Raw genomic sequence first — 64,101 nt, 5'->3', positions numbered from 1 at the left:
CCTCTTTGTTTGGTCCGCTTATCCTGCAGGATCCTGCATGATTTGACACCACTAAATAGATCGTGTAGTGGTCATGAGATCCTGCATGGGTCCACTATCTCCCAGTTCGGTCGAATACTGAGACCGAACTGCTGAACTATTGCCGAGCAGCTTTTGCCGATCTGAGAGTAGAGCTTGATTGGTCGGCTTTTACCGAGCTGTAGGCTGGGGCCGAACTCTTTGGTAATGCCGAACTGATTGGTCGGCTTTTACCGAGCTGTAGGCTGGGGCCGAACTCTTTGGTAATGCCGAACTGATACTCTTCCTTGGGCTTTGGGCTGATGGGCTGTCACTGCTATTGGGCTTGTTTAGTCCGTACTCCATCACTACCCCCCCGAAAAAGCGAAGTGAATCACTTCGGCGAAGCGAGTCACTTCGGCATTCTAGATAAAGGTACGGGGGAGGCTGACGTTAGAGGACGTGCCTTGCGCGTGACTGCATTAAATGCGACAGTAAAATCCGGCCGTTGAATCCTGAAAAGGTGGGATTCGAAACGGTGCGATGATTTTGAAATCTTCTCCGAATCTGATAAATACGGCTTTTCTTCATCAGTTTGAATACTTTTTGCTGTTGCTTCTTCTGCACTCTGTCTCTTTTGCGTAAAAAATTTCCTTCCGCTTTCAAGAATTTCTTCAGAATTTCTTCAGATTTTGCAAAGAGTAAGAACCATGTCTTCTTCTTCGTCTTCTGAGTTAGGTAGCGGTAGGAAAGGGGGCAAGGGGTCTTCTAGCCGGAAAGAGTCCGGGGAGAAGACTGTAGAATACTTTCACAGCGTCTTGAGTAAGGACACCGTGATATCTCTACACGAAAAATATCTTCTTCCCGGGGGGAAGGCGGTGGTTCCCGACGATGATCATAGGGCTAACGACCCGCCGGAGGGTTATGCCACCGTTTACGAAGCCTGCTTAGAATGCGGGCTTCGTTTCCCTCTTCCCCCACCTTTTGTAGAGCTTCTTGATTTTTTTCAACTCCCTTTAGGTCAGGTGACTCCGAATTCTTGGAGGCACTTGTCGGCTTTTGCTGCCGAACTCCGTAGGCTAGATAAGGATCTGTCTCTGCGGGCAATCCTTAATTTTTTCCAGTTTAAAAGGAAGGGATCTTGGTTTTACTTGATCCCCTTACAGCCTTTTAGGGCCTTCTGCAAAACCAAGTGGCCGAAATGGCAAAACCGTTTCTTTTTTTATAATAGGACTTCAGCTCCGGGCTTTCCTTGGAGAGGGCCGAAGTCCGTGATTCCTCATCCTCGGTTAGAACCGTTGGCCGAGCTCGAGGGCGAGCTCAATAAGATTCCTATGATTAGGAAACAGTACTCGGAAACTGAGCTCGTCAAGGGCGACCTCGTGTTCAATATCTCGTCTTCGGACGAAGAAACTGAGGGTGAGGATTTCTTTTTTATGCTTTACTGCTTTAGCGGCGAAAACTAACCTTGCTTTCTTGCTTTTTGGCAGTGTACATGCTGAATAAGATGAGCCGCAAATCCTCCGAGCTTAAGGAGCCGGAGAAAGAGAAGGCTACCAGCTCGGCGCCTGATGCCGAGAAGAATCCGAAGAGGCAAAAGACCTCTTCGGATCCAAAGAAGCCGGAGTCGACTTCGGCAAGTAGGAAGGGGAAGGCCCAGAAACCCCCAAGAGCGTCGGAGAGAGACATCGCCATGGGGCCCCCTTCGGAAAATGTCTGTGAGCCTTTTGCATGGCCCACGGACTTCGCCGAGGTGAATTGTCTTCTTGATTCTTTGGCTTTGCTTCTTTCCTGTATTTTTGGTGCCCTCTGTTGACTTTTTTCTTTATCCATTTTCAGAGGAACGATATGCTCTCCAAGCTCGTCGCCGTCGAACTCTCCAAAGCGTCCAATGACTATGCTGAGATGCAGAGGAAGTTGGCGGCTGCTTGTCATCGGGCCGAACAGGCTGAGGCCAACTTTGAGAAGGCCAGAGCTGCTAGGATTTCGGCCCAGGATGAAGCTCAGTTTGCCAAAAACCAGCTCGTCATCCAGCGAGAGCAGACGAAACGGAGGGATGCTGCCGCCGTGGTTGCCCAAGGAGAGGTTCTCCGTGCTTTCGCGGAGAAACTCTTTCTGAGCAACCAATTTTCGGCCTTTGTCGGTGATCTGCTGAAACTGATGACCGATAAAGCCGAGCAGGGTCCTGAAGTCATCCTGCCGCTGTACGGCCGAGAGATAGCAGCTCGGCTTCAGAGTCTGCCGGTGCTTGAGGAGCTTGCTTCGTCCTCGGTCCTGCTTTCTGCAGACCAAGTTCGTAATTGCCGAGCTGACCGCGATGAGAACATGGAGGCTATCTTTGCCTCCATAGGGTCAGTTTCACCCGCTCCAATTTTCCATGGAGAGGGTGATACCGAGCAGCATGAGCGGCAGACCGGCGATGAGCAGGCCGAGCAGGAGGCGCAGCAGATCGGCTACGGTGGCGCCGAGCAGGCTGGGGAGAGCAGGGAGGCCGAGGCCGAAGCTGAAGCAGACAAGGAGAAGGAAGCTGAACCTCACCGAGAAGGCGGAGACGAAGCTAGCGGAGTATGATTTCGTCTTCCTTCTCTTAGTTTAGTTTCTTCCTTCTTGTAAAACGGCCTTGAAGCCCTTGTGTAGAAAAAAAAAATTTTCTTATGAATGAAAAAATTCTTCTTTCTGCTCTTGTGTCTTCGTATAGCCTTTCGTACTCTCTTACTCCTGTTGTGGTTTACTACCTGCTCGGTAAGCTGAAATGCCGAACTGACGTAGCTGCTTTGTATTCTTAACTCTCAAGGAGCTGGAGGTACTTCACTGGAAGCGGCTGTACTCTTCGGCTTTAGACGAAGCTGAGAAAAGAGCTATAGCTGACCAGATGAAGAATGACGAACTCTTGGCTCGTTCAATGAAGCTGGAGGCCGATAATAAGGACTTAGAGTCCGAAAAGAAGGATCTGGAGGCCGAGCTGAACACTGCCGTCGCTGAGAGGACTGCGTATGAGGATTTCATCTGCAGGCGTGGGGGAATGACCATCTCTGAAGTTCAAGAACGAGTTGACGAACTGTGGGAGGAATATCATGTACTCCGGAGGAACAATGCGCTGGAGAGCTCGGCTTGCCAACAAGTCGTGAAATCATTGCGGCGCTGGGCTTCTCGGTACGACATAGTTCTTTCCCGGCGTCCCTCAATTGAGAGATTCCTCAGGCATTTCCTGCCAACAGATGCTAGTACTCCAGCTCAAACCTCTGATTCACTTGCTCAAAACCGTACTCCAAGTCAGCAACGAACTCAGGGACAACCAGAGACGTCAAGTCGAGGACGGACTGAAGTTCGCAGAGGAGCTGTGGTTATGAGTGAGCAAGATCGGCAAATGCTTCGTGAAGAGACTCTTCGCCGCCGAGGTGCTAGGGCTTCTCGGGCTCAGGGAAGAGGCGGTAGGTCGATTAGAGCATCTCGTCGACCTGCTTATTCTTAGCTGCCGAGAACGCCCGAACTCGGCTTCACGAGGATTTTGTGAATAGATGGCTCAACTTTAGCAACCCTGGACAGTAGGATAGTCCTTTGTAATAGCGTAACGCCATCTCGTAGGGTAGCGGAGTTGTGTGCCGAACAAGATTTGAAAAATGAAATTTTTGTTTTCGCTTCTAACACTGTGTATTTACAGCTTAGCGAAAAAATTTCATCGTACTTGTCCTCGGTCTTATGAAGTAAACTTCTTTGACCGGACTCGTCTTTGGTCTGATGAAATAAACATCTTTGACCGGACTCGTCTTTGGTCTGATGAAATAAACATCTTTGACCGGACTCGTCTTTGGTCTGATGAAATAAACATCTTTGACCGGACTCGTCTTTGGTCTGATGAAATAAACATCTTTGACCGGACTCGTCTTTGGTCTGATGAAATAAACATCTTTGACCGGACTCGTCTTTGGTCTGATGAAATAAACATCTTTGACCGGACTCGTCTTTGGTCTGATGAAATAAACATCTTTGACCGGACTCGTCTTTGGTCTGATGAAATAAACATCTTTGACCGGACTCGTCTTTGGTTTGTGTTCTAATTTGGCGATTTTTGTTGCCGGGATCGAACTTTCCCTTGTCCTAATTCGGCGAGTTTTATCGCGTGGATCGGACTTTCCCAGTTAACCGAAGTGGTCTTATGCAGTAAACCTCTTTGACTAGACATGGTCGTCCTCGGTCTTATGAGGTAAACTTCTTTGACCGAACTTGGTCGTCCTAATTCGGCGAGGTTTATCGCGTGGATCGGACTTTCCCTTATTGCAGTTCGTTTCAGACGAAGTGCTTATTTCTTAAGCCGAATTGTGGTCTTGTATCTTCCTGAGAAGCTTGGACTCACAATCGTTGGCTTATTGCAGTTCGTTTCAGACGAAGTGCTTGTTAAGCTGAATTGTGGTCTTGTATCCTCCTTGGAAGCTTGGACTCACAGTCGTTGGCTTGTTGCAGTTCGTTTCAGACGGACTGCTTGTTAAGCTGAATTGTGGTCTTGTATCCTCCTTGGAAGCTTGGACTCACAGTCGTTAGCTTATATATGTTCTAAAAAGGGGATCAGCCTTCGAAGAACAAGATACCTCAGTAACATTTGTAAGAGACGACACGCACATAGACAGACAAAACGCATATAGACAAACAAAAACGCAAGTAAAAAACAAAGAAAGCACATACCCCTAGGACCGAACTAGACACAAGACTGACCGGACTGTCTCTTACAAATGGAACTTTTTGAGGTTTGAAACGTACCATGTTCGGGGTGCTTGTTCTCCTGACATGTGAGTCAATTTGTAAGACCCTTTGCCGAGGACTTCTGACACCCGATATGGACCTTCCCATGTGGGTTCGAGTTTGCCCAGCTTTTCTGCTCGGCTTACTTCGTTGTTTCTCAAGCCGAGATCTCCCACTTGAAATTGCAGCTTTTTCACCCTTTGGTTATAATACCGGGCTACTTGCTCCTTGTACTTGGCTGCTTTTATGCAGGCCAATTCTCTTCTTTCTTCGGCCAGATCTAGTTCGGCTCTCAGTCCGTCCTCATTCAGTTCTGTTGAGAAATTAAGAGTTCGGGGACTGGGTATGCCGATCTCAACTGTAATCACGGCTTCAGTGCCGTACACCATCGAGTTCGGCTCCGGTGTGACTTCGGTCATTTCGCCTGCCTCTGACTCCGGCTGCTGTGATTGCTATGCTTAATGGTGCCGAACTGATTGCTCGGCACTTTTAAGCGCAATCTGCGAACACACTTGCTCTTTTTCGATCACCTCGGATGACCGCTATCCCTCCTTTGGTGGGGAAGGTGTTCGGCGAGGAAGTCTCTGATCGCTATGATCGGGCTTCTTTTTGTCTTCTCTAGATGAGCTGTCTAAAGACCGTTTTCGACGGTCTGCCTCATCGGCACGAGAAAACTTGTCCGCAATGTCCCACATCTCTTGAGCTGTTTGCGGACTGCATTCCACGAGCTTTCTGTAGAGAGCTCCGGGCAGGATTCCATTTTGGAATGCCGAAACGACAAGTAGATCGTTGAGATCATCTACTTGTAGGCATTCCTTGTGGAATCTCGTCATGAAGTCGTTGATCTTTTCGTCGCGACCTTGACGTATAGAAAGCAGCTGAGCCGAAGTGATCCGGGCTTCCGCTTTCTGAAAGAACCTCCTGTGGAAAGCCTCCATTAGATCTCGGTAAGATCTAATGCTGCCTTGGGGGAGGCTATCGAACCACCTTCTTGCGTTCCCGATAAGCAGCTCGGGGAACAGCTTGCACATATGGACCTCATTGAGACCTTGGTTCGCCATATTATACTGATAGCGTCCCAGGAAGTCATGAGGATCCGCCAACCCGTCATAAGTCATCGACGGAGTTCGGTAGTTCTGTGGAAGGGGAGTTCGGGTGATATCGTCCGAGAACGGAGTCTTCAATGCTCCGTACATGGCGAACCCGGCATCTCTTCGGTGTGGAGGAGATGGAGATCTCCTGTGATTCCGGTACCGAGGAGGAATAGGAACATGTCGGGGTTGAGGATTCTTCTTCCTGGAAGACACGGCACTACTGCGGTAGTGACTTTCATGTCTGGATGAGGAAGGAGAATCCACCGTTTTCGTCTTCGGCTGTTGGCTCTTTTGCAGGAAGGCTAAGAACTCATCCTGCTTCTCAGCCAAGAACAGCTTGACAGCCTCATTCAAATCAGGCTGCTGGGAAGACTCGGTGTGTGGACCTTTTGAGCTGCTTGTTCCTTCATCGTGAAAACTGGAAGTAGATGTCTCCCGAGGCTGTTTTCCGGACCTGCGGGCTGGACTAGCTTCCTCATGGTTTTCACGAACGGTATTACGGGTAGTGTGTGATCTGGTATGCATTTTTTTTTTTTTTGGGGTGGAAAAAGGGGTCAAAAATTCGCTTTATCACAAATTTGGTTCTCTGTTTCCCACAGACGGCGCCAGTGATGGTTGAGCGAATTTTTGATGTTAGTAAATGCAGGAAAATGCAGATCACGACACAGAGATTTACGTGGTTCGATTTACTGAGGTAAATCTACGTCCACGGGAAGAAAAGAGGGCAGAGTTGTATTGCTTGATCTGTTTTCTACAGCTTACAATACAGACTTGCTATTTGACCTTTGATCTCTAGAGAACTTAACCCTTTTCTATCTGTTCTAAGTTCTATTTATACATTGAACTAAGATCGTGGCTTGCATCACCACTAATGATGGTTGTGGATGTCGTGGAGGTCATGGAGATCCTGCATGGGTCCACTACCTCTTTGTTTGGTCCGCTTATCCTGCAGGATCCTGCATGATTTGACACCACTAAATAGATCGTGTAGTGGTCATGAGATCCTGCATGGGTCCACTATCTCCCAGTTCGGTCGAATACTGAGACCGAACTGCTGAACTATTGCCGAGCAGCTTTTGCCGATCTGAGAGTAGAGCTTGATTGGTCGGCTTTTACCGAGCTGTAGGCTGGGGCCGAACTCTTTGGTAATGCCGAACTGATTGGTCGGCTTTTACCGAGCTGTAGGCTGGGGCCGAACTCTTTGGTAATGCCGAACTGATACTCTTCCTTGGGCTTTGGGCTGATGGGCTGTCACTGCTATTGGGCTTGTTTAGTCCGTACTCCATCAGCATCCATGTTTCAAACTTTTCTAGAATAAAATGTTTTTCCAAATTTCGGGTATTGAAATATTGACGTTGCAAACTAAGAGCCTCAAGAGCAGTGTGGACATCCTAATTTCCAATGGACTAGCACTGAGACATCCAACAACATCTCCCACCAAGTCATTAGGACATCTCAGTGCACTGTCACATCACTAGGACATCACACTGCATAATAGTGGACAAGCACTAGGATTAGTCGAAGCCCTAGCCAATAAAATAAATAGAAAAATATAATTAATTCATTATAATTGTTGGTGTTTATCACATATACAAAAAATGAAGTGCAATGAGTTGTAAATATTAAGTATAAATAAAAAAGTAAAAAAATTAAAAATAAAAATGAGACATCCTACCTCTTGCCCGTTGCCTGCCCACAATAGCGGACGAGCACACGAACAAGGAGACGGACGTCCGCCTTTTACGACGGACGACCTCTTGTCCGTGTGGGACGTCCGTCACCCACTTGCCGCATGCAATAGTGGACGTCCGCGACGGACGAGCCACTAGGCAGTGGGACGTCCACCGGGACGTCCGCTATTATGGATGCTCTAAACTTAAATATTGATTATTAATACGACGATGATGTATCAGGTTGAATTTGTAATTTGCTTGATATTGTTTCATTGTTTTGATTATTCTGATCAATTTTTACTATGTACATTTATACTACTTTCGTCCATTGTTAAAGTGAGACGGTTTTTTGTGAGACGGACTTAAGAAACACCATAAAAAACTGTTAATTTACCAGCGAAAATTAGTAGCAGATATAGTATGTTTCTATTAGTAGCAAATTGGGGGTGGAATATCCGCTAGTAATTGTACTAGCGAAATTAGTAGCAAATTTATGTTGGATTTTGATTCCTCAATCACGGGTCATAATTAGTAGCAAATTTATGTTGGATTTTGATTCCTCAATCACGGGTCATAATTAGTAGCGTACATAGCAACAGATTGATAGTCACTAGTAAGTAGCAATGAACAAATGTTGCTAGTAATAAATTAGCAACAATATTGCAGCGGATTGATATTCACTAGTAAGTAGCAACATACAAATGTTGTTGGTAAACAATTACCAACAGAATTACAACGGACTCATTTGCACTGCTAAGTAGCAACAAATAAATTCCGTTGGCAATAAATTACCAACAATATTGCAGCAAAATTGTTACTACATCCGTCCCTGAAAGTTTGTCCCATTTTTCCATTTCCGTCCGTCCCCCAAAGTTTGTCTCATTTCACTTTTTACTATTTTTTGTAGTGGATCTCATATTCTACTAACTCATTCCTATTTACATTTTATTATAAAACTAATATATAAAAGTAGGACTCACAATCCACTAACTTTTTCAACTCACTTACCATTACATTTCTTAAAATCCGTGTCGGGTCAAAGTGTGACAATATTTGGGGGACGGAGGTAGTATTCACTAGTAAGTAGCAACATACAAATGTTGTTGGTAATAAATTACCAACGGAATTACAACGGACTAATTTGCACTGCTAAGTAGCAACAAACAAATGTCGTTGGCAATAATTTACCAACAATATTGCAACGGATTAATATTTACTAGTAAGTAGCAACAGACAAATGTCGTTGGTAATATATTACCAACGGAATTACAGAGGTCTAATTTTCACTAGTAAGTAACAACAAACAAACGTCATTGGTAATAATATTTGCAGCGGATTGATATTCACTAGGAAGTAGCAACAGACAAATGTCGTTGGTAATAAATTACCAACAAAACTACAACGGACTCATTTGCACTAGTAAGTAACAACGAACAAATTTCGTTGGCAATAAATTACCAACAATATTGCAACGGATTGATATTCACTAGCAAGTAGCAACAGGCAACTTACCAACGGAATTACAGCAGAACAATTTTCACTAGTAAGTAGCAACAGCCAAATGTCAATGCAATTAAATTACCAACAAATTAGTAACGGTAGATGGTCTACGACTAGTTAACAACAAAATATTGCACTGGTAATAAATATTTAACAAAAAGTTGCAAAATATTACTACCTTCGTATTTTAAAATAACAACCTTTTCCGTTTTAGTCCTGTCTCTTAAAAATGTAAACTTTCAACCTTTCTATTTTAGGAAATCTTTAAGCTCATATACATAAATTTATTTACCACTTATACCACTACAATAAAGTGGACCCCACAATCCACTAACATTAGTTATTTTACTTTTTTTCTTCCTCTCTCTTACTTTATCAAATTTTCTTTCTTCTCTCTTACTTTACCAATTGTGCATTAAAATCCGTATTGTTTCAAAAGTTTCTATTTTTTCAATTGTGCATTAATTGTTGCCGTTTCAAAGGTTTCTATTTTTAAAATACGGAGGTAGTACTTAATAATAACTCCGACTTATATTATTATAATTATTATGTGCCTTAGTTTAGTACTACAAATTACTAAATATTAATAATAAGAAGAAATTTTCAATCATTCTCCCTCATTGGTATACAAGTGATTGATTTTCCCTTTTATGTTTGTCTCAATAATGATTGATTTTCCTATTTCACAATAAAACAATATTATTGTTTCGTAATTATTTTATTCTCTCTCATTTAATTCAATAGTATGATTTTCAAAAATCTAGTCTCCAAGAAAAACCAATCATTTATAATAGTCACAGAACATGTCGATAATGAAATTTATATTATGAAATCTGTTACTATTAGTTAATTATGACTTATGTATTCTCATTCTTTTTAATTATTGAGCTTTTTGAATAAAACTAGTAAGTTAATTATGTACATGTATATATTATCTTAATTCATAGTGACCAATATTTAATTTACTAATATTTGTGTAAACTGTAATTAAATTTCAAAAATTTTTATTTATACTATAATTTTTTTCTCTAATTGTAAAAATTATGATCTAGATTAATGATTTGCATTAATGTAAATTAAAATTGATAAATTAGGGTTATTCGGTTGACAACTTAATCCTAGATGGATTATCATGGCAACAAAACAACACCATTATTGTATAGTATAGCATATTCCGCAATATTTAAATCGTTGAATAAATAACAATCCTTCCAACTATATCCTTAAAGTCATTGAATTACTAAAAATTAAATATAACAAATTAATGACAAAATAAACTATAATATTTAATTAATAAATCATTGTTAAGAGGAGAAGTGATTAGTGTAATCTACTTAGGTGGTGTTCGGTTTGCAAGATAAAATAATACCAAGATATAATCTAGGATTGAGTTGTGAGATTATTTTAGTCATAGGGGGTTAGCTATGACTAATTGTCCCATAATTTGAATTGTGGGGTTGAATCTCATGAACCAAACACACAACAAATTTTAATCCCTGATACAATCTTGCAAACCGAACACCCCTTTATAATATTAATTTAGTAATACTCCTTATTTAGTAGGTTTATTTCCTTTTATTTATTTTGTAGGTTTATTCCAAGTTCTTTTTTTTAAGATCCAGCGGCTGCCCTCTCCTTCATAGTGCGAAGAAGAAGCCTTCCCCTATAGTGTGAAGAAGCTTTCCACCCGGCTCTATTCGCAAGGCAGAGGTCGACTCCTTCGCTGGTGGAACAGCAGGTTCGCACCGAGCGATTCTATGTTCCAACAGGTCCGAGTAGTAAACCAACATATATGGACAGACAGAATTAAGTGTCCGTGTAGGAAGTGTGATAATAAGTTGTATAAACCAACAAACGAAGTTCGACTTCACGTTTATAAGTCTGGTTTGATAACATAGAAGAGCCACCTAATCCTGATGCACAACAACTTTATGATATGTTGACTACTGCCGATAACGAGTTGTGGCCCGGTTGTAAGAAGCATTCACATTTGTCATACGTGGTTCGACTAATAAGTTTGAAAGCAGAGTATCATTGGCCAGAGAGGTGTTATGATCGGGTAACAGAACTCATCAAAGAGGGGTTTCCAAGCGATGATGATTTATTGCCAAATAGCTTTTATAGCACGAAAAGATTGTTGCGTGGCATAGGATTACCTGTAGAAAAGATTGACTGCTGCCCAAATAATTGTATGATTTTTTGGCATCACAATAGTGAGTTACAACTATGTGATATTGTGGGGAATCACGCTATAAAGAGCAGAATATCGATTCTACAACGGGGAAAAAGAAGCGGGTGGCAATGTCAAAGATGTATTATTTTCCTCTAATTCCTCGATTACAGAGACTGTATGCATCAAAAGCTACAGCAGAAGAAATGCGTTGGCATGCTTCATCAACTGATAATGGAGTTATGAGACATCCCGCAGACTCTCCAGCATGGAAACACATCAACAGTATTTTTCCTGAATTCGCGTTAGATTGTCGTAATGTGAGACTAGGTCTTTCAACGGATGGTTTTCGACCGTTTGGCCAATCAAGGAAGCAATACTCTTCCTGGCCAATTATTTTAACGCCTTACAATCTTCCTCCTTGGCTATGTATGAAGGGACATTTCATGTTCCTCACAGTGTTAGTTCCTGGGCCACGTAATCCTAAAGATAAGTTGGATGCTTTTCTGCAGCCATTAATAGATGAACTGAAACAACTATGGGAAGTGGGTGTGTCTACCTATGATATTTCCTTGAAGCAAAATTTTCAAATGAGAGCGATGTTGATGTGGACCATAAGCGATTTTCCAGCATATGCTATGTTGTCTGGATGGAGTACCGCTGGAAGATTAGCTTGTCCTTATTGCATGGAAAATAGTGATGCGTTTACGTTAGAGAAAAGCGGCAAACAATCATGGTTTGACAATCATCGAAAATTCTTACCTATGAATCATCCATTTTGAAAGAATAAAAAAGCTTTTCGTAAGAACATGATGATCTTAGTTGGACCACCAGAACCAAAGTTTGGAGTAGAAATCTTGAATGAGATAGATACATTGGGTCTAGTAAGAGTGATGGATGACTACAATGACAAGAACAAGATTGTATCAAATCGTGCTAGATCCGGATGGAAGAAAAGAAGCATCTTCTGGGATCTCCTTTATTGGAAGGAGTTGTTGATTCGACATAATTTGGATGTAATGCATGTTGAAAAAAATGTGTTTGATAATGTATTTAATACCGTGCTTAATGTCCAAGGGAAGACTAAGGATACATCAAAGTCGAGAGAAGAACTGGATCAATATTGTGCAAGACCTGGATTAAAGCGTAATGGGGCAACTGGAAAGTTTCCAAAAGCTTCATACACCCTTGACAATCGTGAAAAGAAAGTCTTATGTGAATGGGTCAAGGCCTCAAGGGTCTTAGGTTTCCAGACGGGTATGTGTCTAACATGGGTAGATGTGTTGATTTGAGGAAGCTAAAGATGTTTGGAATGAAGAGTCATGATTGTCATTTTTTCATGCAACGCATACTACCTGTTGCATTTCGTGAACTTCTTCCTCAAAATGTTTGGAAGGCTATCATGGAGTTAAGTCTATTTTTTAAGGGCTTAACCTCTTGAAGAAAATGAATGACAAGAAACGAGGAAGGCCAACTTATGTGCTCGAGAAGATGTGGAGTGGATTGGTCAACTACTGGAAGAAACCGGAGGTCATAGTGAAGTCAAATCTAGCGAGGAAGGCTAGATATACCGAGCCTGATGGACCCGGCACTGGATACATCCGAAATAATGGAGGCTCATCATTTGTCGCAGCGAAGGCTCAGAAGTTGGTAAGTTCTATTTACATACATGTATAAATTCCTTTAGTACATTTATTATTGGTACTAATGTTAGTATTATTTTATTTTGATAAATAGGCGGCAAAAAAAGGTGTTCCTATCAGTGACTGTGCATATGAAACGTTCATGGTACACCACAACAAAAATGGAGAATTCACCTATAAGAAGACTGCAGATATAGATGTAAGTTATATTATAGTTATGTACGTATATTATATATTTCACTTATTATGCGTATAACATTTATTGTCATTCACATTAACTAGGCGAGAGTGAAAGAAATTGCTGCAACCCAAGGTGAAGATGCCAGTATGAATGAAATATTTACCAATGAGGTTATGCGAGGTCGTCTTGAAAAGAAGAGAAGGATAATTGGAACAGGAGACCTTGGACCAAACCTCGTGGATAGTTTATCTGCACACACTGCAGCAGGGACGAGCCAACAAGTAGACCGTCAGTGGCAGTTTGAGATGGAACAGAAATTCAATGCAGAGCATGAGATGCGAATGAAACTAGAAGAAGAAGTGAAGTTGGTCAAAGAAAGGATGGATCAGTACATGCACCATCAGTCCCAGCACTCGAGTCACTCTACTGCTCAGTCTGGTCGTGACGATTCTACAGAATTAGGAGATTGATATCTGCTTTTTACTCCATTATAATTTAAACTCATAACGGTATCAGACTTCATATTTTTTTTGGAAAAATGCATTATTAGTTTATCAATAATTATTGTTGTCTACAAATTAATGTTCTTTATTTGATAATTGTTGGTTTGTTGTAAGTTGTTTGTTTTAATTGGATAAGCAAACAAATAATTGAAACAATAATTTGTAACTTAAACTTAATTGCGGAATACAAATTGGTGATTTTTTATAAAAAAATGTCACATTAGAGGCTAATTGAGCTTGTTGCTAATTCATTGCTAATAAATAGTAGCGACCGGAGTATGTTACTAAAGTTTTCGATTCGTATTCATTACTGAAAATTTTAGAGTGGAATAAATGTGTCGCTAATCCGTTGCAAACAATTTGTAACGGACTAAATTTGTTGCTAATTTTTTCGATCCCTTTTTTATGCCAACAATTTAGGAGCAGATTTGGTGCATTGCTAATTCGTTGCTAACAATTCGTAACAGACTAAGTTTGTTGCTATTTTTTTGATCCATTTTTATGCCAGCAATTTAGGAGCGGATTTGGTGCATTGCTAATTCGTTGCTAACAATTTGTAACAAACTAAGTTTATTGCTAAATTTATCAATCTCTTTTTTATGCCAACAATTTAGGAGCGGATTTGGTGCATTGCTAATCTGTTGCTAACAATTTGCAACATACTAAGTTTGTTGCTAAAATTTTCGATACCTTTTTTATGCCAACAAGTTAGGAGCGGATTTGGTGCATTGCTAATTCATTGCTAACAATTTGCGACACACTAAGTTTGTTGCTAAAACTTTCGATCCCCTTTTGATGCCAACAATTATCAACAAACTCATTCTGCTACTAATTCGTTACTAAAACATTAGTAGCACAATTTATGTAGTTGCTAAATTTTAGCAGCGAGGAATTTAGAAGAAGTGTAGATCTGTTGCTAATCCGCTGCAAACCCCATTTTACCAGCGGAATTATGAGAATTAGCAACAAAATTTTCCGCTAGTGAACCGACATTTTTTTGTAGTGAAAGTGGTGTTTAGCTATTTAAATGGAGAAAGACTAAAATAGTAGAGAAATTAAAAGTATTACTCCCATCGTCCTACTTTAAGAGTCTCATTTGAGTTCGGCACGAGTTTTAAGAAATGTAAAGAAAAGTTGAAAAAAATAGTGGAATGTGTGTCCTACTTTTAAATAGTTTTATAATAAAATGTTAGTGGAAAAAAGTTAGTGAAATGTGAGACCTATTATCATTTATGAAATATTCTAACCGAGATTCTTAAAGTGAGACACCGAAAAATGGTAAACCAGGATTCCTAAAATGGGATGGAGAGAGTGATTTTTATTAAAAAAAATAAAATGACTCACTTATATTGGATCGTTCTAAAAAAATTTATAAATCAACAAAATTATAAATGTAAACTGGATTTATCTTGTATTAGAAAGGTATAGAGTAATCGATGATGCTCATTCATCAAGATTGATTTGGTTTTAAATTACAAATTTTATATTTTGTCAGCTGAATTTGCAGAGCCCATGTATGCCTTGCAAGAAGCCAAGCCCTTAAAGTTTGTGCATGTGATTTAGAATAAAGGTTCAGAATAGGAAATTCTTTTGTATTCTGTGAAAGGGAAACACGAAGAGAAATAGGCTTACAAAAAAATTCTCATTCATGTAACTTATTGCTCTAAATTCACTCCAAAATCAGATTTTGTCGTCTAAATATATGTTAAGGAAGAAGTTCCTTAACTCGTAGATTTTGCGTCGAACGTTGCGGGAGCTTTTGCCCGTCGATCAATCCGGCGTCAAAATTAGGGTATTGTGCATTTTGCACGTTTGAAATGAAAGAGAGTAAGAGAAAATAAAATAGAAGGATAATTGATATTTCTTGAATGATCAAAATGACTAACAATGTCCACTATTTATAATACGTGGATACTAACTTAATGAGCAAGACAAAATATATGAAAAAGATATGCAAATCTATAATTAACTAACTAAATAATAATAATAATAATAATAATAATAATAATCGTATCAACTCCCCCACGGTTGAAATCCACCTTGTCCTCAAGGTGGGCACCATGAAGCAACGATGAGTGTCGAGGAATCCTCCTGGGTCAAACATACACCGAATAGTTGAGCGTCTCCCTGCATCAATGCGTCCATGAATGCTCAAGCATAGAGTGTCATTTTGCGGAGGAATCAACCGGGCATCGACGTCGAACGATGTTGATCGATGATTCATACTTGCGACAACCCTGACATGAGATGAATCACTCAATAATTTCAGCGATGCGTTGTCCACAATGGAACTACCCAAACCAATCTGGACTTGGGGAATCTTGAATCGAGAAGCATTCAATTGTCGCGCGCACTGAATCTCGATGCAACTGTGAACCGGTTTCTCTTTACGTGCGGAATCCGGACTGGACTTCTCTATCTTCTCAACATTTTCGACTCCACCAAAAACAACAGAAGAAACAGGAATCTTCTTGGCAGAATCAGCAAAGCCTTCCTCAACTCGATCACAATCAGGAATCAAAGCCGAAGCTGGGGGCGGCTGATAGGTTTTTGGAGGAGGAAGCTGCTGGTGGTAGTCTTTTGACGGCGTCGACAAATTGTGGAAGTAGTGATCAAAGGGTGGTGGTGTTTTACTCGACTGCTGCGGCGGAGCCAATGAGTCGTAGGGGACTAAACCCGAAGGCCCCGGCGAAGCCTTGCTATTTCCTGATGGAGGAAGGTGCTGAACGAGGTCCCCAAACCCAAAAATTTGGGAGCCGTAGGGCTGCGCAGGTTCAGGCAGCTAGGGAGGAAGCATGTTGTCGATGCGTCGGTCTGCAACAAGGCGAGACTCCATCCTGTAGCACGCTTCCAACAATTGTTGAAGTTGTGCGAGAGTCGGATGTGCCGTGGTGGTGGCTGGACAAGGTGGCTGCGGCGCGGGCTGATTATGGTTGGGGGCAGCGGATGATCGTATGCCGAGACCTCGTGGAAAGGGCGTTGTCCTGTTGTCTCCCAGTAGACAGGTGGATCCCAGCTAGTGGGTTGTCTGAGCGCGGTGTGGTGTGGCTGCTGAGGTGGTTGATAAGGCTGACAGTATCCCTGCTGCGTGCACAACCTTGGCGGGTCCCAACAAGAGGGCGGTGGTGGAGAGTACAAATCTGTCTCGTAGGACGATGGTTGCTGACACGTAGTTTCCTGGCGCAGCCATGGCGGGTCCCAGGAAGTGGGTTGACGGGCTTGGTAGGGATGGTGTTGTGGGTGGAGTCTCTCATCCTGTGGATATGGATATGATGGTTGTTGATCTAACGCTCTGATTGGATTGAGCATGGGTTGAGGTACGGGCTGCCATGGGTGGTAATCCGCCTGCCGGAGTTGATATCCGGTGTAGCCGTACGACATGTAGACAGCGATTCGGAGGAAGAACTCTCAATGAAAGCACCAATTGTTAAGGAAGAAGTTCCTTAACTCGTAGATTTTGCGTCGAACGTCGCAGGAGCTTTTGCCCGTCGATCAATCCGGTGTCAAAATTAGGGTTTTGTGCGTTTTGCACGTTTGAAAGGAAAGAGAGTAAGAGAAAATAAAATATAAGGATAATTGATATTTCTTGAATGATCAAAATGACTAACAATATCCATTATTTATAATAGTGGATACTAACTTAATGAGCAAGACAAAATATATGAAAAAGATATGCAAATCCATAATTAACTAACTAAATAATAATAATAATAATAATAATAATAATAATAATAATAATAATAATAATAATAATAATAATAATAATAATAATAATAATAATAATAATAATAATAATAATAATAATAATAATAATAATAATAATAATAATAATAATAATAATAATAATAATAATAATAATAATAATAATAATAATAATAATAATAATAATAATAATAATAATAATCGTATCAATATAGCTCATAGTGTAAAACAGAAATTGTCTATCCTCTGCTGGGCTGGTTACTGTATTTGGAAATGGTAAAATAAAAATGATTTTTGTAACATGCATCAATTAAAGAATTGTAAATAGCCCGCATTTTCACATAAGCAATTGGTTATATGTAGGGATGTCAATCGGGCCGGCTCACTGGGTTTCGGGCCAACCCTATTCGGGTTGCGGGTCAAGTGGGTGCTGGCTAATCGGGTTGAGATTTTTTCGGGTTATGAAAGTTCAACCCTAACCCTCAACGCTTGGGTTTCGGGCTGGCCCAGCGAGTTAATCGGGTTGCTACCGATAAAATTAACATGCGATCAATCCAATAAATAATGACAAAAATTAGTTATATTTATAAAATATAAATATTTAATTATGATAAATTTGAGATATATACTTAAACTCAAACACAAACATGATCTAATACTAATATTTGAGATTTGTGTAAAATAAAACATAAATTTAAATATTTTAAAGCAGGTTTTAAAACATGTTTTACAAATTTAAATATTTATTAATGAATTAGAAGTTTCTAATTTATTTATTTATTATTATATTAATAAAAATTTCATATATAATTTATATATTTAATATAAAATTGAATGTTATTTTTTTAGTTATCTATATTATAAAAATAATCAATGAAATTGTCCAATTAGGAGTCAAACAAATAGAACAATAGAAATTTTATCGGGTTTTCGTGCCAGCCCATCGGGTTTTCGGGTCTGACCCTAACGGGTTGTGGGTTAATCTAGTGCGGGCTAATCGGGTTATAATTTTATCGGGTTAGAAATTTTCAACCCTAACCCTATAAATTTGACGGGTTATTCGGGCCAGCCCACGGGTTGCGGGCTACATTGAGTTACATCCCTAGTTACATCTTATATCCAAAGAAAGAAATTGAAAATGTGTGATATCAAACTAGTTAATTGTAGTAATGTAATGCTACGACACTATATTGATTATAAAATGTTGTTTTTTATATGATTATATTATATTATAAATATAAGCACTTGTTTTTTATATCTTAAAAGAAGAAATGGGAAATGTATGGTATTAAATTACCTAAATAATACTACTATACAGCACTATATTGATTATAAAATGTTGTTTTTTATCAAAGTCAATTGTGTTGTTTGAAAACGTTGTTTGATCAAAATCAAATGTCTTGTCTTATTTCTCGACAATATTATCTCATAAGTGTATAGGTTTAATGAAACAATAATAACTAAGAGTATCGTATCCCATAGTGATTAATGTATTAATAAAATTATCACGAACTAAACTCAATTACTATCTACATGATCAAATGTATTTTTGTTTTTAACCAACACTTTATGAAACTAGTATCACCACTTGTGCAGCACGGGTCATATATTTTTCACGTACTAATTAAACATTTGTAATAAAACTAATGGAAATAAGAACCAATATCATTACGTTAACTTAAAAAAATCTATAATGACATTTTATTAGATAAAATAAAAACATATTTCTATTACTTTAACATAAATTTAAAATAACAATAAAAAAAATAAATGCTGATTTGAACACCTTAAAATATACTCCTAGTCCTATGCAATAACACTTCAACAACTAAATCAACTAAATAATTTAATACTAAATCACCACCAACTTAATTGTTATAAAGATTAGTATAATTTGATTGTACAAATGAAAATAGATAGACGTGAAAAATGTTAAATGTATATAAAAATAAATTAAAATTACAAATACCAACAAAATAATAAATATATCCTAATGTATAAAATATAAGCATCTCTAATTATTTTGATTGTTATACAATGGTGGGGCCCTTGTGCTCGTCCTTGCGAAAGAGCACGGATGTGGTTGTTGTGCTCTTGCCTAAGAGCAGGGAATAAAAGTGGGGCCGGGCCCACATCCGTGCTTGTTGGCAAGAGCACGGATGTGGATGCTCTTATTTATTGAATATTGCAGTCTCACCACAACAATATTGCAGTTTACCACGACAACAATATCTAATACATTGGACTGCAATATCAAATACGCTAGACTGCAATATATAAATTGCAGTGTAGCATTTATACTATTGCAGTGTAGCGTTTATAATATTGCAGGATACGTGATATCACAGTGTCACTTTAAAAGGTGTTATCATTTTAACGCATCCTCTATGTCTATATATTTATTTGCATGATAAGAATTTTATATAAAATGTACTCGGTAGTATGTTGAGATGGTTTAGTTTAAATTGATTATAATGTTTCTTTAATTATCCTGAATTAAATTAATGTTGTAATAGTTAATTGGATTCGTATTTTATAGAAGACATGATTGTATCTATTTTGTCAAGATAACTTTAATGATGTTCTATAATTCTACAGGTAACGTTTATAAAAAAGTTTTCAAATTCTATGAGTGATACCTCTTTTGTTCAATTCTTCAGTATGATAGATTTTTATCTCCTGTGAATAAATATTGGAACAGTATAATATTTTTTTTTATAATTTTCATATAATGATAATTTTTCTAATTTTATTTAATTAATTTACAATAAAAACTACTAATATTTTAAAAATATCTTAGTATGGTATAATAGTTTAAGTTACTTTGTTCAATATTATACAGGCCCAATGAGATGGATACTTGTGAATTTAGCCCGAATAGAAGAAATCTTGGTAAAATTGTGGCCCAAAAGTTATAGTCTTTGTCTACAAGTCAACTCAAAGTCAATGTTAACTATTCCCGCAATTGCTTTTTACGTGTTTTTGAATAAAAATTTAATCAACTAAAATTAAAATGGAACCCCAAGATGCCGGCGCCGGCGCTACCAAGACGGCGGCCGTGGCCGCGTGCATCGGCATGGCTGTGTTCTACGTTGCAATTCTCTATTCCCCAACTCTGATTCTTCGATTTCCCCCGCCTGATTCCTCTAATTCCTTCCTCAAACGACGTTTCATATGCGCTGCCGTGTCTTCAATCGTCTCAATGATCGTTTCCATCCTCATGCTCCCCGTAAGACTTCTTTCTCTACTCCACATTTTGTATCTGATCCCATTTTCTGTGTAATTTTTGCTTGGATCGACTAGTTTTCAATCTCCCCAATTTTCTATTTGGAGTGGTAAGTTTGCTTTGCATCATGGGAACTGAATAAAATACTGGCAGTAGCAACTAATTTGCTGAAAAATTGAATATAAGGAGTTTTTTTTCCTGGATGTTTTTCGTTTTAAATGTTGCGCTTTTATATCAATTTTGACTTCGAATTTGCAGTAGTGGATTTTCTATTCTTAATTGAGGCTTCAATCAGTTTTTGACATTTAAAAGGAAGGAAATGTGTAGAAATGTAAATAAGTATGGCGCTCTTGTCTTTTAGAACAGGAAGCTAATTAGTTATGAGCCAATGGTATCGCCTTTATTTCTTCCAAGCCGTGTTTTGCCTACTATATGAATTCATCTCTCAATGTCAGCTCTCTTTTGAATGTTGTATTTTAGGTGGATCCACATTGTGATCAGAAATGACTTTCAATTCAGCAGGTTTTCATGTTGATTAGTGATGTTATTTGATTTATACATGGTACGGATTACTCATACATGTGTTTCATGTTCTTTTCTTGGTTTGAGATTTTAAAACTTCTATAGATAGTTAGCATGTTCATCACTTTTGCTCTACTAATTCTCAGTAATATAATAACTTTTGCGTATGCTATAATTTGTTTGGAAAGATTGATATGGAATAGCACAACTGAAAGTCACTATAATGCCTTTTAATTAGTTGATCATAGATTCATGATGTAGTTTATGAACCATCAACTTCTTAGGCCGTTCTTGGTACGATGGAATGGAACGTGATTTCGACTTCCATTCTATTCATTTGCTTGGTACGATGGATTGAATGTAATGAAAATGCAAAGGAAATGTCATTCATTCCTATCTTCGTTCCATTCTTACCTTCATTCCTTTCCACCCTCATTTCATTCCACCATACCAAGAAGGGCTTTAGCTATTCATGGATCATCCATTCCTAACCATTCGAGAATTTTCTCAAACTATCTGTGTTAGATCAGCACACAAGGCTCACACACTCTTTGAATATTCACACACACTCGGTTATGAACTCACACACAGAGCACACACTAATCTTGATGAAGAGAGGAGAGATTTCTTGGAGAAAAGGAATTCTCTTTATTGATTGATTTCTAACTACAAGAATACAAGTAAACCGAGCTACTTAAAGCTCATACAATTGTGGTAACTGCCACTAACAGAAAAGAATCAAGAAACAAGAAACAAGAGCTTCCAACGGCTCTTTGCTAACAAACTAACTAACTCCAACGGCTAGTTCCTACTTGCTTCTTCCTTTCCTCTTTAGCTTTTAATTCTTCATACTTAGAAGCTGAATGTGAACTCATTTCTTACAATTCTCCACCTGAGTACACACATCAGTTCTTGCAACAAACCTTGATCAATTCTTTGCAATGATCAAACTTGTCTCTTCCCAGAGACTTAGTGAGTAAGCATATCAGCTGGATTGTGCAAAGTATCAATCTTGACCACCTTTACTCTTCCCCTTTCAATCTCATCTCTAATGAAATGTAGCCTAACATCTATATGCTTGCATCTTTCATGAAAATACTGATGCTTAGCCAAGCACATAGCTGAACTGCAATCACAATGCACCACCATGGTTTTCTGATCAAAACCAAAATCTGATATCACACCCTGAATCCACTCTAAATCTAGAAGCTTTCTTGCACAGTTGCTGTGAGAGCCATGTATTCAGCTTCTGTGGTTGATAGAGCAACAACACTCTATAACCCAGACTTCCAACTGACCACAGTTCCAAACATGGTGAAGAAATAACCAGTTTGGGACTTCCTATTATCCAAATTTGTAGCATAATCTGCATCACAGTAGCCCACCACTACCTCCTCGCTCACCTTATCACAGCCATTGAACACAATTCCCCAGCTACTAGTGCACTTCATGTACCTCAGAATCCACTTAAGAGCATTCCAATGCTCTTTCTCAGGATCAGCCATGTATCTGCTAGTAATTGAAATAGCATGGGCCAAGTCTGGCCTTGTACAGATCATAGTGTACATAATGCTCCCAACCACACTAGCATAAGGGATAGACTCCATCTCATGTGCTTCTTGCTTAGACTTAGGAGCCTGCTCGTTAGATAGCTTAAAACTCTGTGACAAAGGTGTTGAAGCAGCTTTAGTGTTGTCCATATTGAACCTTTTTAGAACTTTCTCAATGTAGTCAGTTTGTAGCAGCCACAGCCTTTTACAGCTTCTGTCTAGCTGAATATTAATTCCCATGATCTTCCTTGCTTCACCCAGATCCTTCATTTCAAAGCTAGACTTCAAATCTTCCTTGACTTTCAGTATCTCAGCCATAGATGGTCCAGCAAGGAGCATATCATCTACATAAAGCAATAGATAAGCAACTGGTGTACTGCCTTTCTTCTTTATGTAAATGCAGTCATCAAATTTTGACCTTATAAAGCCAATTTTCCTCATCTGCTCATCAAACTTTCTATTCCACTGCCTGGACTTTGCTTGAGCCCATAAAGGCTCTTCTTCAACAATCTTCACATAACCCTCAGGCTGGTCCATGAAGATTGTTTCCTCAAGATCACCATTGAGGAAAGTTGTCTTTACATCAAGCTACTGTAATTCCCAATCAGACTGATTCACCATAGCAAGCAAAATCCTAATAGAAGTGTGCTTCACAACAGGAGCAAACACCTCATTAAAATCCACACCTTTACTGTGTGAAGCCTCTAGCCACCAAACGAGCTTTGAACTTGATTCTATCTTTATCAGTTGTTTCAACCTTCTTTTTAAACACCCATTTGCAGCTTACTAATCTCCTTTCCTTCCCGTCAGATTTTAGCTGAGATTTATCCACCAAAATCGAAGTTTTATTCTTGAGTAAAAAGACTCAATCTCTTCACTCGTAGCTTCTATCCACTTGTCTCGGTCTTTACTTCTCATTGCTTCCTTATAAGTTAGAGGATCAGCAAGCTCTATGTTCTTAGCAGCACACAGAGCATAATAGACCACATCAGTGAATTTTTTAGGAGGCTTTGCATTTCTTCTTCCTCTATCTCTAGCAATTTGATATTCTCTGACTGTAGTTTCTGTACTGCCTCCACCTTGATTGGAAGCATCATCAATTTCTGGCTCAGATTCACTCTCTGAGTCACCAACTCTACCTGCACACCTTGGCTCAATCCTACCGACTCCACCTTGAAGAAGTCACTGTCAGCTTCATCAGAGTTCTTACTTTCTCTTAAGTAAGGCATTTGATTTTCAACAAACACCGCATCCCTACTGATGATTACTGATGATTATCTTCTGCTTTCTAGGTTCAATACACCAGAGCCTATACCCCTTAACACCTTTTTGATAGCCCAGCATGATACACTTTAGAGCTCTAGCTTCAAGCTTGCTTTGCCTACCATGGGCATAGGCTGCACACCCAAACACCTTGTACTTTGAGTAGTCACTATGAGCTCCATACCACATATAATCTGGAGTCTCATATTTTAAGGATGTAGCAGGGCACTTATTGATCAAATAGGCAGTTGTATACACTGCCTCACCCCAGACCAGAACTTGCTGCTCAATCCAGAACCAAGAAGCAGGTATCTTACTCTCTCAAGTATTGTTCTATTCATCCTCTCTGCAACCCCATTTTGTTGGGGGTTGCAAGGGACTGTCCTATGCCTCTTCATATCCTTCTCTTTGCAAAAATAGATCAAACTCAGTAGAAAGGTACTCTAGCCCATTATCAGTTCTAAGGCATTTCACACTCCTGCCTTTCTCTAACTCCACTTCCTTGCACCACACCTTGAACTTAGAAAATGTTTCTGACTTGTCTCTTAAGATACAAACCCAAAGCTTTCTAGTATAATCATCAATAATAGACAAGTAGTATCTCCCTCCACCAACAGAATTGATAGGTGAGGGACCCCATAGATCACTGTGTATGTAGTCAAGAGGTGCTGAAGAAGAATGAATACCTGTAGGATAGGGAGCCTTCTTTGCCTTTCCAAGAATGCATTGCTCACACGGATCCAATCTGCTGCTGCTGACATCTCCAGGGATCAAACCTTTTTTTACTAGCTCTTTCATGCTGCCTTGGATGGCCCAATCTTATGTGCCATAGCTTCATGTTCTCAGTAGATATGGAATAGCTTTCTCCATCAACAGCTTCAGCATTTAGGTAGTAGAGTGTATGATCTCTTTCAGCCACCATCACTACTTGATTCCCTAACTGCACTAGAATCTTTCCCTGACTCATCAAGATATTGAATTCCTTATACTCCAGCATCCCCAAAGAGATCAGATTCCTCTTAACTTCAGGAATAAATCTCACTTCTGTCAAAATCTTTATGGAACCATCTTGAAGCCTCAGCTTAACCTTTTCAACTCCTCTGATTTTGCTGATGTGATTGTTGCCTAGGAGGACTGTTCCATCTATCTCCTTGAAATCATGGAACCAGCTCCTATTGGGGCACATGTGAAAAGTGCACCCCTGAGTCCATGATCCATCTCTGACTAACTCCACTTTCTAACACATTCAGAAGTTGGGCTGGTGGATCAACACCCTCTACACAATCAGAGGTGTTCTGCCCTTTGCCCCCTCAGAGGCTTGCTTCCTCTTCCATGCAAAGCAATCTTTCTTTAGATGCTCAAGTTTCTTGCACCAGTGGCATGAACTGGTTTCTTTTGGATTATCAGAGGTGGACCCCTTAGAATTTTCTTCATACTTCTTTTGAACTTAGGCTTCTTGAACTTCTTCACATTTAGAGCCTCTGGAGCTGCTTGTAGATCAGCTCCTTTGCTGGTGTTTCTCTGAAGCTCTTTAGCCATCAGAGCTGAATAAACCTCTGTATAAGTGATAGGCTTGTCTCTGCCATAGATGATGGAATCACTCAATTGATCATAAGAACTAGGCAAGGCATTGAGTGTCAAGATAGCCTTATCTTCATAAAAAATCTTGACATCCACTTAGCCAAGATCATCAATAATCTTGTTGAACTCCTCCAGTTGCTCTATAATGGATCTGTCAGAAGCAAAGCTGTAGGAGTAGAGCCTCTTCTTCATATAAAGTCTATTTGCCAGAGACTTAGCCAAATAGACTTCATCTAATTTCTCCAGAATCTCCATTGCTGCTTTGGCTTCTTGCACATCTCTCAGAACCTTGTCTCCCAAGCACAAGATGACTGCACTATGGGCCTTGAGCTGCATCTCATGAAACTTGGCTTGAGTTTTTTCATCAAAAACTGGAGCTTTCCCTTTCTCACTCGGAGGAGCAAGAACTGTTGCCATCTCTGAACTTCTGCAAATCAGCCTCAAATTCCCACCAGAACGGCGCCACTTGTTAGATCAGCACACAAAGCTCACACACTCTTTGAATATTCACACACACTCGGTTATGAACTCACACACAGAGCACACACTAATCTTGATGAAGAGAGGAGAGATTTTTTGGAGAAAATGAATTCTCTTTATTGATTGATTTCTAGCTACAAGAATACAAGTAAACCGAGCTACTTAAAGCTCATACAATTGTGGTAACTGCCACTAACAGAAAAGAATCAAGAAACAAGAAACAAGAGCTTCCAACGGCTCTTTGCTAACAAACTAACTAACTCCAACGGCTAGTTCCTACTTGCTTCTTCCTTTCCTCTCTTTAGCTTTTAATTCTTCATGCTTAGAAGCTGAATGTGAACTCATTTCTTACAATCTGTTTCTTATTTATGTATCTTATACCTATTATTTTCTGCTACTAGATAACAAGATGGGATGCATCAAGTCTGCTTGGTGTTTATGGCATCAGAACGGATCACATTGTGAGTATGAGAAAGTGTTATTCTGAAATTGCACAGGCCATTAAATTTGAATATAGCATTATTGTCTTGTTACATTTGATTTTGCAGATTGAAAAGGGTGACTGATTGCTCAATGCAATTTTCTGTATTAACAGTGGCAAGCTCTGGCCTACCCGCTTTTGCTGACTGCCTTCATGTACTCTGGTTCCTTTGCCTTGAAGTTTTTATCTATGCTTCAAACTAGCAGAGAATATTTTGAGAGTGGTGGAGATCTTTCAGTTGCATGTATTAAGAGCATTTTCTTGAGGATAATTGATTGGGCAGTTTCAACAGCTTCCTGCATGTCATCATGGCGTAACTATTTTGTGGTTAGTTCTTGGTTACCTTATTTCTATGTCCTAACTGCATTCAATGCAACCCTTTTTATTTTGTTATGGCAGATTATATGATTGATTTCTCCTGACTCTTGAGATATTCTATACTAGTCCTGGGAGGCAATCAGTGCATGTTACATCTTAACTTTTGATCCTTAAATGAGGTTTTAGGGGAGATATGACATTACAAAAACTAAGGGATTCTACGCCAACTCGAGTTTGGAAGTTTTCATACTTTTAGGATTGGTAATTATTAGGTAGGCAGAAATGTGTTCGATACTCTGCACTCATTTGATATTGTCAATTTTCATCAGCATTATACTGCCCTGTTTAGTGGTGGGTGGTTTAGCAAACATACAAGATTGAACCAAAGTCTCTTGCCCATACATCTGGACTCCCAGGTTTTAGTTGTCACATATTACGGATAATTACAGCCTGTCTTTTATGATTCTTGTTTGTAAAGATTTTACTTTCAAATTTTCTTTGATCAGTCTCTCATTTTTTTGAACAGGCTCCACTTACAGAAGAGTTGGTATTCAGAGCTTGTATGATCCCTTTGCTTCTGTGTGGAGGATTCAGTACTTACACTGTTATATTTATATGTCCAGTATTTTTCAGTTTAGGTAAGTAGGATATAAAATACCACATATTTTTTCATTTGTAGCAACTCTAAAGCCTAATACCATATGTGTCATCGTTATAAACAAATAAATGACTTCACTGTGAGTGTGCATGCAGTTTATTTTAGCTTAAATTTGTGTTATTTTTTGCATCTTTCCCTTTCTTAGTTTCAGGCCCCTCCACTAAAAACATTTGCTATAGACATGGCTAGATTTAAATATTGCTATCTATAGCTGAAGATTAATCAGATAGATTGTATTATTTGTTTTATTGCAGCTCATCTGAACCACTTATTGGAGTTTTATTTCCAAAGGAACTACAGCTTTCTCAAAGCCTGTCAAGTTGTAGGTATTGTTTGCTTCCTCTTTCAGCTGATCCCTGATGGTATAGTGCTTGATCATGTGGAATTTATCATCATGTTCTAATTCGTTTATGTACTCCTAGTTAGCTAGATGCTACATCAGCTTCTTTAAATTTGTTTATCTTATCATTAAGTAAATTTTCAGTGCTGAGGGTGAGTCATTCTTCAAGTTGAACTAAGATGGCTCTTAGTGATGTAATAAGTATAGTACTCCCTCCGTCCCATTAAATATGAAACAGTTGGGAATCGGCACGGGATTTTATGCAGTGTTGTTTTGTGAGTTAATGAAGAGGGAATTAAGTAAGAGAGATGAAAAAGTAGAGAAAGAGATAGAGTTGTTTCCATTTTAGGAAACGTTTCATTTTTAATAGGACAACCCAAAAAGGAAAACGTTTCATTTTTAATGGGACTAAGGGAGTACATTTTAACCTATAGTGTATATGACTTGTTTTCAGGTTTCCAGTTGGTATACACTGTCATTTTCGGGGCATATGCGTCATTTCTTCTCATTCGTACCGGTGGGTGAATTCTTCATATCCATGCTTCACTAGATTTTTATTTCATTTTTTTATTTAGTACATATGTTGATGCTTTTGAACACTGTTAATTGCAGGGCATTTAACTGCTCCATTAGTTGCTCATATGTTTTGCAACTTCATGGGCTTACCTGTGATACTCTCTGGGAGATCTGGTAACTAATCTCTCCTCCATTTTTGATTAATCAAACATTGAATCTCCCCCTCTCAATCAGGAAAAGGGAACACTAAATTTCATACTAGTATTTATTATGAAAAAGGATTTTTTGTTGGGGGTGGGGGGATCTGATGACTCAGATTTTTGCTTCTTGAACTTGTGTGCTTTAAACTTCAAATTGTTACCTTACACGGTTACACCTACGTGTATGATTCTCGAGACTTTTACCCCTCGTTGAACTGCTGGTGCTATAAGTAGAAAGATTCTGACTAGTTGGGCAAACATTACATGTGGATATACGGAGTTGTAGGTGGAATGGACCGCTATTCGTTGCTGTTATTGGAGTCATGTTTCTTTAACAGATTAAAACAAGAATTAAGGTGTGTAATGATGTAGAGTAATTGTGTGAAATATTCATGGAAGACATTTTTAAGAGAGGTTTAAGGGGGTGTCACAGTTTCTGCTACTCGGGCAAGTTTATTCTTTCCCGTATATTTTGTCCTACTTATTTTTCATGGCGAGTTTCCTTTTATTGATGGTTTTCAGGAATGGTGAGTCTGGTATTTCTACTCGGGATGGTGAGTTTCAGCAAGATGCTTTTCCCTTTGACGAACCCGCATTTGTACAACAGCGAAACACACAGTTGCAGCTGTTGGCATAGATACTGCAGTTGGAGCTAACCCAGTTTTGCAACAAGCTGCAGTTTGTGTTGTGCCAAAGATTATCCAAGTTTGGTTGTAATTTACTCATTTACTAACATACTCCATATGAATGGTGTATTTATATTTCTGAATGTAATAGGAGTATTAAATTGATACATTGAGTGAGGATATTTTGAGTAAATTAATGAGAAATTTAGTCAAGAAGAAATGACGGCTGTACCATCCTTGCAGGGGTCGAATGATCAAAAACACATGATGACTTGTGCAAAAATTTACTCCCTCCGTCCCACATTTAGAGTAACAATTAGTTATGGCACGGGTTTTAAGAAATTGGTGGAGTGTGTATTTAATGAAGTGAGAAGGTAGAGTATGTAATAAATGAAGTGAGTAGGTGGAAAGTGAGATAGGTTGACTTTTTTTAGTTTAAAATTGTTTCTTCTTTCACTTTATTTAATTTTGGTTGTTTAAATAAGTTAGACTTATTATTTTTAATTTTACCCCTTGGTTACTCTATTTCCTTTACATAAAATTAAGATATGACAAAATTAAATTTTAAACTAAAATTTGAACAAGGAGCAATCCCCTAATTATCAGCCATCACATCAACACAAATTTGAAGAGGGAATTCATTCCATTTTCATTTACTCAAACCTCCAAATTAAGGAGGGAAAAATAATTTACAATCCCATGGAGGGAAAAATCCAAAATCAAAATAAAGGTAATCTACCTTTATAAATACATTCACTCCACATTTACACCAACAATTGCCAATTCCACCTACCTACACACCAACCAAGAGGTATTTATATGTAAATTCCCCTCAGAGCAATTTCATCATAGGGGAATGGAAATGGATCAAGATATGGAGCAACAGATGGAGCAGGAGAATATTCAGGATGCAGAACTGGAGCCAGGGCCGAGACAAGGCCTGAAGCTGAGCAGCCAAATGAAGAACCATATTGTACAGTTCCTACAACAGCAATGCCAAGCTGGAGCACTGCCACATGGTTCATTTCAAGAGGCAGCCAATAGATTCAAAGTGCACAGAATTACAGTGAGCCGATTATGGGGGATAGCCAAGCAGCAAATGTCAGATGGGCAGCCTGTTATCATGAGGGGCAGAACATCAGGATATAAAAAGAAAACAGGTAAAGTACATTTTGATGATGAAAAGTTCAAACAATTGTCTTTTCTTGAGAGATCTTGCTATAGAAAGCTTGCATGTAAAATGGGTGTTAGCAAGACAACAGTTGGTAGATGGGCAAAGAGTCACCTGATAAGGCCACATACAAATGCCATAAAACCAGCACTCACTGAAGCAAACAAAATCAGTAGAATGAGATGGTGTCTTACTCATATTCAGCCAGCTTTGGATGAAGGAAAGCTTCTTTATCATGCTATGCACAATACAGTTCATATTGATGAGAAATGGTTTTACATGACAAAAGCTGACAGATACTACCTGTTGCCGGATGAGGATGAGCCTTACAGGTCTTGCAACTCAAAAAGATTTATCACAAAGGTGATGTTCATGTGTGCTGTAAGTAGACCACAGTTTTGCACAGATGGTCAGACCATCTTTGATGGTAAAATAGGCATATTCCCATTCACAAAACAAGTTCCAGCCAAAAGGAAGTCCAAGAATAGGCCAAGAGGGACATTAGAGACTAAATCTATACCATCAGTTAACAAGGAAGCAATGAGAGAATGTCTCTTGAATCAGGTATGGATATTTTTATCCCCTCACCTGCCTATCAGACATTGATAATGTCATCATTTAGCATTTTTTACATTGATTCATTCATCAAAGGCTGCAATTTTGCAAATCAGATCCAACAAACCAATAAAAGGCTGCATTTTTGCAAATCAGAGCCTCCAAACCTTCAAAGGGGTGGCTAGGTTCACAAAAACACAACCTATAAGACATTGATACTGTCATCATTTTTACATTGATTCATTCATAATGCACAGATTATTCCAGCAATCAAGGCAAAGTGGCCAGCCAATGCAAGCAAGTATATCTATATCCAACAAGATAATGCCAAACCTCACCTAAGATCTTTTGACTCACAATTTGATGAGCTTGCAAGTTCAGATGGATTTAAGTTCCATCTAATCAGCCAACCAGCCAACTCCCCAGACACCAATGTATTGGACCTAGGCTTTTTTAGGGCCATTCAATCACTACAAGATGATAAAGTAGCAACCAACATAGATGAATTACTGGGTAATGTCTGGAGTTCTTTTGAGGAACTCACACCACAAACTCTGAACAATGTTTTTTTAACATTGCAAAGCTGCCTCAGTAAGATCCTTGAAGTGCATGGAGGCAACAACTACAAAATACCCCACTTGAACAAGGAAAGGCTGAGAAGAACAGTGGGGCTTCCTACATCCCTAGAAGTTGGGGAGAATTTGGTCAAAGAGAGCTTGGAGTATCTGCTACTACCTCAGAATGATGTGGGTGCCTCATATGACATAGGGCATCTAATGAATGTTTTCCAGCTCTATATAATCCACTTGGATCTTAGGGTTTACAGTATAAGCATCAAAGTAGTTTGGTGTTTAGGATGTAAACTTGTTTTTTTGGTTATAGCCTACATTTTGGGTTAGGTTTAATAGGCTGATTTCTGTGGAATGGTAACTAAGCCTGCTTGTAAATCTATAGACTACATTTTGTATGTATTCAAAGGCTATAATTTTGCAAATCAGAGCCTCCAAACCATCAAAGGGGTGGCTAGGTTCACAAAAAAACAACAAATACAGAGACATCATAGCTGAGCATGCATAACTCTCAGAAAAATATCATCACAGAGGAGCAACATTGCAAATCAGACCCAACAAACCAAACAAAGGCTGCAATTTTGCAAATCAGAGCCTCCAAACCATCAAAGGGGTGGCTAGGTTCACAAAAACACAACCAATACAGAGACATCATAGCTGAGCATGCATAACTCTCAGAAAAATATCATCACAGAGGAGCAACATTGCAAATCAGACCCAACAAACCAAACAAAGGCTGCAATTTTGCAAATCAGAGCCTCCAAACCATCAAAGGGGTGGTTAGGTTCACAAAAACACAACCAATACAGAGACATCATAGCTGAGCATGCATAACTCTCAGAACAACATCATCACAGAGGTACAAATTTGCAAATCAAAGCCTCCAAACCATCAAAGGAGTGGCTAAGTTCACAAAAACCAACCAATCCAGTCAATAAACAGATAATCAGATGTTATTCATCACAAAAACTTCATCATATGAAATCAAACAAGATCAATTCATGCCAAAACAGCCTCCAAACCAAGCAAAGGGGTGGCTCAGAATTGAGAAAATACCCACAGTTTAGATGAGATCTTTCATGCCAGGCAACAAAATAAGCAGCATAGCTTTCTCATTCTCGGTGTACTCCACCTTTGATGAAGAAGCTGGTTGAGGTCCAGATTCGTCACAGGGGAGGGACGGTTCAGACCCGTCAAAGCCCCCAGCCGGCGGTTGGCGTTCAGACCCGTCAAAGCCCTTAGACGGTGGCTGGATTTCAGATCCGTCGAAGAAACAAGCCGGTGGGGGAAGCTCAGATTCATGGACGACCTCAGACCCATCAACGCCCGCAAACCATCTCCGATGTCCAGATCGGAGGTAACAATCGACCACACGGTCGATTTCCCACCGTTCAATCACTTCCGGTGGTGTATCAGGGACTATTAGGGTTTCGGGAGGTGCATCGAAAGATAGTACGGATTCACACTCCGACAATGGATCCCAACCTTCCGCCATGAGAAGCGAATAGAGAGAGACGGGAATGGTGGAGTGATAATAGTACGAGCCGATTAGGGGTCCAACAATTTAGATCGGCGATTGGAGTAGGAGGCGATTAGGGTTCGGGAATGGGGGAGACGGGAAATGGTGGAGAGCGAGAGATAGATGAAAGTCAAATGAGGGGGGTTGGGGGTGGGGTGGGGGGGTTATGTTTTTTGTTTTTTATTTTGGGTTTATTTTTGTGTTTATAATGGCATTTGAGTGTAATTTTGTTGAATAATAGGGTAAATTTCTATGTCCAAAAATGGAAAATTGTAAATGTAACTCTAAAACTGGTACGAACTTTTTTGGCAAAATGTCACTCTAAAACTGGGACAGAAGGAGTAAATGCCAATGATTCACTTTCTGATCATATTTCAAATTTCCAATTAGTAGGTAGGCAGCCATCATATTACTAATCTTCCAGAAAAATGCATCAAGTAGAAATCATTGTACTTGAAATAAGATAACATTATGGAGGGAGGGTGAGGAACCTACATTATTAATAATTAATGCTTTTAAATGTGAAATGTTACTAGATCAAATTGCCAAAATTTGTTTTCTTTGTAATTCCTAGGAAATCCATAATTAGATTTAGATAGACCGAATTCCAATTCATTGTAGTCTTGTAGGATTTTCTTAGATAGAAATGATGTCTCAAGATACGAATTCATGACCAAAGATTTCTGAGGATGCACAATCAAATACTTCTCAAAAAAATGGGGATAAAAAAGAGCCGATGGTCAGCGACGGCTTCGAGGATCATCGTCGGGTGGCTGCCCTTGTATCCACTGGTAAATTGGCCTCTCCACGTCGTCGTGCAATTCTTCCACTCCCAGTGCATACAATCGATGCTCCCTAGCATTCAAGGAAAGCCGTGCGCCGTCTCGTGCATCTTCATCACGGTCTAGCCTCAGAAGTCGGCTTTCTCAAATAGGTGTTGCTATAAGCCTCGACAGCTCCCCTACAAAAAATTTTCAGGCACTCGCGGCTAGTTGTCTCCCCGACGTGAAGGTACTCGTCGAACATGTCTGTCGTGGTGCCGTAGTCCAACTATCGGAGCGCAACCGTGCACTTCTGCAATGGCGTAAGTTCGGGTCTGCAGATGCCATCTTCCCGATACTGGAAGTATTCATCACGTGCCTCCAACGTTTGGACAATGCTGAGAAAAATATCTCGCCTCATTCTAAAACGGCGGTGAAAAACCGTCTGGCCCCACCGTGATTGCTAGTCAAAATAGTCACCGAACAGACGTTGGTGAACTACGTCGTACTCGCGACGGACAAACGTCCGACGTCGAATCGGACGTGGGATCTGCACCGCGTGGGCCTGCTCCTCCTCTTCGCGGTCCATTTCGGCCAAGCATTCCGCCGCAGCCTCATGAACGCAATCGAATAAGGCCCGAGTCAAAGCCCGAGTAATGCCCTCCGAGGTACTCCAGTCGTCGCCGGGTCTCATTTTTTTTAGTGAGAAAGATTGGGAGTGATATATTGGTGTGTGGGTAAAGTGAGAGATGAGAGAGAATTATTGGTGTGGGAAATGGAAAAGAAATGGGTGGTTTAAATAGATAAAAACTTCGGGAAAAAAGGAAAACGAGTTGCATCATCCGCGGTATCATCCGCGTGACCCGCAGTGGGGCGGACGATACCGCGGATGATGCGTGTTCCGACGCCATCGTCCGCATGGTTACAGTGGCGGACGATAGCCCGCCGCGGACTATCGTCCGCCCCAATGTCGATGCTGTAAATATATGATGTCTGAATCTTGAAATGTGGTCTTGCATGTAGTACTAGAGGTGTCATTATAACTTTAAGGCCCTAAAATTACTAGATTAAACAATAAAAAACTATTGCAGTTCCTAAATTTAGAGGATAGGAAGAAGCATTTGTAATATGTTAAACAAATTACCTCTTTTGCAGAGTTCAAGAAATATTTTTTATTTCCTCCATTCTAATTAAGATAATCACATTTTCTATTTAATTTATCTCAATTAGATGTTCTCTGTTTTTTTAAGAATAAAATTTGTTTCTTTGCACTCCATATTGAAGCACTTAGCTATCTTTATCTTCATGTTTCAATACACTTAACAATTATATCTAAAATATACCACTTCTCTCTATAGTATTTAATAATTACTCCGTATCTTATTATTTATCCACAGAGAGTGTACAATTTTGTTTTCAAAATAACATTCTTTATAATTTATCCCTTAAAAAATTCTTTATTGCCAAAAGAACTACTCATAATCCATCATCTTAGCCCATTGTAAGCTTTTAATGTAACATAAGTTACTTCTTTAACCATATATTCACCTAGCAATATAATCAGATAAGTTCTATTCACAATGTTAAGACTTTTTAATGAAGTGTGTAAGAAAAATGGTTGATTATAATTAGATCTGATATGTTGTGTGCGTGATGGTCAACCTGTAGGCAAGGCAAAAATAGCAATGACGTGATTGGTGACAACCAGCCATCCACGTACAATCTCTTATCCGTCTTTTAATCATCTCATCTCTTCACTATTTATGGGTCTCACTATACTTTTCACCACATCTTTTAACTAAGTTACCACACATACATCCATACATCTCTTAACCGTCTCTTAACCATCTCATCCCTTAACTATTCATTCAATTTCATTTTTTTTAATTCAAACAAATTCAATTAATAAAAACACACTTCATTAAATTAAATAAAATTACAACTTAAAATTCTAAAAAAATAAAAAATCACATTAATAAAACACATTTTATTTGTGGGAATGATTTGATATTTATATAAGTGATTGGGAGCTTAAAAAAAATAAAAAATTAAAAATTGCAAAAAACGACTATAAATGGATAGTATATTTTTTGGGTTTTTTTTTATAATTTTCAAAATTTTCCTGAATTTTAAAAAAAACAAAAAAAATATTTTTCGACCCACTCGCGGGCTGCGAGTGGGAGTCACGGACAAACCGGAGCTCGCCACGTCGCCAACGCGCGTGGCGAGCTGTCTCGCGAGACTTCCCTCCGCGGCGACGTGGGGAGTTGTCTCGCGAGACTTCCCTCCGCAGTGAGACAAAGGACGGGATGGGGATGAGACGGAGCCCGCAACGCGGTCTTGTCTGCGGTCTCGTCTCTCTTAGATGAGATAGAGCCTGCGACAAGATGCGTTGCGGGTGCCCATTAACTTTGTTTGTACAATCAGATTTGATGACGTTTTAACTTATTACTTAGATCCTCCCCATCACAGAATCTTAATGACAAACCCCCTCCTTTTTTTTACTCTCAAAGCAAATTGTCCCCTATTTTAAATTTATTTTTAGGTTTAGTGGGTGGGTGTCTCGGGGAAGTGGGGGGTCTTTTATTACCGTATTTAATTAATTTAATTGCCTGAAAGCATATCCAATGAGAGAGGTAAAGGTAGAGATAAACTGATATAACTATCATATTTATTTTTTTTTTATAAAAATTCATTCTCTAAAGACAGAGGTATTTGATAAGGTATTATTTTTTTTCTCATTTTAAAGATGTATCTTTACCTTCTCATCAATAGAGAGGTAAAATCCCCTTGTATTTAAAAAGATATTACACTTTATGTTTTTTTAATGCATTTTGTACTATTATTTTTTTAAAAAATAATTTACCTTTCTACGTATCTTTTTTCTTTGGAATACGTTACTTTTTAAATTGCATAAATATTATGTTAAATAGGAAACGTTCCACTTAAAATGGTATGTTTCACTTTTAAGAAATTAAATACATGATATACCTTTTCTATATACATTTCCTCCTTCTAGATGTTCTAAGTTTTACTCTCTCCTTCCTCTTTTAAGTGGGACGTTTCCTATTTAACATAATATTTTATGCAATTTTACTTTGTGAGTTACACTACAAAAAATTCACGAATAAGTGAGATTTCTTCACTGAACAGATTAGTGACAGATCAAGTTTTGATAGATCCGTCAATAATAAACTTGTCAGTAAAAAGTTTTAGTGACAGATTTTTCGTCACTAAAGTTACTGTGACGGAAACCATAGGCGAATGCTTCGCATTAGTGACTGACACGTTTCAGTCACTAATTTTGTCACTAGTTGTTGAGCTATTGGATGTTGTCACTAATTCTGTCACTATTTTGCATTGTGTTAAGAGGAGAGAATATAAGTTATAGATAATGACATTTTTCCTTCTTATTACTATCAAATTGAAATTCATTTAAAAAAAGTGAACTAAGATTAAAAATTCGTTGATATCTACGTAAAAATTCAATAGTTCACATGAAATTCATTACATAAGTAAAGCATCTTGATAATCAGATGCAAGGTCAAATTTCATAGGCAAAGAGGATGATATAGGTCATTCAAATACTAAATTTTTTGATATTACGTAAGTTTGATGATATCATGCTAAATAGTACTCTCTCCGTCCCCAAAGAATATGTACTTTGGGATTGACACGAGTTTTAATGTAAAATTGGTAAAGTAAGAGAGATGTAGAAAGAAAAAAATAAAATATTGTTAGTAGAGAATAAGTCTCACATCATTAGAGAAAAGACTTTAAAAAATTAAAAAGTGCATATTCTTGTGAGACAAACAAAAAAAGGAAATAGTGCATATTTTTTAGGGATGGGGAAGAGTGCTGAATTATATTTATCACTATCCACACAAAATTCCCAAAAAAAACACAAAGTCAAATTTAATGACCGAGTAGTGGAATATAGGAGATTTGAGCTCTAAATTTTGTTTTGCATTTGTGTTATGACAACGTGTTAAATGTTCAAAAAGGGTACTATTACCGTTCAAGTGAAATTCATTATTGAAGTAAAGCACGAGATCAAATTGTGGTTATCGTCTACGTAAATTTCATTTATTAAAAATAAAATACGAGATTAAATTGGCGCATTTGATTTGAAAAATTGTAGAGTCAAGGACACTTAGATTTTCCAGAATTTTTTTATGTTTAAAACTCGAGTGGGGTGGATGATGTGATTTAAATCTTGAAAAACATTGATGCTAATTACCCAATTTAGATGAGTGCTATGTAGGAGATGCGTTGGACTATCGTGATTCCAACAAAAAGCTTTTTTATATAATTGCTCATAACAACATTCCAAAAATTAAGCTTTATTCGCGATTGGGTTATAAATGGTGTGAAATTAATTTGCATTGCCAAACACAAACAGCTTGACTGCAACATTCAAAATAGTTGTAATCGATAGTCCTACACTCCTACTCATGGGGCATTTAATACTATTAACAATTCATAATAGATACTCCACTATAATTGAGTTTTTTTTTATCTAAATTTCTAATTAAGTTATTTTTATCTATTCTTCATGAAATTTCAGCTTTATAAATGAAAACAAAAGGGAAACAGTGTTACTAATAATTATTGGTTTACAGAAACTATATTAAATGTTTGCAACCTATAATTTTAACTTTGAATCAAATGGAGAAAATAACAAGTAATAATTGTAATCAAAACAATTTCGAATTAGTTTTACGAAATTGACCTAATTCAAACTAAATGCGACTAGCTCGACCTAAAATATTCGTAATATTTCAAATTATTGACATGAAAGCAGTGCGACAAAATATACTCCTATTAGGTAAAATATGCATCAAATTCAAATTAATGACGTCAATTGCAAACTGCCATCAAACAAATACGATAGACAATATATTAATGCTGTTAATTAATCAACTTAACTAATAACCTATTTATACAGCTAGACCATTTTATTACTCCTACTATCTTATTATAAACTTACTATTATCACGATAAATAATTGGTAGCAAGCATTGTCACAAAATAAGATATAAAGTGAATTTAATTTGTGGATGCAATAATATGAAACAACCATAATAGTAACAAAACAAAATATTCATTTCTAGAATAATATAACTGGAGTGACAAACAAGAAGAAAATAAAAAGACTTTAACTGATACTACTACAAAAGGTGATTATATTTCTAGTGTCATTTCTCCTTAATACTCCTATAATATATCTTGATGATTATTGGCCTCACTTGTTGGCCTTAGCGGCGGAAGAGGAGGCGGCGGCGAGGCGGTGCTTGAGCTCATTGAGAAGCGCCTGATTCTCCTGGTTGAGAAGCTCCACCTTCTTCCTCAGCCTCTCATTCTCCTGCATTATGTAGTAATTCTCAAGTGCAATTTCGAGTTTAGCTTTTCCATTTTTTCCTGTCTACAGTTAAGAATAAACTTGTCATTAATTAATTAAACAAACATGGAAGTAATTAATTAAATAACATGAGCATCAGAGCATGCATAGTAGTTGAGATTTTGGTTTGTTGGTGGGAAACAAATCAAGGGTTACTAGAAATATTGCCTAACTTCGTTGGTGAAATAATAATAATAATAATAATAATAATAATAATAATAATAATAATAATAATAATAATAATAATAATAATAATAATAATAATAATAATAATAATAATAATAATAATCTCTATCTTACCCTTGTCGTAGGTTTTCAAAAAAGATCACCTTTTGGAAGGGGAGGAGGAAGAATTGTTGAAGGCTCTAAAGAGAATGTGTGTGACAAAAAATTGAAAATAAGGGAACACAAAAATACAGAGAGTATAAGGCCATCCACAACGCTGTCTCTATACCGTCTCTTAAACCGTCTCTTAACTACTATTTGAGCACTATTTGAGGGCCCCACTGTCCTTTTTGCCTCCATCTCTTAACTAAGAGACGGAACCTGCAACGCTCCGTCTCTTAACCGTCTCTATACCGTCTCTTAATTACTATTCATTCAATTTAATTTATAATTTTTTTTTAAAACCCAATTCAATTTAAACAAACACACTTTATTAAAATTAAAACAAAATAAAAAAACACACAAAATAAAAAAACACACAAAATAAAAAAAACACACAAAATAAAAAAACACACAAAATAAAAAAAAATTAATCGGAAGGGCTAATCATCCTCCGGAGGCGGTCGAGGTTGAGGGGGAGTCGGAAGGCCAAGTTGTGCTGCCATATGCACAATTCCGTTCCACCAGGCCGCGTATTGGGAGTGCGAGAAGCGGGAAGTGTCCGCCATTGTGGCGGTCATGTACGCCACCATAAGTGTGTCCGAGCCTCCTCGCGAGCCCGATCCTGAGGCCGGCTGGCTTGATTCGCCTCGGCCCTTCCTTGCTCTAGCCGCTTTCGCCGCCTTCGTCCCTTGCGGCCGACGGCGCCTACTCGCGGATCCTCCTGCATCGCCGACCGTACCCGCAAACTCCTGGGATTCAGCATCATGTTGGCTGATGCCTTCAGCAGTGTCACCACCAGACGCACCAGCACTAGACGAGTATTGGCCACTCGCCGTATGCTTCGTGCGCTTCGAGTTTGAGCCCGAGCTGGAGCGGAAACCGCTGGCCCATCGTTCCTCGTCCTTGACGGCGCGCCAAACATCAACAAATCTGAATTGATGTCCCTCGTCCTGGTAGTAGGCGCGCAAAGCGGACGTCAAAATGTCGGTGGCCGTGGCGCCGCTTTGGTAGCGCGCCTCTTCCGCCGAGTAGATGCCGCAGAATTTTTTGACCTGTCGGTCGACTCGGTCAAAGTGACAGCGGATCATTTTAACTGTGCGCTTGCGGGAGCGGTTCGGCTTTATTTGGTGGTAGACCTCGACAACCTTTTCCCAGAAACACTTCCGGGTTTGTTGATTCCCGACGATGGGATCGTACGAGACCGTGATCCAGGCGTTGTACACCGCCATCGTTTCGAGGTTGTTGTACGGATGTCGGCCAAGATCCTCTTCCTCTTCCTCTTCTTCCTCCTCGTCCTCGCCCGTCTGGGGTTGTACACTGCCTCGGCCACCTCCACCGCCTCGCCCACCTCCACCGCCTCGGCCTACTCCCGGCGTGGGATCAACTGGAAAATCCTCCCGGATCTGGGATAATCCCTGCGAAAACCGCGGGACGTTGGGACGAACATATGCATCAAGGTCAAAATTGGGTGGTTGGTACCCCCCCGGCGTCGCCGAACCCTGGGTCCCCGGCGTTGACGAACCTCCACCGCCCAATGTGTTGATCATGTTCTCCCAATCGCCGAATGAGTTGAGATCCCACCCGCCGGAGCCGGAGCCGCCATAGTTGCCCTCGCCGTCGCCGGACATCTTGAGTTGGGTTATGAAAATTTCAGCGAAAATTTGAGAGAAAATTTAGATGATAGGAAGAATAGATGTGTAGTTGTGTGTAAATGAGGATGGGTTTAGGAGTATTTATAGAGTAAAAAATTTAATAAAAAACAAAAAAAATATAAAAAAAAAACAAAAAAACGGTAATAATACCGTTACAAATTTTTTTTTTTATTTAAATTCGAATTTTTTTTAAAAAAAAATATTTATTGCATCAGCACGTGACGACGCCCACTCGCGGGCCGGCGAGTGGGCGTCACGCACGACGCCGGGCTGCGCCACGTCGCCTAGGCGCGTGGCGAGACAGCTCGTCTCGTGGCTCGCCGAGTCGAGACGCGCGACGAGACGCGGGACGAGATGGAGGCTGCAACGCGTCTCGCCGGGGTCTCGTCTCGCTGAGACGAGACGCGAGACGCCGGCGAGACCCGTTGAGCGAGACGAGACGCGAGACGCCGGCGAGACCCGTTGTGGATGGTCTAATCATACAAGGATTTTAAGTTGTTGATACAATGATTAGGTCTATTTTGGGGGGTCCTCATGGCCTACCTGGCACCACAGGGGCATTCTCGGTATTTTACGATTTGTTTTCATCACACCAACCCTTCCTATTTCTATTTTGTTTTCTTACCCTAATTTTGCCTCCATTAATTTTATGCTATCATTATCTGCTTCACTCAATTTCTATCACTTAATGCTACTTCTATAATTTATAGTATAAAAATTTATCATTTAAAATTTTGATTTTTGTATTCCCTCTATGTGAAAAATATTAAATGTTAAAAATATATGATTAAATGTATAATAAATTTTCACAAATTACAAATTACCCTCATAAGTCTAAAGTGGAGAAAATGACAATAAATTATATGAGTGGGTATCCGATTATATTATTGTGTACTGCTCAGCGTTATCCGTCAAAAGACGGATTCGGTGCACATGTGGTTAAACAAAAAAAAATTTGATACTACTCCATAATGATTTAGGCTTAATCAGACCTTTAATATTCAGTTAAAAAGAACCAGACATACTTTTAAATCAACAAATTTGGGTGAAACAGAGGAAACGAGATTTATGTATTTAGGGTCTGTTCAGTGTTGTAGAGGTTGGTTTGTCCTCATTACTGACCAACACATTGATATGCGTCCTGTCCAATGCACCAAGGCAACCCTGAGAAACAAGTATTTGATTAAAATAGAGGCTTAGATTTCACATTAGAGAAGATTAATAGACTAAAAATTTCCATTACCTCGAACCACCTCCATCTATTATCTGTGCAGTCGGCTGTTACTGGTGTGGGTTTCTTTAGCAGCACATCATGTAAGCTCAAAACGGCATAAAGTACCTTTTGCATGTAATATGACACTGTTGCACCTGATCGCCTAAACCTGAATTTGACTACGCGATTTTTATTGTGGTGTGCCAGAACCCCAACGAATATTGCTACTTGTTCCTCAACGGGTAGGGACTTCCCAGTTATCAGCCCACCCCTTTGTGATAGAATTTGACAAAGTCTACCGAAGGTATTCACGTCCATACAAAGATTAGCTATAGAATCTACATTTGAAAGTTTAACTAGACGATCTAGGTGTTTCATCTGATCTGGAATTTTTTTTAGCAAACTGAAATGTCTGGCGTGGTCTAAAATCTCCTTTTGGCCGATCTACTGCGCGCGGTCATGTACCTATGTACAAGTAGAGTGGTCTCTGCTCAGTAAACGAGCATAATGTCTTCCATCATCATCATCATCATCATCAAGAATGCATACTTAGCAGCATTGGACGTTGTCATTGTTTGTAATTATATCTATATACAGCTGATTAAATTACCACCCTGTATAGGAAAACAAATCCCAAGTCTGCAGTTGTGCTAAATTATACCCAACAAATACTATGAATTCATATGGTACAGAGAAGCCAGTGAGGCACAATAGTACATTGCTCTATCCGGATCGTGGTGGGTAAAATAAACAAATTAAATACAGGAAAACTTCATAACACATAGTAGCCATGTATATTCATACAACTCAGATTTGCAGATTTGACCAAGCGGTCGTCAATATAAAGTACCTGGTTAATTTCAACCTTCTCAGCCGCCCCTTTGCACCAAACCCTGTAGACGTGAAGAATTGCACACGGTTCAACGTTTCTGCAACTGGATCTTCCCTGCAAAAACGAACCGAGATCGTCAATCTCAAAACCCATTTTTTACCCACCACCGCACGACTACTTGGCATATATATATGTACACCATTACCTTGGAGGCGGCAAATTTTTGTCGTTTATTAAACGCTGACGGAGGTGGTGAGGCAGTTCTCTGCAGAAAATTGTGTTGAAGTTGATGGCCTAGGGTTTCCGATGCAAGAGGGGGAAACGAAAAATTGAGAACACAAGAGAGAGACAAGGGGGGGGGGGGAAATGAAAATGTGAGGGGCAACTCCGGAAAAGTGCATTCATTTCTGGGTGGGGTTCGCAATGCTGTATCATTTCTTGTCTCACTCGGAAGAATTGATTTCTCTAAAAAACTGAAATGAACAGTGCGGGCCTTCCATTTCGGATCGGGCTGTCCAGAAATAATACTTAAACATTGAACGGCCATATTTGTATGGAAAAGAGCCCATTTCTCGCTATATCTGAAACACTGAACATGCCCTTAAAGTATTCTAATGTATATACATCACATAACTAGAGTACTAGTGTACTAGTACTAGTCTACTAGATACATCTAAGATCTTTTTGATTTTTTCGTATCCTTTTGGGTTAGCTTTCTGCTTATAATACAAATAAATATTTACTCTCTTCAATTGCTATGGCCCATAATGTATAACCAATTTTCACGTGTATTTGTTACTCCTATAACTTAATCTGTAATATTGACAACTTAATTATCCTTTGACACAAGTACTGAACTCCAACAGCAGGGATCTCATTCCTTTAATATGGGAAGGGATCCCATGTTGTGGTGGGGAGCACAGCAAAGGCTGCTGCCCCTCACAAAAAAATATTTTATATTAAATTTTGTTTTTAATAATTCAAATTTATTATTAAAATATTTGTATGTGTGAGGGCAGCAGCTCTGCTATGCTCCCCACCACAGCAGAGGATCTCATTCCATTTAATATACCGTATATATGAAAAAGAAATGGTGTAATCCTCTTGAAGTGTTGGACAAAAGATAAGGAAAAAGTTTAGTAATTCCTCCGTCCCACTCGAGAAGTCTATATTTTTTAGTGGCACGAGATTTTAGAATAAATTATTATATGGAATAAATAGAAAGAAAAAATGTAATTGAATATTTTAGTGAAAAGAGATGAGAGGAGGATTTCTTTCTAAATATAAAAATTGGATATCTCGAATAAAATAAATTAGAAAAGAAAGTTCAACATTCTGAATAGAACGACAAAGTAATTGATGAGATTTTCCTATTTTTTATAAATTATGTCGAAAAGGAAAAAAGCTTTCTAAACATGATTTCTCCTTGTCTCAACATAAACCAATTTTTTTTTCTCGGACACAGTAGCCAATGTATCATCCCCTGATTTATTAAACCTATATATTAGTTTCAAGATAGACCTGCATAAATAGAGAAATTTACCATTATTAGTGAAATCATCTAATAATATTTTTAAAAAAACTAATTAATAACACACTCTATGCGTGTATCACCCCACATTTATTAGGCTTGTCCTTGTACTCATAACACACGTACCTAAATTAGCACACCGTAATTAATAAAAAGATCTGACTTTAAGTATGAATCATTAGTACTCATTTCGTCTCACCTAAGATGACACATTTCTTAATTAATTGGTACAATATTTTTAGAGTTATTGGTAATATATTTTTAATTGGAGAGACAAAATATAGGTATAAATATAAAACAAGAGAGAATAAGAGTTGAATAATTTATTGGAGGAAGAAAAAGTGGTTGAGTGTATCAATTAGAGAAAAAATTACTTTATTGTTTCCAAAAATATAAATGTAGTATAATCTTATTTTAAACAAAATAAAAGGAAAGTGTGTCATTTTAATTGGGACGGATAGACTATAAATTTATTTTAAAAAATAAATTTTAATACTAACTACTCCTTCCGTCCCGCTTAAGATGACACGTTTTCATTTTTAGTTTGTCCCAACTTAGATGACACATTTCCTTTTTTGGAAACTTTCTCTCTCCAATTAATACACCCAACAACTTTTTTCACTCCTATTAAAATATTCATCTTTCTTTCTCTCTCTATTTTAATACTTTCATCCACTTTTCCTCTCTCCAATTAAACACTTTAACCAACAACTCATAAAATCCCATGTCGGTTAATGAATGTGTCATCTTAGCCTGGGCGGAAGGAGTAATATTCAATTGTTTATAGTAACAGAATATATTTATGTATGTATACAAATCGAAATTTAGAGCATCCGCAATAGCGGACTTCCTCGCGGATGTCAGACCGTCGTGCGCGACGTCCGCCATTGAGCAACTGTTCAGCGGATACGGACGTCCGATACGGACACCGCATGTCTGCGCCTTTCCGCTGACGTCCGTCGGGACGTCCGCCATTGTGTTGACTCCCACGGACGTAGGCGCGGAATTCCCGATTTTAGCATTTTTTTTTTTTTGAAAAATTCTATAAATACGTCTCGTTGCATTTCATTTCATTCGCACCACTTGTTTTAACAAGTTTCTCTCTCTCTAAATTTCTTTTATATTTCCGTAATGTCTGGTAGTGGTAGTGGTAGTGGTAGTGGTAGTGGTAGTGGTAGTGGTAGTGGTGGTGGTGGGCATTATGAACAATGAACATATGATGCGGATGATACACGCACGGTGCCTCGACCCATACATCATCGCACTATAGTGCCCCGGGATCACCTCGCTGCCCACGGTCGGTTGTACAATGATTACTTTGCGCCGGAGCCACGGTTTGGGTAGAACGTATTCCGGCGACGCTTTAGGATGCTTCGTCCGCTCTTTCTGCGTATCGTGGGCGCTTTGAAGCGTCGATACGGGTATTTTAGGGTGCGGGAGGATGCGGCTGGTAAACCCGGCCACATGCCGATTCAGAAGTGCACTGCCGCAATTAGGTAGTTGGCATATGGAGGTGCGGCCGACATGTTCGACGAGTACCTCCACATCGGCGAGACGACTGCCCGCGACTGCCTGAAGTATTTTTATCAGGGCGTTAGGGAGATATTCGGGGATAGGTATCTTCGGAAGCCTACCCCCGAAGATTGTCAGGCTCTGCTGGATATGCACGGGAATCAGCACGGGTTTCCGGGGATGTTAGGCAGCATAGATTGTATGCACTGGGAATGGAAGAACTGCCCCGCTGTCTGGAAAGGGATGTACTCTACTGGTTTCAAGGCCAAGAATATCACGATGATCCTTGAAGCAGTAGCTGACTACCGATTGTGGATTTGGCATGCCTATTTTGGAGTAGCCGGGTCTAAAAACGACATCAACGTCCTCCAGTCGTCGCCCCTCTTCAACGACCAGTGCATGGCCGTCGGTCCGGCCGTCAGTTTCGTCGCCAACGGAAACCAGCACAGTATGGGTATGGGCTATTATTTAGCGGATGGGATATACCCGATATGGCCCGTCTTTGTGAAGACGATCAGATGCCCAACGGATGAAAAGAAGATATACTTTGCGCAACGTCAGGAGGCAGCGCTCAAGGATGTGGAGCGGGCATTTGGTGTGCTCCAGTCTCGATGGGCGGTAGTAAAGGGTCCGTCACGGCTTTGGTATGTTGACAGCATCGCCGACATCCTGTACGCATGTATTATCATGCACAACATGATTGTCGAAGATGAAGGCTCAGCGCTGACCGATTGGGCCAACGATGATGCTACGGCTGCGGGTCCAAGCCACGGCGTGGCCACTGGCAATGTACGCATGGGGATACCCCATGACGATGTCGAGCGAGTCCGTGCATTCGCCAACATGCGCCAAAAACAAGCCCATGTTCGACTCCAGAACGATATAATTGAATAAGTATGGTAGCGGAGGGGTCGTCGTTGATGGAGTTTTTAATTGTTGAAATGTATTTTTTTATTTTGGTGAAATGTACTTTTCGTTTTTTTAATTGATGAAATTTTTATTCCGTATTCGTTTCGAATTTTTCTTCCGTAAATTACTTAATTCCGTAAATTGTTAAATTGGTGAATTAGTGATTTTTTTAATGTGGGAAGTCCGTCGGGATGTCCTTGGGGATGTCCGCCACTGTGCAGTGGGATGTCCGTATGACGTGGCATCCACAGTGGGAAGTCCGTATGACGTGGCAGGAGGTGTTTTTGGGATGTCCGTCGGGACATCCGCACCACTGCGGATGCCCTTAGGCAAAGCGTCAGCAACATCATGGCAACCAAATGGGCCGAGAGTGGGGCGTGGCGTGACAGGCTGACCCCTTTCCCACCCCGTGTGACTTGCGTCACCCTGCAATGCATCCCCCAAACCCCAGGTATCACTTTTATTATAAATAATATAATTTCTTAGACCCTTTTTGGTAAAATGGAATGGAACGAACATGAAAAAATGAAACTAAAATTTAATGGAATGAAGATAGAATTAAAATGACAATTTCTTTACATTTTCTTTGCATTTTCATTCTATACCCTGATTCATTCCATCGTACCAAACAAAAAAAAACAAAAAAAATAGAATCGAAGTAGGAATCATATTTCATTCCATCATTTTATTTCATCATATCAAGAAGGGATCATAATAAATCAAGTAAATATATTCTGTTTGTAGGAATAAGTCCAAATCTACAACTATATATAACCTTTTATGTTCTTAGTAACGTTAATAATGATTGAATAACTGATAAAAACATCTTATAGAAAAACAAAGTAAATTAAATAGAGAAACTTTGAAGCAAGGCATAGGACTAGGAAAAAATGAATAACATACTATTTTGGCGTAATCAATACTAATCTTTGTTAATTTGCCTAATTTATTAAATTCTGTACAAGGAATGATCTCATGCATATTCCATTTCACATAATTTTAAAGTTGAGAAAGTCGTTGATTAAAGTATATAAGAGTTTGATGAGAAGTCCATCTACAGCTATCATATGGTACGAAATTAATTAATTATACAAAGAATATGCCTTAGTACTCCATAAAATTGGAGATGATTAAAATTATGGTTCAACAAATGAAACATGGATCATGGACCACGTTCACCACTACGTGAAGCTTCTTTCTGGCCACCTAAAGTCAGTCTGAAAGAATTGGATGAAGTCACGAAATGTGCGACTTGGCATGAAATATGATTAGACTTTTGAGGGTTGATTGAGTGTGATACTTAGGATAGCTACAACGTTGTCAATCTCAGTTGTACATGTGTCATGTGGTCCGATTTATGAATATGGTACATTCCTAAAATATACGTTCTTGATTCCTCTTCTGAAACTGTCGGTAGTTCAGTTGGTAGCGTGGAGTTGTGGTAACCTTAAAGTCATGAGTTCAAATCCCACCACCCGTTGGGAGATTTTCAAATTCCATCGAACAAGATTAGTCAGATTCCGCCAAAAACAAATTCAGTACACCTGTGGTAAAAAAAAATGTACTCCTTCCTATAAAAATGGAAGAACGCCATTTAAATCTATATCTACATCATCTCATTACTATTATTATTAGTATTAGTATTATTATTATGCAGGATCTAAATCCAACTTATAAGTTACTTCCTCCGTTCCATAGTAGTGGAGTTATTTTGTCATTTTAGTACGTTCCATAGTAGTAGAGTCATTTCCCCTTTCAGTTAAAGTCAACACATTTCTTCTCACATACTTTACTCTCTCTACTTATTCTATCTTCATCTCTCTACTTGTATCATTTCCTACTTTATTCTTCTTTTACTTAATTTACTTAACACGATATTTCTTAAGCTCTCTGCCGAAAAGAAATGTCTATACTACTATGGAAGTAGATTCGAAAACGTGGTATACTTGCAAAACATTGTCACTTAATCAGATTAGCACGGCCAAAGGCCAATGTATTAGCGAGGCCATCTATTTGAGGATATTGTATAATTTGAGAAAGAAGTTGGGAACATCAGTACATTGACTTTGTTAATTTGTATTATAATCGATCAGCCTGTTTTGGTCAATTTAAGAAATAGTATTTTTTTGTGTTTTTAATGTATTCATTATATTATTTATGAAAAATAATAAAAGTTTATTTATTTGCATTTATTGCTTCCACGTTGCCATGTTAATTGGTATGCAACTAGCCCTAACTCGGCGTGTTACATGTTATTTAGCAATAAATAAATACATAGCAAACTCGATTATCTATTATATTTTTTGATGGATGCTCGATGCATATTGTTTTGCAATATAGATGTAGAGTCCAGTGAAAAGTTTATCCATATAGGTAGATCGTGGCTGATCATGTGCTCTCTCCAAAACAAATAATCTAATTCATATAATTGTTATTTAAAACACATTTTTTTTGTTAATTTCTTGATCAATCTTATAGTAACTTTTTAATTAAAAAATAATTTTTTAATTGTTCCACAATGGCCAAAATTAAAATTAGCGGGAATACATTAGAACCACATTGTTTAACTAACACTCAAAACATACGTTGTTATGATAAAAAAAAAATAATGTCATTTTGTTATCATATTTGATTTCTCCATATTAATTTCGATTTTGATCATTATGAGATTGCTTAGAAAAATATTAAAGTTATAAATTTAAATTTCATTTTCAAATATGGTAAGATTGACAAGAAGTCAATGAGAAGTTTGACAATTATTCCCACACTCATCAATATGTAAACTATATACACTAATGATTATGTAAAGAAGTTAGTGGAGCTGGTTAATAATCCTAAAACAGTAAAACCTAATACTCAATACTCTCTTATCACATTGCAAAGTGGTTAATTTTTTATTTTAGATTTTTCTATTATAAGTGATTAGTTTTACATTTTGAAATTGGAGTATTTCTTTTCATAATTTTAGGTGATATTAAATTTTACCATCAAAATCTAGATATTTCATACCCCCTCTGTCCCATTAGAAGTGAAACGTTTTCCTTTTTGGTCTGTCCCATTAAAAATGAAACGTTTATAAAAATGGAAACAATACTCTCTCTTACTTTACTCTCTCTTCGGAACCAATTGTGCTACCCCCGCGGACCAAAACCTATATATTTATTACATTAGATTCCAAGTTCACGGCAGATTTGGAAAAAACTTACTATACGTTACTTTCGAATGGTTTGTTCCCTTTCAGGAGTGTGAACACTTATTTGTGCGTCAGTATTCCACGAAGTCCTTGAATGTCTTTTAATGTAATAAAAATAATTTTTGAATAATCTTTGAAAAATTAGTTTTTAAAATTACAAACTTTGACCAAAATTTCATATTTTCCCATAAGAGAAATGATTTTGAGACATAATGTCTATCCCATAATGGGGATTTTATAGTAATTGCATACCATATTTTATTTTTAGTTAAATTAATATTTTGTATATTTACTTTACTATCCTTTACATTAAATTGTACTACCATTTTAATTAGGTCTAATTAAGGAGTATTTGTTAACATGGGTCCATATATTAATGATGGACAATCTTCATTTTGTGTCTCTACTCTTATTGCATTTATTTATCGGCATATATTTAAATTTAAAATATTATAACTTTTGTTGTCTTTATATATTAAGATGCATGAGTTTCTAATCAAATTAGTTTTTATAAATTTTAGTGCAAATAATTTAATAAAAAATAGTTCTTAGTTTGCTCTAATTTTTTACTTCCGACTTGATTTTATTAATACGTTATTATTTACAAAAAAAATATTGATTTTTCTCTCCAGTTTCATATACTATAAAAACTGTTACTTTATAGTAACTAGTTTTAACCCACGTGCGATGCACGGCGAAATATTTTTTATCATACGATTTTAAATTGTTAATTGATTAACACAAGATTAAGTTTTGATTCCGAAAACAAATTGGTAGTATTGCAAGTTTTAAAATTGGACGATAGCTTTTCAAACCTCAAAACGGTTTTAAAATTATATTTTGAAGATAAAAGCGCCGACGCAGAATAATATTGTCACAAAATTGTGTGTAATCTTTTTTGTATTCTGTATCCATTTAAATTAGTACTATATTTTATCATAGTCGAGCTTCATTACATTGCAATATAGTGACCCTAATACGCTAAAAACCCAAACCTTGAAACCTAAATCATAAACCCTTAATGTTAAAATATAATCATCATGACCAATAATTGAGCCAAATATAAATAAAATCCTCCCACCGTCCCAGTTCAAATTTACTTTGTTAATCACTTTAAAACAAACTTTAATAATAGAAAAAAATAAAAAGAATATCATAACTTCATGTTAAACAATATGAAGAGTATTGGAAAATATGGAGGGAGTGAAAAACGTGATGAAAAAAAATATGTGAGTGGATAAATTACCTAATGTCATATATTTATAGTCCAAAAAATAGAAGATAACTCCTCAAAATTTTCACTTTCTTCACCTATTATTAAAAATTTTTAAACCTTTTAATTTTCCAAAAATTAAAAACTAAGCGTTACGTAAATGTTATCAAATTTTGAAAAATGAATGCACAGATTAGGATAATTTAAAAAATTAATTTTAAATTATAAATTAACTTGAATGGAATCAGAAATAATACCATTATATAAAAATTGTAAAAAAATGTAATGTTAATTATGAATTATACAACTAAAACATACTTATTAAACTCGAAATAATTAATAACAAATTATAAAGATTTGGAGCTATCTGATTCACAATATATGAGTGAGAATCATATGAAACAACATGATTTGATTAATTTCTGAGAAATAGAAAATGAATCCACTCACATCACCTGTGAAATAAGATTCCAATTATAATAACTACAACATTATTTAATGCTAAAATAAAGATATCTTAATAATTTAAAATATTATATAAGATTAAGGATTATAACATCTTACGAATTACTGGATATGTAAACTTTCTATAATGTAAGATATTTCAAAATATTAATTTAAATTAGAAATTAATTAAATGTAATTGGAAATAATATAATTATATAAAATTGTAAATAAAAAATGTATTTACTAACCATGAATCATTGACCAAAATATATTAAACTCAAAATAAATTAATAACAAAATATAAAAATTTATCACACTCTAATTCAAATACATGAATGAGGATCATCTGAAACAACATCAATTGGTTAAGTTATGAAAAGAAATATGAATGAATTTACAATTAATCAAACTAATAATAATTACATGAAAAGACTAAATCCAAACTTGCAAACCGGACTGGAGTATGCTAGCGATGATGCTACACATAAATACTACCACATCATTGGCCTTCATCCATGGCCAGTCCATCTACCCTCATCTCTGACACAGTTTGTTGTCGAGAAACGCATATTTACAAAACAAAACACATATAATTTGCATACAAATTTTAAACGATGCACAAAACAATACCGCCTAACAACATATCGCATGATCATGAAAACCACACTCTAAACGATGATATTGATTTTGGCTCCATGAGTGTTAGCCTTATAAATATGAATGCGACTATTTTTGATAACCGAATAAACTGAGGAAACTCCAGACCATTCAGCAAGATATGGAATGGTTCCATGGTGTCAACCTTTCTTCCTAGTAAGAACAAAAATATCAAGCTTGAGTTTTAGGAGTACTGTATAAGATAAGTAGGTATGTGTGGATAGTAGGCCTCCAAATGACATATTTATAGGCTAAAAAAATAACCATAAGGCTCTGTAAAAACTTTTCAAGTTCACTATTTATGATAAAATTATGATAATCAATTGCATATTAATTTAACCATTTTGAAATTAATTTGACCACATTAAGAAATCATTAATCACGTGAATTCATTTACAATAATATGAAACGTAGGAGGTAGGAGTATATAATTATTGACATATCATGGCCTCAACAATGAAACAGTCGGTTATACACAACTATTAGTATATAATTAGTACTCTTATTTTTCACAATTAATTCATAATTAATTAGCAATGGTGCAGGAGTATTCATTCTCATAATTAATTAGTATTAATTAATTAACATGACCTCAATATCTTAGCCAACCGTTTTATGAAAAACGCTTAGAATATTTAGATGGTCATATGATTACACTTATTATATAATTATAGATTCTAGGTAATTGCAATAGTATCCAAAACTTATAACGTTTAGAGAAATTAATGGTATAATTATATTAATTACATTCTCTTAATTGATTATTAATTATTATTATATAATTAATTTTGTAAAACGTAGAGACGGACTATAGTATAGACCTATTCACTAACTAAAATTGTTTTAATCCCAAACCAAAATTTTAAATTCCCAAAATGCCCCCAAAACTCAACTTTTATATATGTATAGATAGATTGATTAATTAGGGTAATTTAAATTTATATTTAGCTATTTAATCAATATTAGTTATCACATTTTATTTCTTTATAAGAACAATAACTTTTATGTACTTCACTATGATCAACCTTTTTATCTATAAGAAAGTAAACGTTGTTTACAAAAATCGCAAAATTATTTTTTTTAGCAAATATTTTTATTTGCAAAAGCAATGGCTTTTAATTATTACAACTTTTATGCATAAAAACAAAATTTTCAATTCACAAAAATAGTATAATTTTTATTCACACAAACTTGTATTCACTAGAATTTTGGAATAACTTTTATTCATTCCCAAAAAAGTTAACTTTCATTCACAACTTTTATTCAAAAAAATAATACTATCTTTTCATTCAATAGAACAAAATTATTTATTAATTAAAACAATGTTAATTTTTATCTATTAAACTAATAGTAACTTTTATTCACAAAATAATATTGCTAAGTTTTATTTACAATAACAGTCTTTTACTCGCAAAAGGTATAGTAATATTTATTTACAAGAATAGTACAGTTTCTTCATAAGCATAAAAACTTTTATTTATTGGAGTAATAATTTTTATTTCTTAGAACTATTTTTAAAGAAAAATAATTTTTTATTACAATAATTCTTTTATTAACAACTATAGTAAAATACATTTTATTCATCAAATGATTACTTTTTTTCACAATCATAATAACTCTTGTACATAGAAAAATTAAAATAAATTTTGTCCACAATAAACAATAACTTTTGTTCGCAATAAATAATAGTAGTAACTTTTATTCGTTGAAACAAATAATTTATATTATTAATCAAAACAACAATAACTTTTGTGTTTTACAATGTACTTTAATTTTGCATAAACAATAATTTAGTAACTTTTATTCTCATGAATGATTACTTATGTTTAAAAAATTAAAGTAATAAATTTTATTCAAAAGAATAATAATTCTATATAATAGATTAATAAAGTTAATATATTTAAAAAATATGATTTTCATAATAAATATAACTTTTATTTCTAAAAATAAAATTTTTTATTCGATTATAAAGTTTAGTTCAATTGGTAATAAGCTCCCATCTATCCAATAAATCAAAAGGTTTAAGTAATCACATATGATGAAAAAGACGATTGATGCTTTAAAACTAATTAAATTCATTGTTTACAATAATAATTTTTATTCATAAAATAATTTTTTTTCTTGAAAATAAAAATATACTTTATTTATTACAACAATAAAAATATACTTTATTATTTATTACTTTATTCATAAAATAAAAATATACTTTATTTATTACGACAATGAATAGAATAAATTTTATTTAATAAAATAATATTAATAACTTTTACTCACAAGAATTATATTATTTATAAAATTAATAATTTTTATTTATAAAAACAATTATTTTTATTTATAAGAACAATCATTTTTAATTTTATATTTTAAACTTTTTATGAGCATTTCTCATAAAATTATCAAACGTGCATTTAATAATACTCTAATTAAGATTTTAAATAGTCTAATTAAAATTATGATTACATTGAATGTAAGCATGTGTTAATTAAACTTCATAATTTAAGATTTGTCTTTCTAAAATAACAATAGGGTAAATTAGTCACAATATAAAATATAATTATGGCAAAGTGACATAGGGGCTGTGAATAATGATTATTAGTTGCTGAGTGTGAGGAAAATAGTAAAGTCCCGAGCTGCCGAGAAGAGTCCCGAGCTCGTAACTGCCGAGAAGAGTCCCGAGCTCGTAACTGACGAGAAGAGTCCCGAGCTCGTAACTGCCGAGAAGAGTCCCGAGCTGCCGAGAAGAAGGTCACAGCTCCCGAGCTTCAGGAGCCGTCCGATCAAGCGCGCCATCTGCAAGATTGAATGTCAACCGTAGATTCAACTAGCCGTTGGATTTGTAACAGTTTTTTGTGTTTGTTTCAGCTTTCTAGTTTGTTAGTTGTTAAGCTCTCTTATTCGGTTCTCATACATAAGAACGAGAGAGAGATGTTTTCAGTTTGTAACAGATAACATCCATTTTAGATTTTTCTCAAGAAAGCTTTCCAAATTTTTCCCAAAGTGTGTTCATCATTCTTGTTCATTGATTCTTGATTGTGTTTCTCGATACTATTCTAACAAGTGGCGCCGTCTGTGGGAACTATCCGGCAAGAGTATCGATCAAAATCAGATTGAATCGGTGTCGATGATGGCTTCAAGATTCGAAGCAGAAAGATTTACCGGGAAAAACGACTTCAGCCTTTGGAGAATGAAGATGAAGGCGATGTTGATCCAGCAGGGTTTGTCTGAGGCTCTGGCGCCGGCGAGCAAGGAAGGTGAAGGCCAAGTGCTCGATGAAAAGGCCAAGGCCAAGCGCGCAGAGGTTTTTGCAAAGGCACACAGCACGGTGGTGCTGTGCTTGGGCGACAAGGTGTTGCGGGAAGTTGCAAAAGAGACAACCGCCGCTGGGGTTCTTGAGAAACTTGAGGATCTATACATGACAAAGTCCCTCGCAAATCGCCTCTTCATGAAGCAGAGGCTATATTCATACCGGTTTTCGCAGGAAAAGGGAATACTAGAGCAGCTGGAAGACTTTGATAAGGCAGTGGATGATTTGGAAAACATTGATGTTTCCATTGGTGATGAAGACAAGGCCATACTATTATTAAATGCCTTGCCAAAGTCCTATGATCAATTGAGAGATGCCATACTCTTTGGAAGGGAAGGCACGGTTACTTTCCAAGAAGTTCAAAATGCTCTGAGGGCCAAAGAACTGCACAAGAAGGGATGCAAGGAGGCTGAAGTTGTTCCAGAGAGCCTCAATGTCAGAAAGTTCAAAGCCAAGAAGATGTTCAAGAAAATTGGTGAGAATAGCAAGGCACCCTCAATTGATCAAAAGGAGACTCGAGCTTGTTTTTGGTGCAAGAAGCCGGGTCACCTAAAGAAGGATTGCTTCGCTTGGAAAAAGAAACAAGCTGCTGAATCTGGAAAGGGGAAGAACACCACTGATTTTGTGGAAGAAGCTGAGGAGTCCCCTGAGGTATTGAATATTATGGCATATGAGGATGGGAGTTCATGGATTCTTGACTCCGGGTGCAGCTTCCACATATGTCCATGTGTGGAATTTTTCTCTGATTTGAGAGAGTCAACTGGGACAGTTATACTTGGGAACAATCAAGTATGTCATGTTGAAGCTATAGGGAATGTAAAACTCAGGCTGGATAATGGCTCTGAGAAAATCTTGAGCGATGTTAGGCTGATCCCCACAGTGAAGAGAAACCTTATATCACTAGGGATGCTTGAGAAGAAGGGGTGCACTTTTGAGTCCTCGGATGGAGTGATGAAAATCAAGAAGGGGGCCACTGTGATTATGCATGGAGAGAGGAAGGGAAGCCTCTATTACTTGTGTGGAGCTGCAGTCAGGATCAGGGGCAGTCAACTGAACAACATTGTGCCAGAATCTGTGAAAACTTGGCACATGAGACTCGGGCATCCAGCAGCTGGGAGCATTAAGGAGTTGATTAAAAAGGGAGTTATTCATGGGCTGGAAAGCAAGAATGGTGAGCCATGTGAAGAGTGTATTCTTGGCAAGTCAAAGAAGCTCCCTTATCCAAAAGGTAAACATCTATCACAAGCACCTCTTGATTATGCACATAGTGATTTGTGGGGACCCTCCCCTGTGAATTCAGTTGGAGGAGGGAGGTATTATATGACCATAATAGATGATTATTCCAGAAAAATATGGCTATATATCTTGAAGGAAAAATCTGAGGCCTTTACTAAGTTTAGAGATTGGTGCATTATGGTTGAAAGAGAGAAAGGCAGATCTCTGGGCTGTCTGAGGACAGACAATGGACTCGAATTTTTGTCAAAAGAATTTGATAGATTCTGCCAGGATAGAGGGATCAGACGCCACAAAACCGTTCCACTAAACCCCCAACAAAATGGGGTGGCAGAAAGGGCAAACCGCACCATATTAGAGAGAGTAAGGTGTATGTTGCTCAGTTCAGGAATGGAGAAGAAATTTTGGGCTGAAGCTGCTGCAACTGCTGTGAAATTATTGAATAAATGTCCCTCTTCAGCCATTGAGAGTGACACTCCAGACTTTAAATGGTATGGGACATATGGAAACTACTCAGATCTCAAGATATTTGGCTGCCAAGCCTATGCACACCTCAAGCAAAGTAAGCTGGATGCAAGGGCAGTGAAATGTGTGCTTCTGGGATACCAACCTGGTGTAAAGGGATACAGGCTTTGGAGCATTGAACCTGGAAATCACAAGATCATTGTGAGCCGAGATGTAGTCTTCAATGAGTTTGTGATGCCCTTCAATAAGTCACAAGGTTCTGCAAAGGCTGCTGCAGTATCTGATGAAGCTATGAGATCTGGAATACAGCCTGAGGTGGAGCCTGAAGTGGAGTCTGAAGAGGTGGTTCCAGGTGGAGCAAATGATGGAAATATTGATCAGCCACAAGAAGGGTCAGATGCAGAGACTGAGGATCTCAGTCAATATCAGTTAGCTCGAGATAGAGTCAGGAGAAAGAATGTCAAAATGCCAGCCAGATATGCTGACTCAGAGATGCTTTACTTTGCATTATGTGTAGCTGAGGAGGTGGAGTTTGGGGAACCAGCCACATATAAAGCTGCCATGGAATGCAAAGAAAGAAGTGAGTGGATGAAAGCCATGGTTGAGGAGATAGACTCCTTGCTGAAAAATGGGACATGGATATTGGTAGACAAAGTTGAAGGAAGAAGGATTGTGAGCTGCAAGTGGATATTCAAAAAGAAATTGGAGTCGGCTGATAATGTGAAAATCAGATACAAGGCTAGACTTGTAGCAAGGGGCTTCACACAAGAGTATGGAGTTGATTATAGTGAGGTCTTCTCTCCTGTGGTGAAGCACACATCCATAAGAACTCTCTTGGCAGTGGTTGCAAGGCTGGACTGGGAGCTGGAGCAGCTCGATGTGAAAACGGCTTTTTTGCATGGAGATTTGGTGGAAACAATCTTTATGCAACAGCCAGAGGGCTTTGCCAAAGCTGGGGAGGAAAACAAAGTTTGTCTATTGAAAAAGAGTATATATGGCCTCAAGCAAGCTAGTAGGCAATGGCATATCAAGTTTGATAATCATATCTTGGCAAATGGCTTCACTAGATCGAAATATGATGAATGCGTTTATATCAAGAAGAAAGGGGGTCTGGTGGTGGCTTATTTGCTCTTGTACGTGGATGATATGCTAGTTGCTGGTTCAAGCAAGAAGGTGATTCAAGAGATCAAAGAGGATCTGAAGTCAGCATTTGATATGAAAGATCTTGGGAATGCTAGAAGGATCTTGGGCATGAACATTGTTAGAAATAGATCCAAGAAGGAGATTTGGTTGAACCAGTCTGATTACATTTCGAGATTGGTCAGAAAGTTCAAGATGCAAGACACAAAACCTACAGCAACTCCTCTGGCCCAACACTTCAGATTGTCTGTTGAGCAGAAGCCACAAACTGAGGAAGAGAGAGCTGAGATGCAGAAAGTCCCTTATGCCAATATTGTGGGGAGTATCATGTATGCAATGATCAGCTCGAGGCCAGATGTGGCTCAAGCCATCAGTGTAACCAGCAGGTTCATGAGTGACCATGGCAAGGAGCATTGGTCAGCCTTGAAGTGGATATTAAAGTACTTGAATGGAGCAGGAAACCTTGGGATCCTGTTCAAGGGAAATAAGGAGGTAAAAGGGGATGCGTTGGTGGGTTATTGTGATAGTGATTATGCTGGGAATATTGACAGTAGAAAGTCCCAGTCAGGTTACATTTTCACCCTATATGGAAGTGCAGTGAGCTGGAAATCCAGCTTGCAAAGTGTGGTTGCATTGTCCACCACAGAGGCCGAATATATGGCCTTGGTAGCAGCTGTGAAAGAGTCATTTTGGTTGAAGGGGATAGCTGCAGATTTTGGTGTTAGTCAGAAGGCAGTAGCCATTGGTTGTGACAACCAAAGTGCCATCAGCTTAGCTAAGAACAATGTGTTTCATGAGAGGAGCAAGCACATAGATGTGCGTCTGCATTTCATTCGTGAAGAGATAGAGAAGGGAAGGGTGAAGGTGTTTAAGGTAGACACCTTGGAAAATCCAGCCGACATGCTCACCAAAACCTTACCGAGGGAGAAGTTTGAGTTGTGTTTGAAGTTGGTTGGGATGTGTAAAAGAAGTTGATCACTCAGCAAATAATATTCAAGGTGGAGATTGTGAATAATGATTATTAGTTGCTGAGTGTGAGGAAAATAGTAAAGTCCCGAGCTGCCGAGAAGAGTCCCGAGCTCGTAACTGCCGAGAAGAGTCCCGAGCTCGTAACTGACGAGAAGAGTCCCGAGCTCGTAACTGCCGAGAAGAGTCCCGAGCTGCCGAGAAGAAGGTCACAGCTCCCGAGCTTCAGGAGCCGTCCGATCAAGCGCGCCATCTGCAAGATTGAATGTCAACCGTAGATTCAACTAGCCGTTGGATTTGTAACAGTTTTTTGTGTTTGTTTCAGCTTTCTAGTTTGTTAGTTGTTAAGCTCTCTTATTCGGTTCTCATACATAAGAACGAGAGAGAGATGTTTTCAGTTTGTAACAGATAACATCCATTTTAGATTTTTCTCAAGAAAGCTTTCCAAATTTTTCCCAAAGTGTGTTCATCATTCTTGTTCATTGATTCTTGATTGTGTTTCTCGATACTATTCTAACAGGGGCATTATGCCATAGAGACATTATGTCTCTAAATCACTACCCTTCCCATAAATTTAAAATTTAATCATGAAAATCATGCGCTTAGATTTTGTAGTGGATTTCTCATGAAAACAGTGTTTTCCTCATTTTATAGAAAATACATTACAATTAAAAGATAAGTTCATAAATTTTGCGAGTTAATGAAAAATGCCAAATTAGGACCAAGTTTGTGATATTATGAAACCCATTTTCAAAATTTATTATTTATCATTTTTCTTATAAAATTTTACTATATTTTAAATATGAGAGTCAATATGCAAAGTTTAGCCTAATATTAATTAGATGAATGTGTGTACCTAATCTAATTATACCTTAAATCACCAATTTTGGTCAAACACTTATGTTTCTAAGAAGAAAAATCTATATAAGTAGGAATATTACCAACTGTACATCAAATTAAATCACTAGTCAATTACGCCTGAAAAAGCATGTTGCTCCTCTTCTTATTATGTTTGGCTTTCGCACCACCGGTAGTTTCACCAGAATACACTCGTCCGCCACCCCGCCCCGTCATTTTCCGGCAATTCAAAGGGCCTGAATCTGCTCCCCAACAGGTTATTTTATTTCACACACATGTTCTCGTAAAATCATACTAGTACATAATTTAATTTATTTTTTTTTGGTTTAATAATCTTTTTAAAAAATCAGGTACACATTTCATTGGCAGGGAAGGATTACATGAGGGTTTCGTGGATAACGGAAGAAAAATCTCAATCCGTCGTCGAATACGGGAAAGCGGCCGGGCAATACAGCGCGTCCGCCACAGGCGAGGATAGTATGTCATACCGCTACTTCTTTTACACCTCAGGAGAAATTCACCACGTCAAGATTGGTCCATTGGACCCCAGCACCACCTACTACTACAGATGCAGCGGCGGTGGGCCCGAGTTCACTTTCCGGACCCCTCCCTCCGCGTTCCCCATCGAATTCGCTGTTGCCGGTAAGCAAAGCTTATTCTACGTGTGGGGACCAAATTTTTTTTCTTGTAATTTCTATTTATATTTTTTATATTTTGTGTGAATCGTGTGTAAAATATCTTATTATGAAAAAAAATGTATTAATATTATTTTCTTTAGATATTTAGTCTTTATTAAAATAAATTTCTGCATCCGCCTCTGTTATACACAGGTGACCTAGGACAGACGGAATGGACAGAGTCAACCTTAGCCCACGTGGGCAGTAGGGACTATGACGTGTTCCTCCTACCTGGAGATCTGTCTTACGCGGACACTCAGCAGCCGCTATGGGACTCGTTCGGACAGCTGGTGGAGCCGTACGCGAGCGCCAGGCCATGGATGGTCACCGAAGGAAACCACGAGATCGAAACCTTCCCAATCATATACCCTCAGGGTTTCACAGCCTACAACGCTAGATGGCTAATGCCCTACCAAGAAAGCAACTCCCAATCCAACTTATACTATTCGTTCGACGTGGCAGGGGCCCACATCCTCATGCTTGGATCTTACACGGATTTTGATGCTGACTCGGATCAGTACGCCTGGCTTCTGGCTGACCTGGCAACCGTCGATAGGTCCAAAACCCCTTGGCTTTTTGCATTGATCCACGCGCCATGGTACAATACCAATTCTGCCCATAAAGGCGAGGGCGAAACTATGAGGGTAGCCATGGAAAATATTTTGTACAATGCGCGAGTCGATGTGGTCTTTGCTGGCCATGTTCACGCGTATGAAAGATTCGTGAGTATTAATTCGTTATACATATAGTAATATTATGTGACATAAAAATGTGGTACTACAATTTTTTTTATTTTCAGACTAGGGTTTATGATAACAAGGCAGATCAATGTGGTCCAATTCATGTCACAATTGGTGATGGTGGAAACAGAGAAGGACTCGCAATGACGTAAATGCCCTTGAACTTTGTTGCCTTTGCTTTACAAATGTGATCGCCTGATTAATACAGTACTAATGTGATTTGTTGTTTTGATGGTTAAAAGGTTTGAGAGCCCTACTCCTTCAATCTCAATGTTTCGGGAGCCGAGCTTCGGGCATGGCCGGCTGAGGGTGTTGAACAACACCCACGCACACTGGTTGTGGCACCGCAACAACGATACCAACTCTGTCACCGCGGATGAGATATGGTTGGAGAGCTTGATCTCGTCGACACATTGCAACGACTTTGCTACTTTATCAAAATCTACAAATGATGAGTTGTGATGGTGCTCAATCATGTAAATAATTCGATTTCAATATTGTAACTTGCCTTCATTCATCAATTTATGTACTACATAATTCGACTTGAATATTATTTAACTTGTCAGGGATCCGTTTGATGCAGAATTGGCTATTGGAGTTTTGATTAAATATAGTTTCAAATATCTAATGATCCTCCTTCAATCTTCAGACTTACTACAAGTATACTATAGTCTTTCTTGTGACGCATGCATTATTTATTGTAAACATAATCTCCATATTTACATTAATTTGAGCATCACTATCTCTACATTTTACATAGCATCAACATTGGCCGTATAAGCACTACTAAAATTATGATTTTAAAAAAAAAATCAACGATGTACTGTAGAACTTTAAACGAGATGATGCTTAGAACTTCAGTTGAATTATTTTGTTGATTTTCTTGAGATTAATAATTGTTTCATCATGTTTCATAAAAAAGGTTATTTCATCAAATTTAGGAAGGAGGGGCATTTAAGTTAACATTTATACAATTCAACGGCCCGATGCTTGATCCAATCCAGCATGGGCAATATAGTACTATATTATTTGGTGGCCCATTATGCTTTAGGATATTATGGTAAGCCCATTATAAAAACCCAGACATGTTAGTTGTTACAACTAATTAGGATAATTAATGATTGGGGATGTATTAATGACTGGGATATAATCAAATCCAAACTTTATATATTGTACAAACTTCAAACTATGATCTGCATCGTAAAAAATGTCAATAGATGACAACATAACATCGACAGAAAATTTCATGGTTTGTGCTAGTTATACTCCCTCCGATGCGGATGGCCTTATCATGGTTTGTGCTAGTTATACTCCCTCCGTCCACGAAAAATAGGACACATTGTGAATGACACGGGTTTTAATGTGGAATTGGTAAAGTAAGAGAGAAGGGGAAAAAGTAAGAGAGATGCTGTTGAAAACTTTCTTTTTTTAAATGTGCTCTATTTTTTTTTGTTGACAATAAAAAATGGCAAATGTGTTTTATTTTTCGTGGACAGAGGGAGTATTTCTAATCGGTAGATTTGGTGCAAAATATAAAATATCATGCTAAACTGAGAATAGGGAAGATGCATGGAGGACAAATTAGTAGTTTTATTCCGCTACGTTGGTTCAACTTCTAAAATTGTTAGTTAACCCATCAAACTTGTGGGTTAATAATATAGGTGAAACATGGACTTCAAAGCGTGCTTTCTCGGACCATAAATATAATACAGGCTACTTACAGGTTACAAAACGTTCAATAGCAAAATAACAATTGATTAGATATCTCAATTCTCAAATTCGTTAATTAGTGTTTTATTCCACAAACATTTTCAATTAATATTTACTTTTTTTTTTAAAAAAAAAGAATGATGATCGAAGGCAACTGTAATGGATCGGATTTTTACGCTACTTCGTATGGAATCCCTTTGGCATTAACTTTATAGAAAAATAGTCTTTATGGAAGGGGAAAGCTGTGATCAAAATCAACATCGTGTAGAAAGTTGAAATGAAGTGCCATAAATGAAGTGCCATAGTAATAAATAAAACTTACTCCATTAATCTCATTGGAGAAATCATTATGACAGGAATTGATTAATTGTATCGAATTAAATATTTACGAAAATGGCATCTTTCCTATATTAATGACTTAGAATATTTAAAGGAAAACAAAAAGATCGATGTTAATTACTTACAAAAAATGATTAAGAATAATATCCCTCAAACCAGTAGAAAGAATATGCAATTAACCGGAAAAAAAACTTGTTATTAAATTAATCGATCGACAACCTTTAATTGAATTTGATAATTTTCATG

At 37.8% G+C, this 64,101-nt stretch overlaps 3 protein-coding genes across 6 annotated transcripts; all 3 read left to right on the top strand.

The window, feature by feature from the left end:
* The first annotated feature begins 20,174 nt into the window (after positions 1-20,174).
* LOC121799832 (CAAX prenyl protease 2-like) lies at positions 20,175-29,181 on the top strand. 3 transcript variants are annotated; one of them, XM_042199334.1, is made up of 10 exons: positions 20,295-20,429; positions 20,907-20,988; positions 26,224-26,283; positions 26,418-26,630; positions 26,951-27,037; positions 27,148-27,259; positions 27,534-27,605; positions 28,074-28,136; positions 28,232-28,309; positions 28,858-29,181. In XM_042199334.1, exons 2-10 carry the CDS (start codon positions 20,968-20,970, stop codon positions 28,989-28,991), a joined length of 840 nt encoding a protein of 279 aa, XP_042055268.1. In that variant the 5' UTR covers positions 20,295-20,429; positions 20,907-20,967; the 3' UTR covers positions 28,992-29,181. The 3 variants fall into 3 exon arrangements, with proteins under 3 accessions (XP_042055266.1, XP_042055267.1, XP_042055268.1); XM_042199332.1 differs by lacking the exon at positions 20,907-20,988 and having other exon boundaries at positions 20,175-20,429; XM_042199333.1 differs by lacking the exons at positions 20,907-20,988; positions 26,951-27,037 and having other exon boundaries at positions 20,175-20,429.
* Positions 29,182-29,817: 636 nt separating this feature from the next.
* LOC121800805 lies at positions 29,818-31,586 on the top strand. Its single transcript, XM_042200309.1, has 2 exons — positions 29,818-30,696; positions 30,945-31,586. The coding sequence occupies exons 1-2, from the start codon at positions 29,818-29,820 to the stop codon at positions 31,584-31,586; spliced, it is 1,521 nt and encodes a 506-aa protein (XP_042056243.1).
* A 28,918-nt stretch (positions 31,587-60,504) lies between these two features.
* On the top strand, positions 60,505-62,450 carry LOC121799037 (purple acid phosphatase 22-like). Of its 2 annotated transcripts, none has more exons than XM_042198357.1 (5): positions 60,505-60,645; positions 60,740-61,031; positions 61,220-61,788; positions 61,866-61,954; positions 62,049-62,450. In XM_042198357.1, exons 1-5 carry the CDS (start codon positions 60,520-60,522, stop codon positions 62,266-62,268), a joined length of 1,296 nt encoding a protein of 431 aa, XP_042054291.1. In that variant the 5' UTR covers positions 60,505-60,519; the 3' UTR covers positions 62,269-62,450. The 2 variants fall into 2 exon arrangements, with proteins under 2 accessions (XP_042054291.1, XP_042054292.1); XM_042198358.1 differs by having other exon boundaries at positions 60,511-60,645; positions 60,759-61,031.
* The last annotated feature ends 1,651 nt before the right edge of the window (positions 62,451-64,101 follow it).

The sequence above is a fragment of the Salvia splendens genome, chromosome 4, assembly GCF_004379255.2.
Source record: "Salvia splendens isolate huo1 chromosome 4, SspV2, whole genome shotgun sequence".
Classification (NCBI taxonomy): domain Eukaryota; kingdom Viridiplantae; phylum Streptophyta; class Magnoliopsida; order Lamiales; family Lamiaceae; genus Salvia; species Salvia splendens.
The sequence above is the reverse complement of the archived record's forward strand: the minus strand, read 5'-3'. Positions and strand labels throughout refer to the sequence as shown.

Coding starts and splice junctions, on each gene's coding strand:
- LOC121799832 (XM_042199332.1), top strand. CDS start 20,214: ATGGAACCCCAAGATGCCGGCGCCGGCGCTACCAAGACGGCGGCCGTG. Junction 26,284..26,417: donor GCATCAGAACGGATCACATT/GTGAGTATGAGA, acceptor CTGTATTAACAG/TGGCAAGCTCTGGCCTACCC. Junction 27,606..28,073: donor CAAAGCCTGTCAAGTTGTAG/GTATTGTTTGCT, acceptor ACTTGTTTTCAG/GTTTCCAGTTGGTATACACT.
- LOC121800805 (XM_042200309.1), top strand. CDS start 29,818: ATGGAAATGGATCAAGATATGGAGCAACAGATGGAGCAGGAGAATATT. Junction 30,697..30,944: donor GAGAATGTCTCTTGAATCAG/GTATGGATATTT, acceptor CATAATGCACAG/ATTATTCCAGCAATCAAGGC.
- LOC121799037 (XM_042198357.1), top strand. CDS start 60,520: ATGTTGCTCCTCTTCTTATTATGTTTGGCTTTCGCACCACCGGTAGTT. Junction 60,646..60,739: donor CTGAATCTGCTCCCCAACAG/GTTATTTTATTT, acceptor TTAAAAAATCAG/GTACACATTTCATTGGCAGG. Junction 61,955..62,048: donor AGAGAAGGACTCGCAATGAC/GTAAATGCCCTT, acceptor GATGGTTAAAAG/GTTTGAGAGCCCTACTCCTT.